Source organism: Halichoerus grypus, chromosome 4 (genome assembly GCF_964656455.1).
Source record: "Halichoerus grypus chromosome 4, mHalGry1.hap1.1, whole genome shotgun sequence".
Classification (NCBI taxonomy): domain Eukaryota; kingdom Metazoa; phylum Chordata; class Mammalia; order Carnivora; family Phocidae; genus Halichoerus; species Halichoerus grypus.
The window spans coordinates 177,431,609-177,503,697 of NC_135715.1; positions in this window are offsets into that span (position 1 = coordinate 177,431,609).

Here is a 72,089-nt window from a genome sequence, read left to right on the forward strand (position 1 = left end):
TGACTTTGTCACCCCTGTTGGTAACTTGAACGAGAGCAGAAGCCTAAAACATTACAGTTATTTTCTTTTTGTAGTTGTTTATTGATTCTCTCCCCTATTAGAATACAAGTCCCATAAGGTCAGGGCCAATCTCTGGCTTGTTCTGCATAATACTTCCGATACTTAGACTAGTGCCTGACATATTTGCTAAATGATCTTATGAGGATTGACTTATGGTTTACCAATGTCCTGACTTTCAGAAACCACTTTGGGTAATAGGATCCCAAACTGGATGGATAAAATCTGTATTTTTTCACCATCTTGATTTCCAAAGTTGATGATAGATGTCATCTTCCAAAGTGTTACCTGAACGGGGACCATTTCTATTTGGATTCTCTTCACCTTACAAATAATCAAATAGAGTGTGATCAGTTGAATGGCTTCATAACTTATCCCGGCATGGGCTTTGCTTATTTTATAAGAAAATAGAATTGTATCTTACAAGGACTCTACTTAAAATATTTGACCTCAAGATTAGTAAAAATTCACATCAATTAATATCTGGTATATATCCAAAATTAAGTCATGAAATATATATATTAAATTACTCTTCTATCTTTCTACCTTTATTCACACAACCAAATATTAACTGGTTACTGAAGTCATTAAATAATTAATCTAGGTCTATAGTGAAACACAGCTATGAATAGAGTTTGAAAAAAACTATCAAAAATCCAAAGCATGGCACAGCCTTTTAAAAACATGCTAACAATAAATTTTTATATAAAACAGTCACTGACATTATTTTAGGCTGCCCATAGCTCTTAATACTAACTACTGGTAACATTTTTATAGTATTTTATATTTTGAAAAAAGACTTTCATATAGTCATTGCCCATTTGGTCTTCACAATAACCCCACACCTAACACGTTGTTTCTTTTCTAATAAAACTGTACCTTAGGTATAATTGTTTCTGTTCTTCAGATGAAAAAAAAAAACTGAGTACTTAGTTTCTTAATTGACGTGTCCTAAGTCGTGAAGCTATTTGCATTCTTACATATTCAAATATAAAAAGTTCCCAGGTATCTTAATTCCATGTAATACACATGTATTTTTTTAAGATTTATTTATTTATTTTACAGAGAGAGAGAGAGTGGAGGGGCACAGAGAGAGGGAGAGAGAGAATCCTCAAGCGGACTCCCCACTGAACGCAGAGCCTGACGCGGGGCTCTATCCCAGGACCCTGAGATCATGACCTGAGTTGAAACCAAGAGTCGGACACTTAACCAACTAAGACATCCAGGAACCCCTGTAATACACATTTTTGAAAGCATCACTCTGCATGTTATCAGACCATCTACATATCAAGAGAGACAAAGGTGATTCTAAGGTTACTGTCACTTGGAGACAAATGCCACTTGGACTAAACAGGGTTAAACACAGCTTACTCCTTAGAACCTATGGAAGAAGGGAGACCTCCTCTGACTCAATTTTCTTCTTTCTGAATGAGTTTTTAATCACCCCACCCCTCCAGATTAATTCACATCTGTTCCTGACGTAATGCTGTGGGTCAGCCTGGGTTCTGTCAAAATGAAGGCCGTATTACCAAATCCCAAATTACAGTATGTTTTACTAACCGGTTTTATAGACTAGACATTTCAGTCAGGCAGAAAGGAATTCCCACTGCGCTTGGGGGTAGCAGAGCCCCCAGAACAGGCTACTGGTTCTGCCTGGCTCTGCCTTGCCCCCCGCCTCCACCCACCCCAAAGACAAAGGAACAGGAGAAATTTGGTGAGAGACGAAATTATGAAACTGACCTTCTTGATTTTAATTGCCCCTCATTTGTGGGGAACAGCAAGTAGATGCCATGACCTTTTACTGTGTCGTAGCAAGGGTTTCGAATCTAAAAATAAAGCATTCTTAAAGACAGAAAACTAATGTCCTGATAGTAATGGAGTGAGAACAAAGGAAGAGAAAGAAGACAAAGTCACTTTTCTATTTTGTTTTGTTTTGTTTTAAGACTGTCGCTTTATAAAATTCTACAGAATTAATATAAATGTTCTTTGCAGTTGAACGTATCCATTTTTTTCTGGCTTTACTTAGTAAAATCACATCAAAATACGCTATTTTATTTCTTACAAAACCCCCATCAGCTTAGTCACCATTCTGGAGAAATAATTGAAAACCAGTAAGTGAAGCAGAAGGAAATTAAGGGAAGATGCGCAACTACCAACGTGATCCAAAATGCAGGACATGGTCTGAAGCCTATTACAAACATGTTTATTCATGCATTAAAAAATTGCCAGTTGCATTTTTTTCCTGAGCATGTGTTTATGTTTGTGTGTAATAAAGGTCTGAGAGTTATGACCTAACATCTGTAGCTTCTATAATTTTGTTTGCTCGTTCATCTATTTCTTGACACACCCCATAGTTACTGCATGGCTAAGACGTGTCAGGGACTCTTCTAGGCACAGGGCTGCAACAGAGGATGAGAGGGGAAGATTCTCTGCCTTCTTGCTTCTCATATCATAGTGCAGGAAACAGAAAAATTAATAAGTAAACAGCATATGTGACACAATTTCAGATAGAAATAAGTGCTATGAAAAAAAGGAAGCAGGATAAGAAGTTGCCATTTTAGGTCAAGTCAGGAAAAGCTGTCTGAACAGAAGACATTTGAGCAGAGGGTGAAGACGCAGTCTGTTTGCTGGAGAACACCACAGAACTTCACGGCCGGGTCAACGAATGGACAAAGCACACTGATGTTGACAGCCAGGACCCAGGGCTGGATTCCTTAATCACCCGGATCTCCCCAGGTACCTCCCCTGGGAGAAGGAATTCATGATGAGAGAAGTAATCTCTAACTGCAAAAACTCAACACAGGCAGTGGTTAAGATGTGATTGTTGAGCTCGGCGTGGTGTACTCACACCCCTCAGTTGCCCGGGGGCTCATTTATGCCAGAGTGCTTGGGAGACGTGCTACAGAGACAGCTATACTACTAGCCAAGTCTCTAAAAATGTCTCTTTCACATCCACAGTCAGTAAAAGAAAGCATCACTTGTGTGGGGAAATTTTCTTTCATTTTATTTTGGTACCTGGAATAACTACCTCATTTAACTTCAGAAGCATCAAAGTAACAGGGTAACATGGTTGTGGAAACATGTCGGCCCTCTCTGGCACCCTCTTGCTCTCCTTCTTCTGTTCCCAGGACCCCTTTTTCCTGGAGGCCAACCCATTCAGGGAGGGTCAGTGGAGCTAAATCCACTTCCTGTAATAGCAGCAATTTTTTCCACCCAGTCAGAACAGAGATGCCTCCAACAAAATAATCAGTGAAGGATGGACATGTGATACAAACCAGGCTTGTTAAAGTCTTCAGCAGGATGTTTCTGTAGGAGCCATTAGGAAAATCGATCTTTTTCTAAGACTAATAAAGCCAATTAGAGATGGGTGTGGTGCTGTCAATTGCCATTCATGACTGCCCTTGGAGGGAGACTGCAAAGAGGGAGAAAGAGACAGTCCTGATGGCATTTGTGAACTCCTGGATCCAGCTATATCCGAAGACTTATCTGCCTATACGTGTTCCGGGTACACCAATCGATACATTCCTAGGTTTGTTTCAACAAGTTTGAGTTGGGTTACTGTCATGCACAATTGAAAAAGACCCCCATAAGGAGAATTAGGGAACCAGGGAAATGTGAGCAATGACAAGAAGTATGTCAGGGGGATCAGCTGCTGGCAAAAGTCAACAGAATGGACCATACTGGAGAACAAAGGAAATACTATAAGGAGAGCTGTGGCCATCTGAATTCATGTGTCAGAGGCCCCAGGAATGTCATGAAAATCACAAGAAATGGTGAGTGGCATTCTGGGTGTTCTGCTAAGAGCCTGCCACAAAGAATTACTGTAGTTTTATTGTCTCTGTGAGATTATACCTCTCAGACTGGTATGACCTAGACAACTAGCGTTCATATTGTTGCTTAAAAACACTTTTTGTTTGATAGTTCACATTTTCAGAGAGGGCCAGCAGCAAGTCATGGGGTATAACTTCCATTCAGCACATATTTAACAGGCGCCAATTTTGTGCTAGGCCTATGGGAGACAGGGCCTGGGAAGACAACAGTAGGATTGTGGGCTTCCTTTGAAGTTTACCAAAATGGCTGTCAGGATATCATACCCCTTTGCCTTCCTTGCCGACTTATGAAGGTGAAATCTCGGTACCAAGAGGTTGCTTTAGAGGAAATAAGACAACAGAAATATGAAACGCTTCCTTCAAACTGCATATGAAAGCAAGGAGGTAACTTTGATTAACTTTAGCTGACTTGTGTGTGTGTGTTTCCTGGAGTATTTTTAGCACAGGCTGGAGACATCAGCTGTTCATCTCTCCTGCTCTGGAGGCAGTTCTGTTTCAGCTCCCTTCCCTGGCAACATGGCCTCCACAAAATGGAGGAGCAGGGCCAGGCAATCCTGTGAATTACCTGTGCAGCTCCTGCCAGAGCAATTCTGCCTCTCTTTCCTTGAGGGAGAAATTGCCCTCTTCCTACAATGTCTTATAATAAATGACTTTGCTCAAGCAAGAGCACTGGTAATAATAATACATGTGCTTCCCACGATGACAAGGAGCGATGACACACAAACGCTTCCATGAGGAGTAGCACAAGTCAGAGAAGAGACTCTTTGAACTTCCCTCAAATCACTTCCTTTACCCTCACCTCCAGATTTCGTACCTGGAGCTACACCCTGCGCTGAGTATGTGGGGATTTGATGTAAAAATTGCACCTGGCAAAGCAATGGGCAAAGAAAAACGTGGGGGATGGAATGGGGAAGATGTGGCAACTTCTCTGGGGATAAATCCCTGGTAATTCTGAAGGAAGCATCTGGTGTCGAGAGGTTAATTCTGTGAGACGAAGTAGCACATACAACTGGTATAGGATTCCTACAAAAGGGGCATGAATAACCCACCTTAGTTTGGATTTGACTTGGCTAAGTGTGCCTCTCTCTCCCCTCCATTAGAATCTTACACTTTTTCATGATGTGATTATTGCAACACTTGAGAAATCGTTTTGCTGGTCCCATTGTAACCAGGAATGTGGTTCCTGGGGTCTCCAGCTATGTGACCAGCCACCTCAGAGAATGGAGGAGGGCTCCCCTTCTCTTCACCCTGCAAAATATGAAAGAAGGAAAAGGTCTGAATGTCACAGAGTCCTCTCTCAAGAGGACAAAGAACAGAGCTTCTCCGAGTTTCCTAAGGGCATGCACACATTTAATTTAAACACATTCAAATTAACAGACTGTGTTGACTGAAGGGTGCATTTCTCTCTGTTTTGGATAAAAACTAATTTAAATGTGGTGGTACCAGGCTGTGAGCACATTCCTACAATGAAGTAAACAAATGTTATTGCCTTCACTTAGGGAGTCTTGCCCAATTAGGTTGATTATAGTGATCACAGAGATGTATCCTGAATGCACAAGAAAGCAGTAATGCTCAGATTTGTTATATAATATTTATAGACTCTGTGGTAAAGCTTCAGACGAATTAAAATATACAATCTTATATTTCCACGGACGAGGCGAATGTAATCCACATGTTTGCTAAAAGCAAGAGACAGAGCCAACAAATTCCCTGACATTTACGTTGATAAGACCTTCTCTGAGAAATTGTAAACTCCTGCTGTAAACTTCTATTTTAAACAACAGTGAACAGCTTCCCTCTGTCACCTGGCAGTTTAACCCCAAATCACAATTTGGGCTTTGCTTGACTTTAGAAACTGCCTCTATCATTATTCTCTTAAGTGGATCAACTTATGAAAGCATACGCTATATGAAAATAACGTATATGTTACATTGTATTCAGCCCGATTATTTTATTATCATACCCAAATTGTTATCAGTGAGCTGATTTACTTAGCTATCTCAAGGAGTAAGAATGGGCTTTACCCTGTTTCTGTGACAGTTTCAAAAGATGTGTCAAGATCACTAAAAAACAAAACATAATTTTTCAAAAAACTACTCATTTTAACAATAAAAATCTACTCATATTATAACCAGATTAATGGGAAAGCATGTTATAATAAAAGAGCAGTGAGGCACAGTGAACTTTTGGATGAACACTTTAACCTCCCCGGGCTCCATTTTTCTTCATGTGAAATGATAGAGCTGTTGTGGGTGATTTCATAGATTTTTTCCAGTCCTAACCATCTGTGATCTTTGATTGCTGACACACTGATGCTGTGGGTGGCAGCCAGGTTGGGGGCTCAAGCCTGAGAAAGCTATGCTGTGACATACCTTGGTTCAGTATGACAATCATTTGTAGCTCTTTGAAAACAAGAATAGAGTGTTCTTAAGAACAGCGATGCAGACAGGATTGGAGGAGCTGTAAATGAGTGAGATGGAGGAATATTAAAAGAGAATAATTGCTTTTAAAATAAACACTTATTGCAACTATTTTTTGCATAATATGTGTCTTGAGTGACAGTTCATTGTTTAAGAAAAAGCCTCAGTGGGTCTTTTTGGGTGTAAAAGTTAAACTCTGTTGTGGAACGGAAGAGAGTCAACAGGGCATCCATCCCAACCCAATGCCCGTTCCTTGACACCATCTAAAAATGCAAGGAAGTAACCAGCATCAAAAGAGATGGTTTCCTGGCCAACCATGTAAACCTGACTTCTGTGCTACCTCTTCTACTTTCTAGATGTGTAAAGTGGAGTGAGTGCCTTAACCTTTCTGAATCTCAGCTCCTCGAAGTGATGGCTATGTTTATTATGTTTTGGTATTAGTCAGTGACAATACCTACTTTGTCTTTCATCTTCCTTGAACTATGCAATTGAAAAGATTTACCTGTGTCGACTCAGGAGCATCCACACACTCAGACCACAGATGAAGCCAGACCATGGAACACCTTTTGGTTTCTAAAGAAGGTGGAACATAGGAAGAAACAGGTAGAATGTGGAGACCAACCAAATTTAATAGCATTTGGCTCAGCATCAGACTTCCTTTTGTTGATGGCATCCCCCTCATTGATTTGTTGCCTTGCATTCCTGCATTTATAACCTGGAGCTGGATCACTAACAGATTGTAGAGTTCTGATGTTGGTATCAATACAGTTTGTTTGTTCAATCATTCCTTCATTTATTCAATAACCATCCACGAGCTGCCGGACACAAGGAATATAGTGATGAGTATGCATAGAGTGTGTACTAGAAATGTTCAAAATCTAGTACATTGGTTCTCAAATTTTAGATGTATATGTATCACTGGAGATCTTGATAAAATATAAATTTCTGAAGATCTTCCCTAGAGATTTTGATGAAATAGTGTTGATGGGAGCCAAAGATTTATACTTTTATCAGGCTTCCCAGGTAACTGCTGCAGGTGATCTGAAGATTCCATTTTGAAAAATTTTGACCTACTATTTGTTCTTCCTTTTCCATGGCTAACCTCAACCAGCTTCCCTGGAACCCATGGTTTCCAGCTCTTTCCAGGGCTTACTATCTCCTCCACTTGTCTTTATTCTGCCAGGCTCTTGCCAGCTCTGCTGCTTGACTTCTGTGTGCATCTGCTAAGCTCCCCACAGGCTGGTCCTGAAAATCACTACAAAATTACACAAAGAATAAATAATATGTGGGTTTGGCTACTCACTTAAATGAAATGGATTACAGAACTTTGGGAGATATATACTACTAGACCTGTGACTCATCATGGGACACAGTGAAGTGGAGACTGGGTAGCAATCTGATGAATTGGATCAGTGTAAGCAGTTCACTTAAGTAGCACTGACCCCAATGTGTTTCAGAGAATTTTTTAGACTTGAACTGACCTTTAGGAAAATAAAACTACCTGTACTTGCTGTCATTTTGTATAGTCACTTTTCATGTAAAGGCACAACCAGTGTTTAATTAAGAACCACTAGTCCACAATGGTTTATATCATTTAGATAACACAGAGAGATCTAGATTCCATCAGTCTGAGGATCAACTATCATGCTAAATGTTTCATGGTACATAAAGAAGTATAAAGAAAAATACTCAGCTAGAAAAGCTAGGGTTAAGAGAAGCTAATCAAGTTAATCAGATTGATGCCACATTTTGAAATGAAATAATAAATCAATTAATCAATGCATCTACAAACCTGTACTGAACACATGCACAAGGATGTGTACCTGCATGTACCTAAGTAAACTATCCCATGGATAGAAAAGCACAGCTGGAAAATAAATTGGGAAAAAAATTCTGATCTTTGAGTATTTTGTTTGATTCATTCCTTTTCATAATTGTAAAGTGCACATGGGAATGAAATTTATGGTCCCCATGCAATAGAAAAGCATAATCTTAAGTTAAGGAAATAATGGGACCAACTGCTGGTTTCTAAAATGTGGTTAGGATGTGTATTTAAAGAGGACCCTATCAGGTCTTTATTCTATAAAATAGCTAGACAAATAAATCTGAGACATCTGAGGGTAATGGCATCTTGAAAGATAATGGATATTCAATCTGGGAGATGGGAAGGAGATAAAACCTTGGCTAGGGTATGTGAAAAAAAAATTCAGACTGTCTGTTAAACTGCTGGATAGACTAGTCCCTATAAATTTTCAAATGAGAGTGTCCTGGGTTTCATCCAGGAGGCTATTGCAAATGAGATACACACTGCTAAAACTCTGTGCAGTTCTTCATAAATTTTAGGACCGGTTCATGTAACATACACCTCATGCCTGGGGTTAATCACCAGTAGTTCTTGGCAGAATGCAATTTTTAATACTCTTAAAGCAAACCTGTGAAAATGTGGAAAAATCTCCACTAGATTTTAATTCAGAGATGAGATAGATTCTTAATCCTGTCCACTATGAGATAGTTTCCAAATGTTAGAAGGAAAATTAGGGGTAATTTGTATTAGCATTTTTGTTTGTTTCCAGGCAAATTGTATTTAACCTATTTCATTTGCTGAGAGCATCTACCATCAACCCATTGGTCATGGGGGTTCAGTGTAATGCATTAAACAATTTTTAGGGCATTCATAATCAGTATCACTACCCTTTGTAAAACTCCTAACATTTATAGGAAAAGCAATTTTTCATAAATATGCCCCCCCTCAAAAATGTGTTAGTGTAGAAAGATCAAAAGGGGGTGTGCAAATATATTCCTCACTTTATAGTTTGTAGGAGGAATAAATGCAAAAATCCTTCCCCCACGTGTTCATGCTGTTTGTATCCATGTGACTTGGCTCTTCCTCTTATTAAGAGGTGGAATCTATTTCCCCATTTCTTGATTATGGGCTGGCCTTATCACTTGCTTTGTCTCAAATAAACATGGTTGAATGGTGGTGTGATAGTTTGGAGCCCAGGCATCATGAGGCTTTCCCTCTTCTTCTTGATCTCCTCACTCTGCTTTTAGATTAAGTCATGGCCAGTTTAGAGGATAAGAGACCAAATCAAGGAGATCCCAACCTCCTCAACCAACATCTTCCTAGACAAACCTATAGGCAGCTGACCTCCAAAGATGTGGAAAGCCCAGCCAAGAGAGACAGAAGCTCTGTCTTGGCTTGTAGCGGATCGCAAACATAGGAGTGTGTCTAGCTGAATCCAGAAGAAGCACCCAGTTGACTCACTGACTATGGGCAGTGGGGTAAAGCTTATTATTTTAAGTCACAAAGTTTTAGGGTTTTTGTTCAGCAATAGCTCACTGATATTAGTTGGTTACCTTAAAAAATGAAGTGAAGGGAAAGAAACAAAGACATAATTTTGCCTCCAAAAGAAGCAGAAGTGTCTATGCTAAGTTTTCAGAGTACCTGTCATATTTGGTGAAGGCCAGTGTTGATGTTTTCTTAGCTTTGGTCATAAGAAGAACTCATGGTGGCCAACCTGGGTGGCTCAGTCGGTTAAGCGTTGAGTGGACTCTTGGTTTTGGCTCAAGTCATGATTTCATGGGTCATGAAATTGAGCCCCATGTTGAGCCTTGCATTGGGCTCCGCACTCAGTAGGGAGTCTGCCTAAAAATTCCCTCCCTCTGCCCCTCCCCCAACTCCCACGTGCATACTCGTGTGAATGTGTGTGTGCTCTCTCTCTCTTGCTCTAAAATAAATAAATACATCTTTAAAAAAAAAAGTGGTGATGATGACAGCACTGAGAAATTATAAACTAAAAAAAAAAAAAAAATCCCAAAGAAATGTGGGTGGGGTTTATGCAGATGGAAGAAAATTTTGCATGCCTAATGATATTTTCTAAAAGGACTTTTAAATCTGTACTATACATTCAAGCCACTCATCTCATTATGCTATACATTTCATTAGGCTATAGACTTCATTAGACACTTGAATCAAGAATCTCATTACACATTACAGACACACATCTCATTATGCCATGCATCTCATTAAGCTCCCAGCCAGGAACAGATGTAAAATAGACAAATTTCAGCAAGGCTTTGATTCCAGCCCACATGGCATTCTCATCAACAACAAAGCAAGGGTGGACCAACAATTGGGTGATTTTTGAATGACACTTGACAAAGAGGAACCAGCTCAATCAGGCGCTATTAAACAACCGAGGAGAAAAAATAGCTTGGTGTCAAATTCCACTTCGCTGTCCACTCTAAGAATGTGTTTCTACTGTCAATCAGGAATCACCTATCAGTGAAGAACCGGAGATGGGGTGGAACAGGGCATGTGTCTGTAACATTGTAATCATCTGTCATGAGGCAGACATTCACCAAAGGGTAGCATCAATGTCACCTTGCATTTGGCTTCAGCATTGTATCTGTTCTGTGTCCTCAGATGTAATCAGTTGTTTGGCATCTTCATGGATGGGTCCCCTGATGACGTCCCTAGTTAAGCAATACTTCTTTGGTCACAGATGATAAAAACCCAACTCACAGGAATTTGAGATTAGAATGTATTGAGGAGCCTAGAGCTGTGGCTGATTTCAAGTTTAGCTATATCCAAAGGCTGAAACAACATCGCTAGGATACTGATTTCTCCCTACCCCTCAGTTCTTCTTTGCTTTATGTTGGCTTCATGCTTAGCACACTTTACTCATGCAATGGTTGCAGGTGGCTCTAAGCTTTCATCATCCTCACAGCTATTCTAGCAAAAGATAGTGCCTTTAGGAAGAGATAACCAAATCCTAGAGGATGACTCTCATTTGGGCTGAATGACCATTCAGAAACCAATCTGTTTGTATCAGGGGGATAGAATAATCTGAGTTCCCAAATCATGGATTGAAAATGGAAGGAGGGCTGGACACCGATGCTAGGTAAACAACAACAACAACAACAACAAAAGCCATATCTAGATCTCCTGCTTCATCCTGGTGATTCTCATAGGTCTGGTAAGGATTATGCAATTTATGTGCACTTGAGAATTTGGGCACTCTGTCCTTGGTCACCAGGAAAGTGCTTGTCACTAATATTTAAATAAGTGACCTCTCTTAAGCAATCCAGGGGCTAGACCAATACCATAGATATTTCTTAGGCTCTTGTGATGCCACAAAATGTAAATAATATTTATTCTGGGGAATTAAGGTTGAAGTAAGCCACCTATAGATAGTATGATTTCCATGTGCCATCAAGTCTTCTGTTTTGAATGGCTAAAATATTTCTTTTAACTATTGGCTCATGCCTCAGTGTCTGCAGAAAGAGTTAAATTGGGAAATATAAAAAATACCAAAAAAAAAAAAACAAACAAAGGGGAGAAAATAGAGTTCATTTAATTCCACACTCAAACACAAATGACGTGTTGAGTGCCTTTTCGATGAGTTTGGAGCAGGGAAATGTAAAGGAGAGTCCTCAAGAAGAGCAAATATTTGGTAAGGGTAGAAGGCCAGGTAAGAAGACAGGGAATAAAGGAGAGGGGCCATGGGGAGTGGAGAAGGTCAGACAGTACTGAAGGCAAAATTCTTTGACTTTATGGTTTGCCTAGGGCTGTCCCCAGGTAATACTCTGCAACTCCGAATAAATAAAAATTTTCTCTAATCTGAAAGGATAATGATTTTGGTAGATAGCACTATGAAGTGAGTCTGACCAGAACCAGTTATTAAAGAATATTTTCACTGGACTTTTCTAGACAGTATTGCACCAGAAAGACTGGGTTATCAATACAGTCTTGACCTTATGGGTCCTTGGGAAGTTCTTTGCCTATAAAACATTATAGTTTAAACATTCCCTCCACATTGCTTTGAGATGAAGTGCTAGATCATCAATTGTCCAAAGTAGACAAAGCAGTTTCCTTTTCTAGCTTAGCAGAATTTTTTTTTCTAAGAAAAACATTTAGCTGGAAGATGCTAGAGCAGAGAAGAGGTTAGAGTACTGTTATGGGTCAAATTCTAACTTTGTGTAGTAACGGACTCCCTCTGCAACCACGTTTCACTGTAACCAACTATGTTTAACTTGCTATTGAGTTTTACCTCTAGAACACTCTAGAACTTGAGGAATTTTATACATTCATATTAATAGAAGCAGCAAACTTCTCACATTCTTTAAAAAAATCTCATCAAATCTGATTTATTAAAAAAATAATAAACACAAGGACTAATAAAGCACAAATAATAAAATTTGAAAATGACCCTTCTTTCCCTTTTGTTTGATATGACTTGTTTTGGGTCTTCTTTAGTATTACTATTTCAATTAAAATGGTGGGTCCTCATCACTCCATTCCTGAAAGCAAAGGTCAATCAGTAAATATTTAGCTTCCTCACTCTTCCTTGGCTTTTGGAAACATATCCTTATTCTTAGGTCTACTCTCCACCTACAGGTGATCAAGAGAGCGAGTTTGTGTGTGGTTAAAAATCAAGAACACATGCCACTAATAGACATTTTATCTCAGATTCAGAACCAGAAGCAAACTGTCTTCCCCTCTCTGTCTTATAAGCACAATTTTGAAACCACAGACTGAGACTATAATTACAAATAAAAGATAAAAGTCAATTTGTTTGCCTGTGAGATTTGCCTTCCACATTTCTTAATACAAGGGTATATGATTATGAAAGTCCATGCATTAACCCATGCATTTGGGCTTTGTGATGTGAGTTAATGATAATAACAAGACAGCTCATGGTCCCATTTCCAAATAATGCTGAGGATATGATTATCTTTTTTAATTGTCATAAGGACGCTTACTATGAGACCTATCTTCTTGACAAATTTGTAAGGGTATAATATGTCATCCTTGACTACAAGTGCAATGCAGTAAAGAGATGACTCTTCTTTTCTTCCTTTTTCCATCTTGTTTATGGCAGGAAAAGAGAGTAAAGGAAAATTTAGGGACTATACAGCTAGTCAATTTCAAGGCAATAGTGAGAGCCAAAAGGGTCTTGGCATCTGGTTGTCAACCTTATAGCTTTCAGGAGAGCCTGGAGCCCAGAACACAGACACAGTCACCTTGTGGTCCATATGGCTCAAAAAAAAAAAAAAAAAAAAAAAGTGAGACTTTAACAGAGAACATATACTGTTGGGGCATGGGCTCCTGGCCCCATGCAATGTCTGCTTTTCACAGCAAGTCCAGGGTGACTTTCTTGTCTCCATTTTGTTGTGAAACTCTTGGCACTTGGCTTTCATTTTACATAAGGTATAAATAATATTTAGATATTCAAAGCTAAAAAGATTTACTCACTTGGCTAAGGTAATAGCATATGTAGACTGAAAAAAAAAAAAATAAGCGTTCTGACCTTTGGGTGAACAGTAGAACTTGAAATGCTATTGTTATAACAGGGCATGGGAAAAGCATGATTTAAATGTAAATCTTTTATCTCCAAAGCCATAAAAGACTATGCCTTGGAGGTATGAGAAAATTCAAGCTCTAATGTAGAGCATATAAAAAAAAAAATTAAAACATTTAGTGCAGCACCAAATCTGCTTTTCTGAACTGCATTTTTTGCTCATAAAATACTTAGAATCTAGATTATTTTATTTATATTTAAAATGAGCTGTTCTTTAACCATTTCATCTTCGGCTCCTTGGTCTCTGGTTCTAAAACTCTGCACTCCCTGCAAACCCCACCTTTCTCCTTCTCCTAACCTCCAAGTTCTCGATGCACATTTCAGCTTGCCCAGTGGATGTCCTCAGGGGCAGAGCTGACTCCGGGAAACTCTCCAGCCTGGCTCCCACCTCTGGGAGATGCACAGATAGCCAGGAGGGGGAGTGTCAACGTCAATGTCAAAGGTCATATTTCCATTTTTACTTTCCTTGACCTGCCCCATGGCTTTAAGAGAGAAGAAATAAAATCTTGCAGTTTGGATCCAGCCATAGGTAGGACTGGGTTTATGACAGGTTTGTATATGGGCCACAGATTGGACACAGTTGGAACTGAGGATTCTGCCCAGATTCTGCGCACCGTTTTCCATATGGCTTTGTTGGTGCTGATCATACTTTTTCCAAGCCCAAATACACCCTCCCTTTTAGGAATATTCTGCTGTTCCCTTGTGTTTTCACTGCCTGCTGGTTTATCTACTCCTGGCACGAGTTCCCCACATTTTTCCCTGATACCACGTGTGGACCAGACAGAAGTCTTCTCTCCTTGCCACCCAAAGAAACGAATGCCTTGTGCAGCCTGAGTGGGGTCTTTGTTCTCTGGAAGCAATTTGAATTAGGAACCATGTCTTTTGTGTTCTCAGAACTGGCACATAATAGATACTTGATAAGTTTATTCAGTGAATGAATGAATGTATTTCACATACTTTCAAATTTTATAGTTATTTCTTTAACCCTTTGTGCAACCTGAACTATGTATGACATACTTTCAAAACATTTCCTGTTTCTTCTGCGTGGAATCCTCTTGGATGCTACATCTTCTTCCAGCTTCCCCCACAACCCAGATTAGAAGTGGTCCCCTCTTGTAAATTCTCACTGCACCCAGTGTTTTCCTTCCTAGCTCTAGTGCAACTAATTAAATGATGACATGCATAACGGAACATTTCTTATTTTCCCAGTTAGACTGTAAGACCATGAGAATAAAGAATCATATTTATCTTATTCCTCACTGCATTTACAACACCAAGACAATGCTTGATATATAAAAGACAGCGTATTATATTTGTTAGATGATACATAAATAATCAGTCAATGATTTTCAAGGTGTATATTGGTTTGTTTGCCTGGTTTTACCTAACATACCATACCGTTAGCCACTCTTTCAAAACTCCCTTTAAGTTCCCCCCCAAAATCCCCACTACTGGCTCTGAATGGTTTTCTCTGCTTAGTGCTCTCCGTGTCTCTACTTACAACACTTTATGGAGATGTTATATCATGATATTCACACATATAGATTCAGGACAATCTCAATACATTCCCCACATATATTCTTGTCTGCCCATAAAATTTTCCCCTGAGCTCTATCCTCATGACAATTAAGCACAGCCCAGAAGATTTTTCCTCTCCCTAGCATATGCAGTAATATACATCACAATTATTCTATCATTTGATGCTGCAAGGGCATCAACCCTGTTTGATAAGCACTGCTCTTCCATTCTGCAGCTAAGGAATGTCAGGTCCATAATAGACAGCAGAGTCATCATTAATTCTATGGGTACCATATCCCAAGGCCTCTTGGGCCCAACATCATGATTTCTTCCTGTAGTGCTTTCTTTTTTTCTGTTCAAGTAATCACAGTCTTGAACTAGACCCTGATTATCTCCAACTGAGACTAAGAAACTTTTTCATTTCTAGACTGCTTTCTTCTAAATCTTTTTTTTTCATTTCTTCTTTGTGCCTAAGTAATATTCATCCCTGGAGCTGTTAAAAGTCCCTGTAGTCGTGCTATGGGGATTTTAAAAGGAAATTCTCCAAAGGCAAACGACTCAACAAAATTATTTTCTATCAAATATGATTAATAGATAATAACTTTACTATATAAAGAGCACATAAAATAAATGAAAATTCTTAAATTTATAATTAGAAAAACAGGTGAGACAGCAAATATCTAATAAAAGGAGAAACAGAGTAGACTAATCAATACAAAGAAAAATATTCCTAATCATTAAGAGTCAAAGAAGTTAAAAGAAAATAAGAGAATAGTGAAGATTTGTTTGGTCGATTTTGCTTTTTTTAATGATCATACTTAATGTTCACACTGTCTCATGAGTATTTTCCTAGATGTTTTGGTCAGATAAACACCACCTTCAGCATCTTATATTAACAGCCATAAAAAATGCCTGTCTAATTACCCTATCATCCTCATTGTAGGAATGTAGCCTAGAGACCGTTACAAATTCAAATAAAATGTCTCATATAAAAATTTTCTTCACCATGCTGAATTAGATCTTTGAAAAAAAAGAATTTGAAAATGGACTGTGGATTATGTAATTGTGTTTCATGCATCAATATTAACTTTTCAAATTTTGAATTTTTGGGCGCCTGGGTGGCTCAGTTGGTTGAGCGACCTTCGGCTCAGGTCATGGTCCTGGAGTCCCGGGATCGAGTCCCACATCGGGCTCCCTGCTCGGCGGGGAGTCTGCTTCTCCCTCTGACCCTCCTCCCTCTCATGCTCTCTGTCTCTCGGTCTCTCTCTCTCAAATAAATAAATAAAATCTTTAAAAAAAAAAAAAATTTTGAATTTTTTTGTGTGGTTATGCAAGAGAAAGTTCTTATTTTTAGGAAATATACACTGAGGTGCTCAAGGGATAAAAGATAGTTTACTCTTAAATAGTTCAGGAAAAAAAGTGTGTGTGTGAGGGAGAGAGAAAGACAGAGACAGAGAGAGAGAAGAAATTATAAAAACTGGAGAAAAGCAAATGGGAGTTCTTTACAATACTCTTGAAACTTTTTCTGTAAAGTTGAAATTATATCAAAATTAAAAGTAACAGAAATGCTATTCACTATGTTACTTATAAAAGTGAGAAAAAATGAAAACAATCTACATGTTAAAAATAGGAAGACTAGGGCGCCTGGGTGGCTCAGTCAGTTAAGCGACTGCCTTCGGCTCAGGTCATGATCCTGGAGTCCCAGGATCGAGTCCCACATCGGGCTCCCTCCTCAGCGGGGAGTCTGCTTCTCCCTCTGACCCTCCTCCCTCTCGTGCTCTCTGTCCCTCATTCTCTCTCTTGCAAATAAATAAATAAAATCTTTAAAAAAAAAAAAATAGGAAGACTAATTAAACTATGATACAGCCACATAATAGAAAATAAAGATATTAAAATTGTTTATAAAAATTATTAAGAAGAATGGAAGAATGCTTATAGCACATAGCAACATAAAAAGATCTGAATAAAAATTGCAAGTGCAACATATCAGCTACGTAAAACCAATACAAATTATTAATTGTTGGTGGGATTACTGGTGATTTTTCTTTGTTATACTGTTGCTTATTTTCCATATATTTAAAATGATAAGCACGTAGTAATTTTATTTTAAAAAGCGGAAAATTTCAATTTCTAGTCTTCATTTCTTTTCATTATCTATCTATTTGCTAAGAAAGAAGTCAACCACCTTGTCCCCCGAAGCCCTTCACTAGAATAGCAAGAGCAGGGTTCAGTGATGTAATAAAATGCTATGTCTCAATGGTGTCTGTCTGCTTTTCAGATGCTTATCCACACCATGCCCTCTCTTTACATTATAGATGTCCAGTGTGGGAAAGTACATACTCATTACTATTTCCTAATAGCTCAAAATCACATGGACTAAGCTGCTTTTTGATAATGATGATGTTTTCATTCTGAATCCTCAGAAGCTCTGACTTGTAGGACAGGAAAACCTCAGTTTGAAATTTGATTCCTAACTAACCATATGACCTTGAGGGAATTTCTAAATCTCTCTGAGCCGTAGTTTCCTCACCCATAAAATTGGAATGTTAGTACCATCTTATAGAGTAGCTGTAAAGATTGCATGGGATAACGCAGGTAGAGAGGGGTGCCTAGCACACCCCCAGCAGAGGAGACATTAGAGTCCTTATTGATATTATCTCTTGATTTTTTCCATTCTGGGAAGTTGATAGGGAATACATTCCTAATTCCCTCTAACAGATGAAGAAGAAACCCAGGCTCCAAGACCTACACACCTATCTTGTCTCTTGACTCTTATTTTTCAGTCATTAAAAGGAACCCCAAAGAGGGCAAATGAGAATACCATCATATCAATACCTTGAAGTGTCAATAAGCCCTATTCTTTCTTGAAATTCAAAACCACTCACTCACCTCTAAAGGAAGAGTGTCCCTATGCCTTTATTAAAGATCAGGCAATAAAGAAATGCCACAAAACCAACCAAAGTATCTCTCTCTCTTTTTCATTCTTCCTTGCACTGCCACGCATAGAGAAGTGACTTGCTGAAAATCTCCTCCTTTTGGACTTTCAAGTTTTCATAACATACAGTCGTTTTCTTCAGAGGATCCTATCTGAGTCCACCAAGTTTTCCTGCTCCTCTTGCAAAGTTTGCCCAGGTAAAGCTTCAAAGATCTGGAAACAATACAAATTTAAGGGACAAAAATGTAAAAACACTGTAAGACCTTTGACTTTTCTTCATTCTTCTCTACAAAGGAGTAAAATTAATTCATAATGTCTCTTACACAAGAAATAGTATAACCATTCAGCCCTCAGGGAGCCAAAAGGCATAAACTAAATATTCCTATTTAGTCCACCAATGGAAGATGAGGTCCCTTCTTAGTCCTTTATAATAGCCATCTCCTGAAAAAAATATGTCTTTAGTAAACTTTCCAAGAAGCAGCCCACCCTAGTGCAGACTTGTCCAAAATCAGGTGTGGGAATCAAATCATTCTAGCACAGAAGCAGAGCAGTTGAACCATTTTAGTAGCCAAGATAGTGGTAAGAATGGGATTCCTAAGCCCAGACCATGTTCCCAGGTTCCAGGGCCCTCCTACCTCACCAGAAATTCCAAGTCTTTCCTGGCATCCAGGCTCATCCCACAAATCCCAGGTTCCTGTCCTCTTGCAGAGCTCAGCTGACAGTCTATAAATCCCCTATAAATATTAGCTGACAATGAAATGTGCTCTCCTTCTCCCCAAGGGCATTTGAATCCAAGAATAAATAAACTTTCATGTTCCCCAGAAATGAAGCTGTAAGGATGGAATAATGAGCACCAAGTTTGAGATTTAATATTAGTGTCCACTCATTCCATGAACTTTATTCTAGGTGTGTGCATGGGCTCCCAATCTCAAAGAATTTTGAAATTGTTTTCTCAATTGAGAAAAAGCTTACATTTCAGTCAGAAAGTATTGTATCTGGTGATAAAATACCCTGGACGCTCTCTTCAGCAAGGTCTACACAAGGTTTGAGACAGAGGGAACCAGGAATACTTGAGTTATAAGAGAGCCCAGTTACTTACTACGCAATTTCACATCTCCTGTGAACATTATTAGAAGCTCCAGGTAGCTATGCCCATTTTACAGAGGAGTATGCTGAGGTACAGAGAAGTTCATTGGCCTGGCCAGGGCAGAACAGCCACTGGTGCTGGAGCCACTATTGACACAACCCCAGACTTCTATCTGCTGACGCATTATATTTCCCCGACGCATTGTGCGCTCAGCCCATCTCCTTTCAAACTCCGCTAAGTGTTTATATGCTAATGATAGGATTCAGTCTTCTTAGGAGCAAGGCCCATCAGCTTGGCTTAAGGGACTCAAAAGTTTCAGGACAAATCTAAATGGAGTCACCACAATGCGAAATGCATCCTAAGCCTTCTCCTTCCTCCAATCCAGGAAAATGGGAGGTGAGATGAGGAATAGGTCTTGCCTACAGCTAGCCTGGCAGTCAGAAAGAACACTGGAGAGCTTAATCCCCCCACCCAGCCCTCATTCAAGAGAAGACCAACCAGTGATGCCTTGCAAAATCAGTAAAATATAAGTGATGCTTAAAAATCATAAAAAAGAGGGGCCTGGGTGGCTCAGTTAAACATCTTAGTCTTGATTCCAGCTCAGGTCATGATCTCAGGGTCATCAGATCAAGCCCCACGTCAGGCTCCATGCCGGAGACTCTGCTCCCTCTGCCCCGCCCCCTGCTCATGCGCTCTCTTTCTCTCTAAAATAAATAAATCTTAAAAAATAAATAAATAAAAATAAAAATAATGCTTTTTCAGTTATTTCCATTATAAAAAAAATCATTCTCAAAAAGTTAGGTGAAAAGGAGTCTGAGTTCACCAAAGTCCATGGAACTAGATCTTGAACATACCTTCATTCTTTAAAATCTGCAAGCATCCATTCATTTATTCACTCAACAAATGCTTGAAACCTACAATGATCAAGCCCAGTCATAGGCCATCCGTGATACAAAGACGAATGCCACCAAGATCTTGTTTTCAAATACCTCAAATCCCGGTGAGAGAGTCAAGGGAAAAGAGAACTTTGAGTTTAGTGTGGTTAAGTTCTGTTAGGGAACATGATGAGTCATTCAACCCAGACCCAGGGGCATGGAGTAAAGCGGGCTGTCCAGGCAGCTAAGTAAGGCAATGTTGGGGCTGACACAGGTGCAGAAAGTAGCCAGGTGCAGAGAAAGCCAGGAGGTTTCTGGGCACAGGGAGCAGCAGCAGGAGACAAAGGCAGAAGGACTTTTGAGGAGCTGCAACTGATTGTGGGGAAGTGTGGGGAGAGGTGAGGCAGGAGAGGGGAAACTGAGGCAATTAAAATAAGCTGCAAATTTTGAACTTTTTCTTGAGGGCCATGGGGAGCCCCTGAAAAGTTCAAAGCAGACCTGTGGCACGTCAAATTTCACTTGAGACAGATTACTGTTGCAGAATCAGAGAGGATAACAAAGAATGACACAGCTGATTATAGCAGGGCAAAATTCACACAATTTTTTTGTGGGGAGAAAATGTAAGAGGAAAGGAGGCTGCCTTGCATCAGGTAGAATAAAACTTCATTCATTTATATCCTGCTACCAAGAAAATTAGTCTGGTTTAACTTACGTTGAACTAAAATTTACTTTGCATTGTTGCAAAAATAAGAAAGTAATTCAAGCAACATAATATTGTGTGAATGAAATTGCAATGAGATTGTTTTTAAAGAACAAACTCTTTTCCTGATTTTGTTGAACTAGTAGAGTGTCCATTTACTTATCAAAAATGTCCTTGGATAATTACTAATGAGTATTATTTATTCATTAAAGCAGACCTAAGAGTTCAGTGATCTTAAAATTGTAGAACATTTTTTTTTTCAAAAAAACTAACATTTCAGTAATTTAAACTGGCCTCTCTCCAATGTGAGGATTTACTCTACCAGCTTTAACTGATTTACTCACGACATTAGCAAGCAATTTTGGAATTGTGTAATCAAGATCTAAATGGATCTTAATAGCCCCAAAGAATTAATATGTCTGTCTGCTACAATGTGAACAATTTATTCCCTTCACACCAGTAGATTCTGGTTCAGTGATTATTAAATTCTCGATTATTTGTAGGAAAAACATTATATGAACAAAGTCGCCTTTTAGATTTGCCTTTTTTGTTTTATTTTGTTTATTTTCACTGGATGACTTCCATTGATAGTAAGTCATTCATTTCTCCAATACTGGGTAGAACTATGTGCCAGACACTGTGCTATTCATCACAAGGTCCTAGATGAGGGGCCTCAGCTCCTGCCTTCAAAGGGATCACCATCTGGTGAGGGATATTGGGATATAAACAAACCCCTATTAAATGATGCAATAAATCCCATTATGGAAGTTTACTTCGGGGGTCATGGGAATACAGAAGAGTAAGAACCCAACTGTCCAGAGGGTGAGTTAGGGAAGGTTTCCCAGAAGTGATTTTGAGCAGCCTCGTGAAAAACTAGTGGGTGAAAGGCATTTCAGGCAGAAGAAATGAAGACAGGAAACAACACTGAGTGTGTTGGAGAAAGTGTGATTAGTAGGGACTGGAGAGAAATGCTCTATATAGAAAAGACAGAGGAGAAAGAATGAGAATGGAGGTGAGGCATTCTCGTCCCACGCTAAGTGTCCTTTAGGCAGCTGTTCAACATCTGGACACAGATTCCACGCTGACCACCAGCTTCTGTAGACATGGCATGCTATTTACTCCTGATCCATCGTTCTCAGAAAGTGTTGACATCCTGATCAAATGACGGGGAAGTGATAGATTCCGGGATCCCCAGAAGTGAAGCCTGAGGTCTGCCTTTACATATTTTCCACTCTAATAAAATTGTGTTCAGCATATCTACTTGAATTGCATTTGTAGTTGTCTACACATACACTCAGATAAGAAAAAGAAAAACCAGTGAAATTAAATACAAATCATTTTAATCACCAAAAAATGAATAAACATAATTTGAAATAGTAGGAAATGCGGTAGGAAAATCTATCCAAATGTGTGAGTGTGGATGCATGAGTGCACGTGTGTGTGTTTACTTTCTTTTGCCCTCATCCATTCAGGCAGAAGTAGAGTTTTTGAGATGTATGGCCAAAGAGTAAGATATTCACCATGAATATGCAAGGACGAGCTGTTTCAAAAGCTTGATTTGAGTATCAAGAGCAAATACTGGACAATTCAGAGTATGTTGAGATTTTAAATCTAAAAGTGGGGAAGAATTCAAAATGATGCAAGAGTTGTTTTCTTATTTGAATCTTCTCTGGGAAGAAAAAGAAGGAGACAGGAAACAGAGAAAAGAGCCTAATGTGGGATTCCCCCTCCTGAGGCTAGGTCCCAGGTTGTGGAATCAAAGCCCCAGAAGATATTTGGGGACTGCGGAATAGAATTTAGCCAGGAAAAAAGAAACTTTCTTGAAAAAGTCATGCCATTCTCAGAAAAGTCAAGCTCTTCTGCAGGAGAGAGAAAAGGTGACAGGGTACAACTAACTAAAGGAGGGCCTGAGGGAGCTTCCCATTTCTCCATGGCCACTGAGAAGTAGGGTAAAGCAGATAAAAGTTTTCCATGTGACCAAGAGGGATCCAGAGGAATCTAAGAGACCAGAGACTAGTGGAGGCTGGTGATGGGGCAAGAAGACAGTGCTCGAACCCAACATGCATGGCCTCAGAGGAAAGACAGTAACAGCTGAAGCAACACAAGTAAAAGATGTTGAGACTGGACCCACAGGACTTGTCAGCCTCAGAAAAATGGCAGGTCTGAAGATGCACATGGACCAATACAAGCCTGCCTTGATCCCAGAAGCAGAAGGACTGGGGGAAGGGATACTGAATTGACTGAGTAGCTACCCAAAAGTGAGTGACTTTTAAACCACAAATGATTGAGTTACCTCAATTTGGCAAACCCATGTTATCTGACACAGCAGAAATGCGACCTCATGAGTGGAGTAGAACTCAGTCACCTAGAAATAATGCAAATTCCATTTTGGACACCTGAACTTCTCACTGCACAATTTACTCTGCATCACATCTACTCCATCTTAAAGGAGGCAAGTAAAGCACCCAAAAAGCTCATCTCTAAATACAGTGAGGCATCAAGGAGCTTAGTTGAGCAGAGTAAAATCGGTGCAGACAGCTTTTCTTTGGCTGCCCATCGTGAGACAAGGGGGAGTGAATTGGTCCATACTGGCATGAAACCAATAAGCTCAAATTCACTGGCAATTTCCTACACTCTTTATAGGGGATTAGCATCTAGGATGGAAACTTAAAATCAGGAATGTTAAGCCTCTTGGGGGAAGCTGATTCCCCTCCGATTCTGGCTTCCTGACTGGATAGAGAAGCTGAGGGGAGCTGGAGCAAACAGACACTTGGTTCTGTGTGTCGCCATGGGGGGTCTGGGTGGAACATGATTTGCCCCAGCCATCTGAGCAGTCTTCTGTGTATATAATTTCCTAATGGCCACATCTATGGTGCCTCTCATTATAAAACCTGATAAGACACTGGTGGGAAGACTAAGGAGGAGTCCAGTCCTGTCTTAAACGTACATGAGCAAAATATACAGTGACCCTAGAGAGTCCCTTCAAATCACACTTTTGTAATACACCCAGATAGCCATAACTACCCTTCTTTTGGTGCGGGTACAAACTAGGCCATTGCCCTATGCCAATATGCCACACAGAAAAATTCTGTCCCACTCTCTAAGTATCTAAACTTACTGCCAGAGGGAAAAAAATGTGTCGAAAACCTCACATTACCTCCAAACTATACGAGAAAGCAACCTGGTCAATTGGTTGGCTCTAGAAAGATGTTTTTTTTCAATGTAGTCATTGTGTTTAACTGGAAAAAAACAAAATTGATCTCTACAAGTCAGGACCTAGACACAAGTGTGTAATTACTAATTATACACTTAGGGGTTTATTCTCCCCTAGATACACATGCCCAACTCCCACCAAAATTAATCTGAGTCACATTCAAGTGTGGAGGGGAGATTAGGCTCTCTGGCTGTGACTGCAGAAGTAATGAAATTCTCTTATAAGTCCATGTTGCCCCATAATCATACTACAATATTGAAGTTCAAGTTTGTTAAGTAGCAAGACTCAATACAACCATTCACTGTGAGGCCTTCCCAGGAAAAGACCCCAGTGTGTATTGAATATTTTAGTATTTTCTTAGAAGCGATTAGTTTTTTAATTACTTTAAGTGAGGAGGGAAACCTTTTCATAATTATTCAAGTAAGGGGGAAGTTATAACCCCTTGGAGTTGGAGGCAGAGTAGGGAGCTAGGTAGAAGCAGGATTTTACCAGATCCTTAATTTTGTCCTTTACTTTTCAAGCACATTAAATCAAGTATTTCTTAATAAATGAAGGAGTAACAAAACATACCCCAGAGTGTGTGAGGTCCAGCCACTGCGTGGTATTACTTATGACGGGAAGTTGGAGGGCATTAAAATGTAGAGGAAGAGAATCATTCTATACTTTTTTTTTTTTTTTTTTTTAAGATTTTATTTATTTGGGAGAGAGAGAATGAGAGACAGAGAGCATGAGAGGGAGGAGGGTCAGAGGGAGAAGCAGACTCCCTGCTGAGCAGGGAGCCCGATGTGGGACTCAATCCCGGGACTCCAGGATCATGACCTGAGCCGAAGGCAGTCGCTTAACCAACTGAGCCACCCAGGCGCCCTCATTCTATACTTTTAAAAATAGAAACTTGAATTTCTACTCACTGTACTTAAGCATATTTTAAGTTAATTATTTTCTGCTTCTAGATTCATACTGATTGGAGGGAAATTAGAAAATACAAGAAAAAAATAAAACCCCTTCTTCAATTCCACCACCCAGATACTATCAATGTTAATATTTTCCATTTCTGACCACTTTTTCACTGATATACTTTTATTTTTGCAAAATTATGATTCAGAATCTCTATAGTTCTGTATGGAACATTTTGACATTTATTAGGCATTGTGTAAATTTTATTTTACTACATAATATGTGAAGACATTATTTTAATCAATTTGATTATTGGAAGCATGATTTCAATTCCCCTCTCCTTCTGTGCTATTAATAGACAATTGATTGAAGGGCGCCTGGGTGGCTCAGTCGGTTAAGCGTCACGTCAGCCTTTGGCTCAGGTCATGATCTCAGGGTCCTGGGATGGAACCCCTCATTGGCTCTCTGCTCAGTGGGGAGCCTGCTTCTCCCTCTGACCCCCTCCCCCTGCTCATGCTCCTGTGCTCTCTCTCCTCTCTCTCAGATAAATAAATAACATCTTTAAAAAAATAAAAAAAAATTGACAATTGATTGAGATCTACAGTCTTATACTTAAAACCATATATCAAATATCTGAGTATTCCCCTATAAGTGAGATTCTTGACAGCCATTTCTGTAGGTTTTCCTTTTTTTTTTTTTTTTTTAACTGTTCTGCAAAAGTACTGCAAGGACACAGGGAAGTACTCAGTAAACAACAGGGACCCAGCAACATGTCAGTTGCCTTGCTCACTTCTGGGCTCCCTGTTGCCTTCCCCAGAGACAACTCCATGACCAGTTTTTTATGCGTCTCTTCAGAGAGACTGTGGCATGAAACTTTATTTTAAAGATTTGAGCACATTTTTACCATTTCTTGCCACCTGTGGCACCAGGAATGAGCTCCCGACGGGTGCGGAATTTAATAGTAATGGATGGCAGTAGCTACTGTTTCTCTTTACCAGCTTGCACTCTTGCTTTTTCCTTCTTCTTATTAGAGGAGACAAGAAAGAGCCAAGGATCAGAACTGGGACAACCATAGCATGCACCCCTCCCCCCAACACTGACATTGGTTCAAGGATGGGCACATGAGCCAAGTGGGCGATGAAGGACCTTCCTGACATTTACATCGTGTCAGGGAAAATGGATGTGGCTGCCTGCTGGCGGTGCTTACCTGAGGCGCTGCATTCCTAGTGCAGCTTGCAGAAAGAATGACGCCAACTCCCAAGGAACAGAACTAAGAAGGAGAAGACAGCACCCAGTGGCATCATTTGAACACCCACAGCAGGTACGGACGTCAGGTCACTAAAGCCAGCAAATACGTATTACCTTTTTCTTTTTTAAGATTTTATTTTTAAGTAATCTCTTTACCCAAATGGGGCTCGAACTCACAACACTGAGATCAAGAGTTGCATGCTTGGGGAGGCTGCGTGGCTCAGTTGGTTAAGTGGCAGCCTTGGGCTCAGGTCATGATCTCAGGGTCCTGGGATGGAGCCCCACGTCGGGCCCTCTGCTCAGTGGGGAGTCCGCTTCTCCCTTTCTGCTCTCCCTCTCTCCGTCTCTCTCAAATAAATAAATAAAATCTTTTAAAAAAAAAATCTCTAAAAAAAAAAAAGAGTTGCATCTTCTTCAGACTGAGCCAGACAGGCACCCCTCATTTTACCTTTTTAAAACTAGTAGGAGGTATAGTTTTATCACCTACAGCTGAAAGAAACTTGACTTATACAATAAGAGAAAGCTTTTCATGTGTAGTAACAACTTGCAGACAGCAAAAGGGAGGACCCAGACATCACCTGGAGGCCAGGGGCAAATACAGCTAGAGGAAAGGTCCCGGGAGGATTGCCTCTGTGAAACAATACACAGGCGCTCACCAGTGACTTGGGAAGTTGAGGCAAAATATGCCACAAACTATGTGCATCGTTATGCACCGTGTGTGTGTGCAGGTGTTTGTGCACACGGGAGGACGGGCAAGTTCTAGCAAACATCCCACCTGGTGCAACCTCCAGAGTCCGACTATTCAGCCTCTGGCCATTCAAGTTAGCTCAATGGGGCTTGTTATTTTCATAGGAGTTTTTTTTTTTTTTTCTTTTCACTTGAATTCACCTGAATTAGAGAATATAGAGTAAATATTTAGTAAGACTGAGTTCCAGAAACACAGATTTTAATATAATTCAAACAAAGCCTGCATTACTAGGTGGGGAGCATCCATCTATCTCTGAAATGGAAACTGGTCCTTTCTGAAAAATTTTTTTTAAGATTTTATTTATTTATTTGAGAGAGAGAGAGAGGACACAAACAGGGAAGAGGGGCAGAGGGAGAAGGAGAAGCACACTCCCCACTAAGCAGGGAGCCTGATGCGGGGCTCAGTCCCAGGATCCCGGGATCATGACCTGAGCCAAAGGCACACGCTTAACCGATTGAGCCACCCAGGTGCCCCATGGTTCTCTCTGAAATTTGTGCTCAGAAGGCCCAGAAACAAAGTAATGTGCATTCATCTCTGGGTAAGGTGACCAGGGCTTGTCCTCGGACTGGGCTATGATGGGCTAAATAGAGGATAATCAACCTAGTTTCTAAAAGATTTAACACATCCGCATGCACAAGCGTGCACCCACACACACTCAAGTACACATCCACACACCTGAATACATACTCACACCTGAATACACACAAATGCTTACACGCTAATATTTAAATACACACCAGCCTTGGTGAGTCTGTAGGCCACCACTATGGTAAGAGCGCTCACTGTGAGAGAGAAAGGACGGACTGGAACCCGCCCTTAAACTTCCAATGTTTCATTTGAACTTGAGCTTACACTATCAAAGAAGGAACATGAAAATGTGCTAGCATTTTGTCATTTCCTGACAATTATTATTTGTAACAAATCCCCAGGTAATTTGGACTCATTAATGCTCAGATGCCTATAATCTATTTGCTCTATTCAGCTGAGCTATTGAGTGTTCGAAGATCTGAAAACGTCCCCACCCTCTCAAATCTCTGCTTTCTGTCTTTTTGATATGAATTGTAGGAGTAAAGTAAACAGAGGGCTCTGTTAGAATTTCCTTTTCTACAAATGAGCCATAAAATTCTCCATTAATCAGTCCTGGCTCCCAGGGGCCAGTTTGTATTGTGGAGGTTTCCTTTTCCTTTTCTGATCCCCATTTTGTCGAAGAGATTATTCAAAGAAAGAAAAGTCACACAGTAATAAGCCCCAAAGAATAGGCTTAGAAAAGCCAGCTTTTTTTTTTTTTTTTTTTTTTTTTTTGTAAGCAGCCTTTGGCTTGAGCCAGATTCTCACCATTAAGCACCATTCAAAACTTTAAAATTTCTCTGTTCGCTTTAAAATATAAAATATCTTTTTCCCCTTCCTGGAGAGTATGGTTCTCCTATCTGCTCAAACAGGTACCACAGGTAAGCCTTTATTTAGCTGCATAAGAAGATGACTCCCGTCCTGCCTCCTACCACAGGATGTCTGGGGCAAGAATCCATGAGCAAAGAAGTAACCAAACACTGGAGGAATTTATCCTGGGTTTGGCATTTCAGGGCTTCCCCCACCTTGATGGCTACATGGGGTGTCAATTCTGACAGTTCTTACATTTATTTTGAGGGTATTTCCTCTCAAGGACAGAAGAGGAAACAGGTATGAAGCTTTGAGCTGTGTGGGAGGGGGGTGGACAAGCTCCCCACCTTTCGGCTGGTGCCTTCCATTGGGCTGCTGCCTGCCCAGTCCAGCCTGCGGACCCACATTTTTCCCATGAACCAGATTTCTTACCTGTAGCAAGACTCCCCCACATAAAGACAGATACTCCAGGACCATCATCAATAGATAAGCTATTTTTAGACATATATTGTTACGAGTTTTAGGTGTAAGAGCAAAAGAGATTGCACAAAAAATCGGCTTCCATGGGACTGTAACAAAAGAGCTTTCTTTGTTTGGTTTCAGGCTGCTGAAGTTTTTTTTTTTTAAGCATCTGAACCGTCCTCCTTCCCCTCCCTTTATTTTTCTGTTTGTATTTTGTCCTTTATTTACACTAAACGTAAAACTTCCATAAGCTGTCTTAAGGGATTTCTTTATTTTTCTCTACCTTTTTTTTTTTTTTTAAAGCGAAACTGTTTGTCTAACCTGGGGGTGGGGGGAGGTGAGGAGGGAACGGAATAGCCGGCAAAGATTTTTATTTCTAAAGGAGAGTCACCGCAAGGTTAACTTGGAAGCCAGAGAGTTTTAAAAGTTGATCTCACAAAAGTTGAAGCTAAATGCTGTAGCATGGAGTTCCTGTGTAAAATATAGCTGTTTCTTCTAGAAGGACCCCGTTGTTGATCTGTGTCGCGATGGCATCTAAGCTCTTTAAGTAAGCTGAGTGCGACTAACCAGGAATCCCTCTCCCTTGGTCATTAATGTTGTTTAGATATCACCCTTGGTAAATTAAATACCTTGGTCTGAATTGATTAATTGTTCCATAAACCTTCTTCTGAGAAAGTAGATGGGCCTCATAATTATTCTTCTACTCCGCGCAAGCTCCTCCAATAACAGTTCACTTAGGCACATAAAATTTTGTAACGTCTGGACTTGCATTAAAAGTGACTCACTCACACCTAGTGAACCATTTCTCTCTTTCCGAGACGACAGAAGTGTGAGTTCCTCGAATCATTGAATTCGTTAGCACAAACATGTTGGATTTTGCTAACATACCTTAAGCCTTTATTAGCCTACCTTATTTTATATGTCCTACAGGCTTTGGCAGTTTTGCACATTTAATTGAAACACATTGGCTTCCATAAAAAAGAGCTTGCTTAAATCAAAAAGGAATTTCTCATAATCTCTCTGATATTAATACTTGGCTGGTTGACAGTATCTGCTGCATCCCAGAGTGTTTCGTTTATGCAACTTAGTTCTGACTTAGTATCTGTCTCAGTCAAACTGCATGAAGTCTCTGGCTTTCGTGTGTGTAGGGAGGAAAGTCAGGTGGGTAGGGGGCCGAATGCTATGTCCAAACTGGAAGCCAAGAGAGACCTTCATTATGCATATTTTCATTAGCACCTGTGTCACCCGGAAAAACCATCTCGGAAAGAGAGTGAATGAAAGGCCAGCTCCTGTGACGGAGGACGCCATGTCTGGATGAGAACCTGCTGGGAGGCTCCATCCGGTGCCCAGACCCCACTGACTTACCTGGGTTCCTAAGCAACTTAACCCTGATTTACCTCTGAGCTAACCAACTACTGCTGAGATCCTCTGCGAGGCAAATCACATGACCCTTCTTTGGAGCACACGATGCATTTTGGGACTAATGTGTGCAGTGCTGGCCTGATTCTCTGGCATGCCATTGGAAACCAGAAGTGATTCCTGCTAGGGCAAGGTGGCCTACTAGGAGTAGGTGAAAATCTCAGATAATCCGCATTCCCCATGTAGCCATTCTACTAATTCTTTCCTTATTGACCTTCACAGGGAGTAACAAGGTTGTTCTTGGATAGCGAGGCAGGGTTGCAAACATCCTCACACTCCATCTCAGAGGTGCAAGGGAAACACAGCGCCTTCATTTCCCTGTAGGTGCTCGAATTTTCACATCCACATCCACACGCCTGCCGAGAAGTTAGGAAGAGCATTCTAAATAGAGTGCAAGTCAACAATTGAAACTATTTCTTTAGGCACTAGGTAAATGTTCAATTTATCAAATAGTTTCTCTTAATTCTCTCAGCTCCTCTCAAGGATCTGGGGAAGGGGGCCATATACCACTCATGGATTAGGGACTGATGAGAGAAGATGGCTGAAGGACTTAGGGTCTGGACTATTCCTCTAAGGCAGGGCTCTGAAGAGCATCCTGCCCTCCATGACCAGATTCCACTTCTGTTCCAACTGATTGCATGGCTCCCAAGGTGGGGCTCTTAGTCCCACTCAGTCCCTGGACCAGGTGCTCTGCACTGGGGGCCTCAGCCACATCTCCCTGCCATAGCCTCCTTGTCTGACAAGCTCCCCAGTCAGCACCTGGAACACACAGAAACTTCTAATGCCTCCCCATTTCTCTAAAGCTACAGAAGACTCCTAGAGCACACCACAGCCCCTATGTTTGTTCAACTTTGTGGGTTCTAATGAAGCTGCCTCAGAGCGAGATGGCAGCAGGGAGCAGATTTGGATTTGGAGCTCAGACAATTTTGAGGGCTTTCTTTAAGGAACCAAAAGGGAAGATGGTGGTGGAATGCAGTATTATGAATACAAAACTGGGTACAAAGGTTAATGTTAATTTAAGTGAAAAAAGATTTAAAATGGATCGTAAAACTTAAAAAGATGAAAATTAGCACAAACATTATAAAAACCAAGAAAAATAATATTTTTGTTACATTGCTGTCTGACACATATCTATAAGATTTTCCCCATAATTTTGGCCATATTTTTTTTATTGCTTCCTCATATGGCAATAATTTTTATTATTTTCCTTAGAGAGAATACAAATAATACTGTTTTGATTGACTAAAATTTGTTTGTAGTATTAATAATTTAAAAAGTGAAATTCATCTTTGAAACATCTTATTGAGATGTCATATAAATTTGTAGGATTATTGTCCAATTTCTCTCATGTATGAATGCTAACATTCCAATGTATTCAAATTCTCTTTCTCAATGACTAATCTTAAATACTCTTTAATTGGTAACGCTGGTTAACCAGTTTGTTGTTGATTTTCATGGAGTAGTGGCATATATGAGCTTTTTCATTATCAGTGTCAGTATTTTATACCACATTAGCAAGAACTGTAATTCTTTTCCAATGTGTTTATGTAATTAATGTTTCTTCATTAATTGAATTAGCAAAAAATCCAAGAGTCTAGTCATTATTTTAATACCAGATTCCTTTCTTCACTTTATATGACTTGGGGAAAAAATGTTGTTTACAATTTGCTTCTGATGGTGGAATAATTTCTATTGAATTCATAGAAATACATGAAAATTGTTCATTGTGTAGCTCATTTATAATTATCTATGCTGCATTATTAAGCAAATTCCTAGCAGGATAGAATTTCATTTTTGAGTAGGTATCAATGAAAATTGAATCCTCCATTAGAATTTTACATAAATGATGATAGAAAAAGCTTTTTTGACAAATTAACTTCTGGTCCTGCACCTACCCATTGTTTCTCTCTTTGTCACACATTGTCCATACTGAGAACCAAAATATGAGAATTTTCTGGCCCTACATCATGGTATCCCAATACCAGTTAAGTCAGTGTATTGTAACCCTGACCATTATAATGCAGGACATTTGCAAAAACTTACCTACGTGTGAAATAATTAGGAACTACTAAGTATATTTCACTAAACCCAAACCAACACTTCCCTAAATCAACTTCGCCTTAGCCATATCCTAACATTGCTTATCAAAACTTTAATGCCACCAATAGGAGGGGATGCTGTTGTTAATATATCTTATTTTTGTGAACACATTGCTAGGGCTTCTTCTAGGTCCTGCACCTCAAGATTCATTAACCTCACCATTAAGTCGACTCTCAGTAGAGCCTCAAAGGTGAATTCTTACTGACAATGGTGTTCCCAGTGGGCTTGGGCATTGGGGGCAATCTAGTCAGGGTGTGGACAATACAAAAGATACACTAGTTGTAGAGGTTTTGAAAAGTATAATAAGCCTGAATGAAAGATGGTCTGTTTTTTATCATTACAATGAGCTGGCAATTCTAAACAATGTCAAAGATTAAAATATTCCTTTCCCCCAAAAATAATACTTTGTTGGTCTAAGTTCAAAACAATCAGTGCAATAAGGATTGGATTATAATAATAATACATAGGTAAGGTTCAAATGAACACATACTTATTATATATTTTTTCTATGTGGTAGTTTATATGGAGAATTCCCAATTATATGGTCAGTCCCCAAAACAGATTCAGCCATGTGTATTCTTACTAGACATCTCCACTTTGAGGTTTAATAAGCATCTTAACATAATCAAATACAAGCACCAAATCTTCACCATAACATCTGCTCCATCCACAGCCCTCCCCGACTTAATTGATGACAATTCTATCCTTCCAGCGGCTCCAGCCAAAACACTCAGAGACATCCTTGACTCCTCTCTATCTTCACATCCCACACCAGCTCAGCAGACCCTGGTGGCTTAACCTGCTAAAATATATCCAGACTCCAACCTTCTCTAACTCCACCATGCCACCTCACTGTGAGTCCTTGTTGCCTCTCTTCTGGACTACCCTGGTAGATTCTATCCTGATCTCTGTCCCACCATTGAATCACCCTGGCCAACAGCCAATGGGAACCTTTACAATCATACCCTGGATTATGTCTCATTCCTGTTCAGAACCTCCCAGTGGCTCCTCATTACTCTTAAAGTGAAAGCAAAAATGATTACAATGACTTACAAGCAGGTATAGCCGGGTCCTCCTGAAACTGCACATGCATTTAAGAAAGGTGCGCAAGTTAGAAAAAATGGAACCTAAAACATTTGTTCGGCTGATACTCTTTCTGATAATGTATCCTAAGGAGATAATCATCAATCTAATCTAAAATGTATACATACAACAGCTGACATTGATTTGGTGCTTATTACGTGCTACTTTTTAAAATGCTTTATACAAATTGACTAAGTTAATCCTCACACAACTCCATAAGGTATGTATTTTCATTGTCCGCATGTCATAGGCAGGGAAGCTGAGGCACTGAGAAGTAAATTGTTAGCCAAGGTCATACGGCCTAGAAGGGATGTAACTGGGATTGAAACTCAGGCAGTTTATCTGCAAAGATCACGTACTTTACTTTGCCAAAAGAATAAATGAACTAGAAACCATGTAAATGTCCAATCATATAGGATTGGTAAATATAATAAAGTGTACCTATATAATTATTAAACACAAATTTTCTAAATCTATAATGATATAATAAAGTATCTGTGATGTTAAGTGGAAATGCTTCGATCATGTATCATAACTGAAACTTAACAGCTGCCCAGACATGCATACACAATCGTATGTATAAAAAACAAATGTCAGAAGGAAATGCCCTAAATGTTAACAAAGATTAGTTCACAATGGTCCAATTACTAGATGATTTTTATTTTCTTCAACATATTTATTCTTGGTTTATACATTTTCTTCTGCAATCATGTCTTTATTTTTACAACCAGAAGAAACCATCATTTTAAAAAAAAGTTAAACTTTTATTTCAAAATTGCTAATTAAATGACTATATAATAAGTTTATTAAAAAGATGTAACAGGAGTTTCCATTTTTTTTTCTTACCAAGGAGGATTTAGAATTTCCCTCACAGAAATCCTAAAGTTGGAAAGGTCCTGTTTACAAAAAAGAATGCTTTTAATTATTTTTACTGATTTAAAAAAAAAAAAACACTCAAAGACACAGAACTGCAGGATTCATGCCTCCACGAGCAAACTGCAATCAACTAACTTAATTTGTTAGGATTCCTGCCAAAAGTAAAGCAACGTGATTATGCATTGAGTTAAATCAGACGTAAGTGTATCACCAGGCTTTTTAAAAATGTTGTCAATTATTTAAAGGCTCTCCTTTCTACCTTTACAAAGAGCTCTACACTGGGGGGCACCTCTGAGGGTGACAGTGATAAACTGTTAAGTGAAAAGACAGAGTAGAAAATTGTTAACTTCACTTGAAAATCTCTATCAGTCTGGAAAGTCTTTGGCTATGAGGAACAGACAGCTCACCAAGCAGAGCTGGGCTCTGCCTGATATGCACATACATACATGTACTAACTCACTTCAGCCTCAACACAACCCCGGGAGGATATGGCACTGTTACAGATGGAGAAAAAGAGGAACATATCTTTGGAACTTATCCAAAGATACAGTAGTCCCCCTTACCCACAGCTTTACTGTCCATGGTTTCAGTTACCCGTGGTCACCCGTGGTCCAGAAGCAAATGATCCTCCTTCTGACCTGTCCTCAGAGGCTCAGTGGTTGCTCAACACTTTGTCACAATGCCTACATCCTTCACCTCACTTCATCTCATCAATTAGGCATTTTATCATCTTGCATCATCCTAAGAAGAAGGGCAAGTACAGTACAATAAAGTAATTTGAAAGAGAGAGACCACATTCACATAATTTTTACCACAGCATATTGTGATAATTGTTCTCTTTTGTTATGAGTTCTTGTTGTTAATCTCATACTGTGCCTAAATTGGAGATTAAACTTTATCATGGGTACATACGTCTAGGAAAAAACATAGTCTATCTAGGGTTTGCCACTATCCGCGGTCTCAGATATCCACTGGAGGCCTTAGAATGTATCCCCCACAAATAAGGGGGGACGACTGTATGCAGCTATGAAGCAGCAGATCTGGGCCTCAAATTCAGGCATTGAACTCCAGAGTCTCCCTCTTCTTAAACCACCGTATCTTATCTACAGAAAAGGGAGGGAAGCCCCCTGCCCCCGCCATGTTACCCAGAAAAGCACTCATTGTAACTGGGTTTCTTCCATGGGTCCTGCACATGGGGAGTCGGTGAGAAGCGTAAGAAACCCAGAAGTCAGCATATTTTTTTACTTTAAAATGGGAGCCATCTGGGAGTTGTGCTAATGCAGCACTTTCTCCACGTTTCTGTCTGCAGGAAGGTTGAATGAAACACCTTCCTCCTCACAGGAAAGAACCCACAAATGAAACAAGGAGACACAGTTGCTCTCCTCGGTGAGCCGTTTGAAGGGCAGACAATTCCTGGTTCATCCATTACCACGTAAATAATTAAACACCCTGAGCCTGCGCCAAGGTTGGGAGGTCTGTGGAGGCAACTGCTGCAAATAGCCTAAGTGTAAAGTTGGTCAGTCATTAGCTCCTCCTAGTGGCTCTCTGGCCTTCAGTCAGGAAGCAGCTGAGGTACTGCTGTCCTTGAGGGATGGGAACTCGGACTGATAGCCTGAAGTTTCCTCTGAAGTGACAAGACCTTTCTTCGCCCCTCAAGACAAGGGCTCCACCACTCAGAGAGCGCTGCTCCACCCCTAAGCATGAAACTTGAATTGGTCAACAAACCACATTTGCATAAGCATGGCAGAGGATGGTATCAAGACATATGTGGCATTTACTATAGATAGTCAGGCGACTCTTTACATAGAGTTCTATTAATAGAGCCTGATCACAACTAATGTTCTTCAGCTGAAGATAAGTAGAAATATGAATAATCCAAAGAGGCAACTCATACATTTAAATTTGACTTCAAATTGTATTTTATTCTTGTGAATGAAGACACATCTGTCACATTTAAGTTTAAAAACTTCAAATCAAGTAACAAGACCACACCTGTAGGGAAAAAAGAGAGAGAGAGAGAGAGAAAGAAAAAAGTTTGGGAAGATGTCCAGTTTCCCCAGCCTGCCCTCCTACTCATGTCCTCTGTGGAAACTACTTCACACTGTGAACCAACAGATCTCTCTCAGACGGATGCAGAGATTCACCATCCCCCACAGCTTTGCTGGATTGGGTGAAGAAGTCCAAGTGTTTGAGTTTCAAAGAACATCTGGGCAATAAAAGTGAACAGAAGGAGCAGAGGTGTCAACAGAGCCCTAAGTGTAGAGTGGGCACCGTTAATAAACTCGCAAGCACATTTGTCCTTGGATAAACCTCAGGGGAAATCCTCTGCCCATAGATAATCCAGGGCATCAGCAGATAGGAGAATCCAAACAATATTGAAAAAAATCATTTAGGAGGTCTCTTGATTCTATCAGAATGCAAGTGTAATTGAACAGGAAGATATTTCAGCTACCAGTCTTGCTACTATGAGGACGATCATCTAGTTTGGTAAGTGATCCATAATCTACTCCACACTGAGTACATACACTCGATTTTAGCATTGCTGTCAGTAGTCATTAAAATTCCCTCTTTTCTTTCTCTGAAAGGTGACATAATTGAGATGGAAAGGTTATTCCAAATATTTGTCATATTTACCACCACCCCAGCATTGCTTAGAAACACATGCATGCACATGTGTGAACACCCACACACACATACACCACCCTGGGGCAGCTCTAGAGCTTTAAGAAGATTTTGGATTGTCTTGGAATCCCAGAAGCCCTTAGAAAATCAGCAGCTATGCTGGAAGATCGTCAAGAAGGAGGGTGGTGTCTAGAAAAACTATAGACTCTCGAGTAAGAAATAAATCGAGGTTAGTATCCTTGCTCTACCCTTGAATATTGTTTCCCCATAAGCAAACTGGTGATATCTGTAAACTCCAGTCTGAGAGAGCACTGCTAATACCGAGCTCACAAGTCTGCCTGTGGGGATGGAATAATCCCATATGTAAACTGCTTAACTGTGCCTGCCACCAAGTAGGTGCTTCGAAATGCTTAGTGTCCCGCGACTTTCCTCTTCTTGACAAGTTTTTGTTCTGCTGAACCTCTAGGGAGGTAGGTAAAAGTGGACATGCTCCCGAGAATTCTGAGATCTCTGGAACATCTTTCCCCCCTCTGGACAGTCAGGATGGTTGACAGATTTGGAATTTTGTGGTAAGATTTTATTTTCTCGCAAAGAGCATTCTTAGGCTTTATGGATTAATAGCATCCCAGAATGGGTCCACCTGATATATCCCTCAGCCTGTCTTCAACACCTAGCCCATGTTTTCTGGAAATCTGTAGCTCTTTACTAGGTTCCAGCCATATTTCCTTACTGACTCATCCATTCATTCAACAGATATCATTGGGGATATTATGGCGACCGAGACAGGCGTGGTTTCACCTCCATGGAGACGACATCCTTGAGGAGGGGACAGATAGAAAAGAATTAAGCAGGCATATAAGGAGTTTAATTATTGCTTGTGACATTGTGACCAGGGTTATGATAAGGGCTGCAGTGGAGAATGGGGTGAAGTGTTGGGGGAGTGGTTGCCGTCCTAGAAAGGATGATCAAGGAGTTGGGGGCCAGTTAGGCTAAAGTGAGGACAGCTTCCTAGCAGAGTGGCAGCTGTTCCTTCTATTGGGGTAGCTGTTCGAGGCGACCTTTGAAAAGGAAACTGTTATGGATAAGGTGCGTTGTCTGATTCTCTTTACTAGATTCTCCTCCAGTTTTACAATCTTGAATTTGCTCCTGGGGACTTAATTGCATATATATATATATATATATATATATATATATATATATATATATGTAATTACATATATATGCATATATATATATATGCATATATATATATGTAATCTCTTTCTGTGCCTTTCTTTTATTCATGTCTTCATTCATTCATTTATTCATCCATTCATTTAAAAGTGTCTCTGTGTTGAGAGCTCTATTTAATAAGCTAGATTATCTTTACTGGAAAAATTAGAGATGAGGGCTATCTGGCCTCCTACTGTCTTGCAAGCATGTGCTACTTTTTGATCTATGCAAGCTGTGGTTAACTTTGTCGGTCTTACTTATGATCCCGCGGACAGAAAGCATGGACCAAATAAATGGTTGCCAAGTCCCTGGGCTCTCTCTGGGAAGCCCATAGCACACTCACCTCCTGCGGATGCTGTAAATCCAGTCAGGAGGTGACCCGTGTCCTCCTCACGCCCATCCATGGAGGGAACGGGACTTTGGTCATGCTCTGCAGGGCACACAATACTTGCACAGGCAGGTACTGCCCTGGAAATGAGCCCCACATTCTGTAAGGTCTGTCTGGGGCAAAGAGCTGTGTGCCCGCTGGGCCCCCCATGGTCAGCAGGAGTCGTCAGTCAGCCTTTCCTCCTACAGGGCAGCCCTGAGTTTTCTTCCAGCCGATGCTCTGGAAGGCACCACGCTCCTTTTGGCACTCTTCCACCCTTCTCCTCCTATTTCCCTCTCCTTCCCTCCGGCCCCACACAGACGCTGTGCTGACTGACTGACATTGCCAGGCTTTTGTACCAGGGAATCAATCAAAGGATCCCTCCCCGCACAGAAGCCCTCTCTCCTGGCCTCCACAAGGCTGCCGCCCCTGTTTTCCTGCATGCCAAGCCTGAGCCTGTGTGGAAGCCTTCCTCCACCTCCCATCGGTCTGGACTCGGGCCTGTGTCTGAGCACTTGGGGCCCCAGCGGCAGCTGCTGCTCAGAGTCCTAATGCTCAGCCAGGTCAACCCTGGCCCCAGCTGATTTTCCTTAGCACTCATCTGCTGAACCCATACTTCCCCTGTTGGCTCTCTCTCCCAGTTTGAATGGGCTCCCAGGCAGAAAGGGCTCCCTGAAGCCTTAGCTTCTAGCAGCTCGCCCCTCGCAGCCTTCCGGCTAAAGGATGTTGGGTCAGCTAGAGGTCCTCTGTTCACAAAAAGAAATTCAGTTCAATGAAGCCTTGAAATACCCTCAAACAGCCTTCCTTGCAGATTGTACCTGCCGGCCTTGGCACTGTCTTTCAGTTTTGATTTTTTGGACAATTTTTCCTCCTTTCTGTGAGAGTATGCTGGGCTCAAAGGTCCAGGGGATGGAGGCATGTATTTCATTTGGATTTCATGAAAGCTTTTTTTTTTTTCCTTTCTTTTCTTTTCTTTTCTTTCCTTTTTTTCTCTTTTCTCCTTCCTTCCTTCCTATCTTTCCTCCCCCTCCCCCTCTCCCCCTCCCCCTCCCCCTCCTCCTCCTCCTCCTCCTCCTTCTTCTTCTTCTTCTTCTTCTTCTTCTTCTTCTTCTTCTTCTTCTTCTTCTTCTTCTCCTTCTTCTTCTTCTTCTTCTTCTTCTTCTTCTTCTTCTTCTTCTTCCTCTTCTTCTCTTCCTTCTGGCCAAATTCTTCCCCTTATGTCTAGAAAAATAAGAAACCCTCTCTCACGGTCTCCCCACACAAATACCCTTCTTTCAATTTTCTGGTTTCAACTTACAGGCAGCTATATACCAATAATAAGGCTGCTTCTTCCAGCAAATCTCAACTAACTCTCACATGAAGACTAATTGGGAAATACAGAAAACCACAAAAAAGTAAATCATCCATGTCTAAGAAGCAGGAGATAACTGCTATTCACAGGTCAGGGAGCATCCTTAGAACATTTTTCTCTGTATCACATGCACATATACACAGAGATGATCTTTGTATATACATAAAAATGGCATGACTTTACATGCCTTATAGTCTTTTCATATTTAATATTTTATAAATCTTAAAGACAGTATTATCCTTTGGCCTAGAGATTTCACCCCGAGAATGGACAAGTACATTGGAATGTATGCATTAGGGTATTCATTATGACCATCACCTTATTAGCCCCTAATTACAGGTGACTTAAACCCCCAGCAATGTGGGATTGGTTAAATAAATTGTGGGATAAATGTGCAATGTAATGCTACAAGAATATTAAAAATGGTGACATAAATACATATGTATTAAAATACAAACATGGGCATGGAATACTGAGAAAAATAGGACTACAAGTAAGTATGTATGGTATGATAAATTTGTCCACGTATATACTATCTTTTGAGAGAATATTCAAAATATTAATAATGCTTATCTCTGGGTAAGTTTTCTGTGAGTAATAGATATTTTTAGCTTATCTGATTATATTGGTAGTTTACAATTGGCATTTATGCTTATGTAAAAAATTAATAGGAGAAAATATATTAGGGATAATATTTTTCATATCATTATCTTTCTCAAAAATGACAATTAATGACTCAGTACCCTAATGTAGTCCACTACATCCCCATCTCAACTCCCTTATTTTATGGGGAATGGGAAAAGGGTAGGTGGCCTAGAGACAAGAAGCACCTGAGCAATTTAGGGACAAGCCTGGATTAGAATCCAAGTCCTCTGTTTCAAAGTTCTAGATCGGATGCTGCTTTCCTGTTATTATAAGTGTAACCTCTGTCATAGATTATAAGACTACACTATCTGTGTGGGGGGTGGTAACATAGACACAGACAATTTCATGTTACCACTTTTAAAAGGGTAGTTTGAGATTGTCTTGTAAAATGGTCAGTTGTACTGTGAACTTGAAAAGCATTTCCTACTTTAACCTCATCTCAACTGTTCTCTATATCAGTGGTTCTCAAACTGTGCTTCCCAGCCCACAGTATCAGCATCACACGTGAATTTGTAAGAAACGCACCTTCTCGGGCCTCACCCTGGACCCGTGGAATCAGAAACCCTGGGTGGGGCCCAGTGAATTGTGTTTCAGCAAGTCCTCCAGGTGATTCTGATGCTCACTTACGTCTGAGAACTTCTGGTTGGTGTAAATCACCAGCAGTGTCAACAGGCAAGACCACAAGACAAAAAATAACCAACGGGAAAATTAGAGTAGTAGTCTTTATTTCTCATTACTCTCCTTCCTCAATAATCCTAAATAATTGTTAGGAATGTGGATTCCAGAGTCAGACTGCTGGGGCTTCAATTGCAACTGCATCATATATTATTAGCTGCATGGCCTTCAGCAAATTTGTTAGCACCTTTGTGTCTGTTTCCTGTACATAGTGAAAACCATAGTACTTGCCCCCCGGCACTAATTACGCATACAGATCTGAGAATGTGGCTACAGGAAGCGTAGAGAGGTGTGTTTTAGCCACTCTTGTCATCACCCTCCAACCTCAAGGCTACGTTTTGGACCTGCCCCATCAGAAGCACCATCGCTCAGAGTGTCCCCAGCCCCACTTACAGGTCCTGTCTAGCCACCTAGATCTTCGAGACTGGTAATAATTTTCTTATATTCTACTCTGTATTAATGATTCCTAGTTGTGAATTGAATTGTGCCCCCTGAAAACATGTTCAAGTTCTAACCTCCAGTACCTAGAACTCTGACCCTACCGGAAGTATTTCCTCAGTGGATATAATCAAATGTAGAAGAGGTCATTCTGGATTCGAGTGGCCTAACCCAATGGCTAGCGTCCTTCTAAGGGTGAGGGAAATGGACCCAGGCACACACAGGAAGAAGAATGCGTGAAGCTAAGGGTGGAGTTACACTGCCCTAAGCCAAGTAAATTCAAAGTCATCAGTAACCAGCAGGATCTAGGAAAAGTAGAAGGAAGATTCCTGCCCTAGAGCCCTCAGAGGGGGCACAGCCACACCAGTACCTTAACTTTGAACTTCTGACATCCTGAACTATGAGACGATAAATTTCTGTTGTTGTAAGCTGCCCAGTTTGTGGCAATTTGTTTTCAGCAACCCTAGGAAACTAAGACATGAATGCTTTGATATGTGAGTCCTGTAGCTCACATACATTAACATCCTATTTATCTGGAAGAAATGTTTCCAGCATTTGCAGTAATATAGAGAATAGTCATATCCCTGGACTTGAAATCAAAAACCCTGGGTCTAAATCATAATAATTCCTAACCGTGTACATTTGTACAGGTTCTTAAGCTCTCTGAACTTAGCCTTTTACACACAAGGTTGTCAGATAAAATACAGAACATCCAGTTGTATAGGAATTTGAGATAAATGACAAATCATTTTTAGTGTAAATTTGTCCCATTCAACTGTGTCCCAGGGGACATACTTATACTAAAAAATACTTATTTATTTATGTGAAATTCAACATTAACTGGAGTTCTGAAATTTTATTTGGTAAATCTGAAAATCCTACTCACATGAAAATACTGTTAACAATATCTAATTTGTACTTTTATTACACAAATTAAAGGGGAAATTGTATGTGAAAATGCCTGTTACTTTTTCAGTGCTCAAAAAATGTAAATAACAATAAATCAGCAGAAATGATCTTTGAAAGACTCAAGTAGAGAACATGAACTACTTCATAGAGGGGCTCTCAGGCCATCACTCAGATACTACTTATATCCAATTATCATAAGTATGATTTATCTGGTTTAATTAGAATAGGAAGGTTAAAGAGGTTTTGGTTTTTGTTTGCCCATTTTTCTTTTTACTGGAGGCTCAGGTGGCACAGTAAATGGCTTCAGAGGTAGGGGGTAAAGGAAATAAAAAATAAACTGGGGTGGGAAAGAAAAACAACCAGGAGGTGGTAAGAGTCAGTTGGTTCCTTCTTAGCTTGATTTAGGGGAAAAAGTTGGTACCTCTGAACAATATGGATGGATCCTTTCCTTCAATGCTTGATAAGGGGAAGAGAGTAAAATCATAGATGGCAGCTAATACACACATATATGTATATATATATATATATGAGAATAGAATCATATGTATATATGTGCATGTGTGTATATATATTAATATTACATATATAATTATATATTTATGTCTGCTTTTTATAATTGTTCTTTACACTACCAAATATATACAGTGTATAATAATAATGGACTAGGTAAGTGTGTGTATACATATACACATGCATACAGTTGGCAGTAAAATATGTAAAGAATAATTATACAAAGCAGACACAAATACTTGGAACACCATAGTTTGGGATTAGTTAGTACAGGGGGAAAAGTAACCTTACACGAGCAAGAACTCCCAACTATATCATGGTTTCATCAATCATAGGACAGTGATTAATGACAATAATTACAGCTCTATGTCACTGGATAAAGGTTAACTTGTGTTTGTTATGCTGTCTTTGTGACAGTAGGGCTGTGGGGAGCATTTCAGAACTACTTCTCTCCCACACAAAAGGCTAAATCGGCTTAGGCACTACAAGAGTGATCTTCACTCATCTAGACATTTAATTCCTCAGTAGATAAAATATTGGCATATTTTTTAAGTGGCCATCTGGAGATATAAGGCCTTGATCTGAACATTTAACGTAATGGTGGAAATTTCTAGTATTTCAGGCCCTTTGGGAGCCCCTCAACTGGCAACTACAGAATGGTTACTTATTTTTCCTCCACAGATAACTGGTCTGCAAAAAATGTTCCTTAAATTACCAATTTCAAGTCAAAACAAATATATTGAGTACTTTATTGATGAATATTTAACAGAGAAAAGTAAAAACAATTTAAGGCAAAGAAGAAAAGTCTCTTGAATCAAAGTCTAATGGAGCAACATTGTTCCCATCTCAAAATGCCAGAATTCAGTTCTAACTATGAATCTAGTATTTGCAGACCCCTTCAATAGTTACTAACTATTGAATAAAAATGAAATAGAAAATATAGTGTCTCAAGAGCTTAGTAGAACAGAAAATACACATTCATGAGGCCATGTAGAATCATAGAATAATATTAACCCCATAATAAATGGAATTTTGCTTCTTAAGCTTGCAATTTCCAAACTTATTTGACAGCAAAATCTTTTTTTTTTTAATTTCAAGAAATCTCTACTAATATTTAGTAGAATACCCCTTGAGGAATATTAGAATATAGGACATCCACCACAATTGCTAACCTCTGCCTAACTTTTCAACATTATCTCAGAAGATGCCCAAACATTTTGAACTTGAGCCATGCTGGAATAGTCACCTTTAAGTTTTTGGAAGCAGCAGTTCTTCAAAGTGGGATGTTTATAACCCAAGGTGTATGCTAAAATTTATTGGAAATTGAAAAAAAAATCAGATTTTCTGTTTCCATTTAATCTAATAATTAAAATAAATTAATTTTACAAATATCTAACATACAGATTAACACTAGTACATATATATGTATATAAAAGTTTAAATGATGTGCATATAATGATGGTCTGTGCTTAAAGTATTTTTTCTTGAAAGGTCTGTGCAATTAAAAGGAGAGGGACCTCTGCTCTAAAAGACTCCAAGGTACCTTTTTTCATGTTATTCCCATTTAACACCCCTTAAAAGATCTCTGTATCCCCCTGAGCCATTATAGTATTAGGGACTCGATAAAGGTTTGTTAAATAAATGAACAAATGAGTAAATGAATTCCCAAGCTTGGATGTTTAGTCTGAATCACAGACACAGTGGAAACCTGAAAGAACAAATTCACCTTTCTGCCAGCTTAGATTCCTTCTGTCAAATTCATGCTCTTACCCAATCAAATTGTCTTTACCTTGTTTCTGTCCGATTTGTTTTTCAGAGAGGATAACTAGGCGATTTTCCCTTTATATCAATTTCTGTCTGGTTTTCAAAGTTCAGATAGATGAGAATGCAGAAGATAATCACAGCTAGAAATTATAAGCTATGGGAACATGTAAAATTATAATTATTTATTGAAGAAAAGATAATTAACTGACAGACGCCTTGCCCTAATTATAACACTTTGTCAATTACTTGGCCCCATTTATCAAGATCTCCAACTTCTCCTGATCATTTTGCTGTTCAAATTAGTAGGTGTAGGGGTATTTTTCCACTCCCTTCATTAGACTAATGCGCTTCTCTCCTTGGAAGTTCAGAAATGATGGTTGAGTTTTGTTCCATGGCATAACACCTCTCCAGGCACCTTCCCATGTAAGAGAAGGGCTTGAGACATCTCTCGAGATTATCCACATTTGCATACCTCCAGATTGTTCTATGTATGCCTTAATTATGTTGAGTTTTAAAAATACTAAATAAAGATCATATCCAAATTTTCAAAATAAAGACTGCAGAGAGAGAAGAGATTTGTGTTACAGCAAAGACTCACTATGGGCAAGACCTACTGAATAGCAAAAAATGAAAAGTGTCCCCTACATTGGCTTTTAGGTCTTACAGGATGGGATAAATGAATTCATGACTGTTTAAATTTGCCTATAAGAAGAAGTAAATCATTTTTCAAGTTCCTTTCAAACTCCGGGGATGGGAACACTGGCTATGTGTGAAGCCTGCCAAGGACACAGAAGAGCCATGGTGGTGATTTATATATTTGTTTGCATTTTATTTTGTGCCACAGCCTGAAGAGAGGAGAGCTAGTTCTGTCTTGAATTATGACTTCGAGAAGGCATTGAGTTGTGGGTTGGTGAAATCACACCTAGAATACCACAGTCAAGTTGGGGCATCACAGCCCCAGAAAGAAGGCAGTAGATGAATTGGAGGGAGAGTTATAAAGGTATTGGAAGACATGACTTATGTGGCAAGATTGATGCCCCAGACTATCTCTCCATAAGTACAGCTTGCCAGAGGGATGACTAAGGTGATGACATGATAATACATGAAAAACATAAACAACCAAGGAGGAGGAAGATGGCTGGGGTGGGAGCTGCTCATAACAAAGATGAATAATTAATATGTTCAAGGGTGAGAAAGGAAGGGTGAGTCTCAATATCAGGAAACTCTGCTCACAAAGGGCTTAATGAAACCAATTTTTTTTTTACCAAAATTACTTGATAGTTCTTAGATTATGTGATACGTGAGGAAAGGAAGGGTAACAAAACAAAACAAAACAGGGCCCTGGGGAGTGGCGAGTAAACCCTCAATTAGTATGCTTTCCTGGGACAGAGGGAGGGAATCTGTCCCATAAAACAGAGCCAACCAGGATTACTTCTTGTAACTATAATGCTGTTGCCAAATCTTCCAAACTACTCGAGGCAGGGTACATAAAAACATCTGACATTTTTATAGAACCCTTTCTTACAGGTATATAAAATAGTTGACATAAACATTTGAGGAAATGTAAGGAACTCAAGTGTCACAATACATCATTCTTTTTAGTATTGCTCATTCAATAAAAAATTGTTGGAATCTCTTGTTCTCAGTTTCTTCTTCTACAAAATGAGTGCCCGGTATGAGACAATCTACAAGTTCTCATTCCATTAAAAAAGTTTACAGATTACGTTTCTAAGTCACTCACCTTTTTAAAATAAGTGCTAATGTATAAAAACATACTTTAACCAAATATTTCTTTCTCTTTTTCTCTCCTCCAGATACCCTTATAAACTAGTGGTCATGGGGTTCCTGGGTGGCTCAGTTGGTTAAGTGTCCGACTCTTGGTTTTGGCTCAGGTCATGATCTCAGGGTCCTGGGGTTGAACCCTGGGTGGGGCTCTGAGCTTGGCTTGGAGTCTGCTGGAGACTGTCTCTCAGCCTCTGCCCCTCCCCCACCCCCGCTCTCTCTCTCTCTCTCTCTCTCTCTCTCTCTCTCTCTCTCTAAAATATATAAATAAAACCTTAAAAAAAATAGTGGTCAACAAAATGTCTTTTGTAAAGGACTATTTTAGGCTATGTGTGTGCATAGTCTCTGTCATGACTAGTCAACTCTGTGGTGGTAGAGGACGTCTGCCATAGACAATACATAAATGAGTGGGCATGGCTGTGTTCCAATACAATTTTATTTATGGACACAAATTTGAACTTCATATCATTTTTATGGGTCTATAAAATATGGCTCTTCTTTTGATTTCTTCCAACCATTTGAAAATGTTAATTTTTTTTTTCCTTAGCTCAAGATCGGTAAAGAAACAGGCAGTGAGCTGGATTTTCTAACTTCATCAAATGCATGAGTAGTGTTTTCCATTCTGTTTTCTATCACCTTATTTATTATACGACTAAGCAATTTTTTTTTTAATTCTAAAGTTGACATAATGAAATCTCCAAATAAAAGGAAGTTAGGAAGAAAAAGTCCTTCAGCCACAAATGGACTGACAGATATTTATGAAAAGCAAAGATGATGACTAATGGTGACAAGAAAGATATATCATTATTATAGGGAATTACCCTGGGGCCTCGGTAAATTACCGACTACTTTTACTTCACAGAAATAATCAGGTAGTTTCCCCAAAAAAGAAAGAAAAAGGACATAACAAATGAAAATGTTCTCTACCTACTCCATGCTTTTCTTTTTTTCAGATTTCCTCAAAAGAAAAACAAAATTTCTCCTTCTGTGCACAGAGAGAAGTGTAGGAAATACAGCTTCTTCTGCAGTCACCAACACTCTTTTGGAACATTTAAGCCACACAGATATCCTCTCTGTGGGTTAGGTAATCAGTTGACAGGGCAGTAAGCAATTCCTTTTACTTCTGAGTTACCGGGATGTAGAGGAAATGTCACTAAAAATATGAATATTCAAGCAAATCACAGGAAAATCACCATTAGGATTAATTAAGTATTCCTATAAAACAGAATATCCATCCAAATACGCACACTGTAGTAAAAATAAGTACTGTAAAAATGAGCCACAATCTCAAAAACCACCCAGAGCCCAAATGGTCATCTCAGCAGAATTATTTCTTGAAACCTGATGCCTTTGGCTCAGGTGGGGTCCCTCATAGGTGCAGCAGCCAAAAAAGACAACTTTGGTTTCTGGTGCTGTGAATTCACTTGAATAAAAAAGGCAATGCACATGGATGCATATATATCTTTGCAACTAAATAGAGACTATTTTCCCTTTCAGCGTTATACAGTTCAGTAAAAATAACTTGGGACCTCACAACTGCAAATTTTACTCAGATATATAGGAGCAGTTTTATGTTTTTCAATGTCTTTTAATAGGTTTACAGCATTAAAGATGGCAACGTTTAATAAAGTCAATAAATAATTGCATTGTAATTTTGAGTGTGTATGTTGCAAAAAGGTAACAAATTCACCCCCCCGTGGGAGAAAATATTTTAAAGCACATGCAAAAAGAAAAAAAGAAAAAGAAACGCACCTACATTTTAACAGTTATTAGGCCAGTTGAATTATTACCAGTTTCTAAATCACATGAAGCAATAAGGATTTATAATAAAAGAATATTGTCTCTGCAAAACGGATTGCAGATTTTGATGACTGCCACTAGCTTAACTGCATATTCCACACCACTACAGATAGTCTTGAGTAAAATGAGAAAATATTGTCCATTCTGGAGAAAATGCATATTAATTTTGATAAATTTATATGTGTTATGAAATAAAATTTGATTAGTTCCCAGATCTCTAGGAAAATAAAAGTGGAAAATACATAAATGGGAAAGCACACTGAAGTTGAAGAAGGACTGGAATTGGCTGACACAAACTGTGATATATTAAAACAGTGACACAACGAGGAAGTGTTCAAGAAAGTGGGCATCTGGAAAGAATGAAATGCACTAATAGAGAAGATAGAACACTATGAATCTTCATATCTTCTGGTACACTTCTAGGGAATCAGGGCCAGGACTGGTGAAGATTATTGTAAAAGTGAAGCTTACACTCATGTTTTAAATCATGGACTTGCAAGCCTGTATTCAAACCCAAGCTCTGCTATTCACCAGCTGTGTGTCCTTGGGCAAGTTACTTAACCTCTCTGTGCCTTAGTTTCTTCATCTGTAAATAAGAGTAGTACCTACCTCATAAAGTTATAACGAGGACTTCTTGAGTTAATATTTATAAGATACTTAGAACAGTACCTGATTGAGAGTAAAGCTAAAGAAGTGTTTGACAGTGAAATAGAAGTTGTCTTTCTTGAGCCTTTACAGCATCTTCTCTGTTTGATAGCAATGGTCCACCATGTTCACAGCAGTCCTTACTCCCACACTGAATCCCTCCACAGGCAACTCCTGCCCCCAGCCTATTCCTTCATCCCATTCACTAACTCCTTCCCTTTCCTCTTGTCAAATCTTGCTTTTCCCACATCAGCTTGCTAAATCTGATAAGCTATTAACAATAACTAACATTTTCAAAGTGTGAACTGTGCTGGGCTTACAATGCCAAGTTCTTCTCATAAAGCATCTCATTTAATTAAATTTAAACCTGAGTAAGGGGTAAGGGCCCTTCATTATCTTAAGGCTAAAGAAAATGATGCTTAGAAAATTGAGTAAATTCCACAGGGTCTAGAGCCACAAGAGGCAGACACATGGCCACAGGAGCAGGCATGCAGGCAGGGTCTGAATAAAGACTAAAGGACAAGGGTTAGTGCTCCCCATCACCGTGTACAGCCCAGCTCCCTCCACCCCTCCACCAGGAGTCAAATGGGGCCACTGTGGAAACTCCCACTGTTCTGTGTCCACATATGCATTTTAGCAAAGGCCTTTGCAAAAAATAAATAAATAAATAAATAAATAAGCAAACAAATAAATAAATGAAAATTAAATTAAATAAATACAAATAAAATTTAAAAAATTAATTTAAAACAACAACAACATGGGGCGCCTGGATGGCTCAGTCCTTAAGCGTCTGCCTTCAGCTCAGGTCATGATCCCAGGGTCCTGGGATCGAGTCCCACACCAGGCTCCCTGCTCTGAAGGAAGCCTGCTTCTCCCTCTCCCACTCCCCCTGCTTGTGTTCTCTCTCTCTCTGTGTCTTTCTCTGTCAAATAAATAAATAACATCTTTAAAACAAAATAAAAAAATAAAACAACAACAACAACAAAGGCTTCTGTAGATCACAGCTAAACTCTCAATTTCACTTCCTAACAAATGAATGGGAAAGTGTCGGGGGGAACAAGGACATTCCAGACAGGGCTCCAAGCAGAAGTGTGGGCATGCACGTGTGTGTGTGTGTGTGTGTACAGGGGTGGGGGCAGGATGAGGGACTCAATCTAATAAGGAGACTTAAGATTTTAAAAGAAGTAGAGAATGGTCTCTAACCCCCTCCTTCTGTCCCGCTCCCATCCTCACCCTTGGAATCTATGCCTTTGATAGATGAAGAAAGACTGATCTATTAGGTTTCCTCCTCCTTTCACAGTTAACTGTGTATTTCTTATCAAATATCTATCTCCCTGATAATGGTTTAGCTTTATGAGATGAAAATAAAACCACCACTTACTTATGGAGCGTTCTCCATGATTTAATCACCCTTCCCAAGGAGAAAAAAATAAACGTCCTGCTTTTGAGGTAGGGAAGTAGCTAGTTGCCTAGGGGAAGAGGGACTAACGGCGGCAAAGATGGATGAGTGAAAAAGCTCAGGAAATCAAGTGAGTGACAGCCCACACTCTTCATGTGTGACCATTTTTCCAATCTTCACATTTTCAGCTTTTGAAGTACCTCAACTCTTCCCAATGTCACTGTGTGCTATAAAGTCCTACAGCTCATAAATTCCATTTAAATTTGGAAATGACTTCTCAGGAATGAGCCTTGAGACAGGCAAAGTCAAAAAACAAAATCAAGGAAATGCATATGACTCTCATCCTCCCTGACCAAGATGCTGCCCTGCAGAGGCCACTCAGTACCAGCCGCCACATACAAGTGTGCCCAGCTGACCCAGTTTTATTTTTCTGCATTACTAATCATTCATTTGCCTATAATTCATCATAGTGTGTTTAATTTTAAAATTAATTCCCCAGCTAATTTTAAGATTTATGACCAAGTCTTTGTCTCAAATCTGACTACGTGATGAAAAAAAAAAAAACTCAATTGAAAAATAATTAATCTGGGGTTTGAAACTGTCTTCACATTGAGTTTGGATGAGTGCATAATCAGTCCAATAAACTGGGTCTAATTTTCGAATAAATTAGAAGGAAAAAAAAGAAAGAAAAGATAAACAATCATATTACATTTCCAGCAGGTCAAATTCTCAAGAGACCAAACATGTCCTTAATTCTGGAAGAAAAATCACCTGTACCAAGAAGGAACCTGAAGAGAGGAATGACCATGATTTAAGTGTCTCCGACGAGTCATTATGTGTGGTCTCTGGGGAAGGTAGAGTCAACTACATTTTATGAGGAGATGAGGAAATCGAGGCACAGAGCCATTATACAAGCTGCCCAAGGACACACCTGGAGGGGCCTGAGATCCCCTCCCTCTCCCGCCCCTCCAGCTCCACCACATGCTCACAGGCCCATTTTGGGGGATCCAAGAGCAGGCTAAGCTCCTTCTGACTTAGGGACTTTTTGCACTGTTCCTTCTTCTTACCAGTCTTCTCTTGGCTCCTTCTCATACCTCGGTCTCAGCTTCGATCCCTTGAGGCCTTCAGTGATGACTCCATCTGAAAATAGAGCTCCCTCCTATTTGTTCTCAGCATGCTGTTTGTTTGCCTCACAGCAGTTGACTTTAAAAAAAATATGGATTTGCTTAAATGTTTTCTGCCTTGCTCCTTCATCCACTCACTAGAATGAAAACTTCAAAAGGGCAGGACACTTGCTTCCTTTCAATAAACCCCATTGTTCAGCCAGCATCTGGCATGATACCCAATACATGAAAGGCTCCCGGTAAGTATTTTTTTAATGGATGAAGGGAAAGAATAAAGAGAAGGGGGAAAGGTCAGAGTGGTGGATGGGAAGGAGGGACTCAGCCCAAGTTCTGTGGGACTGCGGGGTGTTGGATTTGTATACCTCTGTGTTCTAGGTGGGGAAAGCAGCTGGGATCATCTGTAGCAGAGAGAGATGAAGAGTGAGAGATGTGTGATTTCACGAAGGGTGCAAACCCTCAGCGAGAGCCAAAGGGCAAGGTCAAGGGGTGGGCTGTCATCGGCACAGCAGAGCCTGTCCTGGAAGCAGGATGACAGAAACAGCCCCATTGGTCATACGTGGCCCTCTCTACCCAATGGCTTATTTGCCTTGTTGGGGAGGTGTTCAAGCTCCGCCTTTGCACTATTTCTTTCCCTTGAATGGTTTCTTTCTTTATTTTCTTTCATTCTTTCTTCTCTTAATTGTTGAGTTTTTTTTTTTTTCATTATGTTCAGCTAGCCAACATATAGTACATCATAAGTTTTTGTTATGGTGTTCAACGATTCATTAGTTGTGTATAATACCCAGTGCTCATCCCAACACGTGCCCTCCTTAATACCCATCACCCTGTCTTGCTGAGTTTTTTAAGATGTTTGTCTTTACCCACATCTTATTCTAACTATATCAACCTTCTTATAATTTTAGTCTATCGTGCTTTATTATTCTCCCTCTATTCTACTTGGTATTTTTCTATTGAAAATATTTACAACCTTTAGTTTTCCTCTTAAGATCGTGTTTGTAGGAGTTAGCTCAGGCTGCCATAACAAAATACCATAGACGGGGTGGTTTAAACAATAGACATTTATTTCTTACACAGTTCTGGACGCTGGGAGTCTGAGATCGAAGTGCCAGCATGGCTGGGGATCGGTAAGAGCTCCCCTCCTGTTTGCAAATGGCAACTTTCTCACTCTGTCTTCAGGGCAGGGAGACAGAGACAGATGCAGATATATTCCCTTTAAAACTGGAAAAAGTACAACGATGTACTCTCATTTTTATGCCACTACAAATATATATATATATCACCCAGTGTCCTTCTCTCCCTTCACCTCTCATCCCCTTCCCCAGAGGCTATATGATTGTTTATCAACTACCAGTTGGTTTTATAGACTTATTATCAGAGGGGACTCAGACCACTTTTCTAAGGCTCTTCAGATATTTGAAGATCAGAATGCTTACATATCAAGTGAGAAAAACGTTTCTTTGATGCCTTTCCAGGTCATTCTATATGGCCACCACTGTGTTTGAACAATGAAAGTGTGAGAGAAGAGGTGGGGGGGGAATAACTCAGCAAGATGCATACTCTGGCCCCTTATTCTGTGCCTCTCACCATGAAAATGTTTTAAGAAACTTTAAGCGTGTTTGAAAAAAGCAACAGGTGCGCCCAGACACAGCACCCACTTATAAATTACAATGTTAACCAAACAATTCAAGAGTGATCCAAAGGTTCCTGACTGTTCAATATAAAGTGAGATGTCTTTAAGTTAAAAACAACAACAAAGCTCAGACAAAGTGTCTTGTATTTAACAAGCACACAACATAAATGTGGAGTTGAGTAGACACTGTTTTAAGTAATTTCAATGACCAAATATCAGCGACCAAACAAGTAATATAATTCATCTTGCCAAAAAAAAATGTAGCTCCATTAATATGGCCAAAAGCATAAACCATTAATTCTATGGGATATTGAATTTATGAAGAGGTACAGATTATGTACGCTTAGAGAATATATCCTACTGTGTTTTATTTTTGTCTCACATTTGTTTCATCATTAAGTATTTTGATAAACATAACGATAGAAATGGTTAAATCTAATTTCATAAACAACTAATAAAATAAACCATCTTATTAATTATTAATGTACCATACTCATGTTTTAATAGTATAAATAGAAAAGGGTTTTATTTTTTTCTTCCAAACACACAATTGGATAAAAAGTAAAAATTTAATTCGACTGGGACTTGGGGTGATGCCGTTGAAATAACATCTGGATTTTCTTTTAACTAAATGCATTAGTTGCTTTTAAACCATATATAATGAATAGATCTAAACAATTTTTAAGAATATAGGAAACAGGAGGGTTTATATAAAAATGATTAGAAAGAAATGAGACCTATTTTTCTTGTGTGTTTTCTAAGCTTACTCTGAAAGCAATTTAAAAATAAAGATTTTTTAAAATATCTTTAGCATCCGTGGAACACATGTACGTCAGGGTTCAAATTTCAGCCTCCAGCCAAAAATTGCCCCATGATCTCAGGAAACCAACTTGAACTCACTAAGCTTCAGTTTTCTTATCTATAAGATAATAACAGCATCTCCCACATAGATTTGGGAAAATTAAAAAAGACAAGAGATGTAGAGAGTTTGGGCATATATCTGCCATATCATACGTGCATGGTAAATTCTCGCTGCTACCATGGTTACTGTCTTTATCATTATCAAGACCTAGCATTCTATTGGGCTTATTAAAAAATTAAGCATTTTTACTCGATATCATGAAACTTCTGATCTTATCTTTTTAATAGTATAATGGTAGCTTGCGATGGGCTTTCGACAGGTGAACAGACTATTTGGACAGCCACACGGAAATCTCGAATGCTACACTTACATGCAGATAGAAGTACTTAGGAAAGGGAAACTATATGGGCAAAAGGAGGAAAACAATGATGAGATGTGTTAGTTATTTTATATCAAATTAGAAAAAGTTGCCACATGGTGAACATCCATAGTCGTGAACTGATATGGTATCTGCAGACACTGCAAATATTTTTATGCTCAGTATCTTGGACTTTCATTTTCCATTTGCAAAGGAGGCAAAAAACAAATGGTACAACCGGTTTGTTCCCGATGGGGACACATTAAGCTCTCAAGAAGAGCCTGCAAGAGGCCTTTGAATCCTTACTCAGTTGTGCTGGTTTATAAATCCTTAAGGATTAGCCGCTCATTGACAACTAAGCCTGGGAAATGTCTTGCATTTGGTACCAGTTCTTGTTAATAAATGTTAAAATACTTATCTATAAAATTCGGTGCTGATTAGCTACAAATCCTGAGCGAACTAAAATCCAGTTCTAAGAACAGCTTTCAAGTTTGTGAGGTTGTCTATCTGTTTCACGAAAGCACAAGGAGAAGCATTAATTGTAAAGCACATTTAAATATAAAGACTCCACAGAGTATTCAATACTTCCTTATGTGCATTTTCAGTAGGAAAAAAATAGGTCTTTCATGAGAAACAATCTCCAACTACTCCATTCCACTCAGAATTCATAATTATGCTTAATCGGCAGCTCCCTTTGGCTGGCTTACAGGTCCTGTTGGCGGGTAGTGAATGCAAAATCATTTTAATGGGGGGTCCTCTGGGAATGGAGCAAAAGTTTTGAGCATTTACCATTTCACAATGGAGTATGGCCAGCTGTTGGACACCCCAAGCCCAGGCCCGCAGATCCCCCAGAGCAGCCACCCGCCTGGTCAGCTTCAGATCAGCTGCCTAGAAAGGAAGAGGCTGCCTCTGAGCAAAGATGGCTCCAGGCTGAGAGCGGGAAGCAAGCTATGGGATGGAACCACCAGCAACAAAGCCAGACTGGAAAGCCCTCCTGTAATAGGGTGAGGCCCAGTGTGGGGCGCGCCCCAGTCGGCTTGCCTATTGGCCAAGGGCTGCCCCAAGGGGAGCGTGCTCAGGAGAGTGAGGCCCTGGGAGATAGGAGATGCTTGTCTCCATCAAAGGGCCCATTCAAAGCCACACTGTCTCCACCACCAGCCCTGGAGCTGCCAAACCAGCTCCAGTTACTATCCTGTTCAAATACCTGAAAGGTATGGTTACTTACAGACGAACCAGACAGTCTGGGAGCAAAAAAAAAAAGCATGTCTAATTGTGTGTGTGTATGTTAGATATTGACATTTCGTTGTGTGTATTTTGTTTGTATATATGTGCATTTTATTTTATATTTAAAATAAATTTGAAGGGGACTTAATGTTAATAGTTCCAAAGAAAGTGTTTTGTTTTTATCACAATCATTCACTTGTTCATTTCCGCTCATTTATGTAAACAAATATTCTTGAGTGTTTAGGACCTTCAATTAAAAATCACCTGTTCTTCTTTTTCTCCTCCTCTTCCTCCTCCTCCTTCTTCTTTTTAAATAAAGCTGTTATCCAAGAGAAATTTCTTTAGCTTTGTTTTGAAAAAAACAAACAAACAAAAAAAAAACCCCACACTCGTTCTCAAGCTGCCAACATTTTACAAAGGCACTCCACAATGTACTTTTATCTTTCTTTTGGGAAAAAGATCTTTAGGAACAAAATATATTATTTTTCAGTCTTAACTTCTATAGTCCCTTAATCCTTTATATATATAATCCTATATATGTGTGTATATACACATACATTTATTCATTAATAAAATTATTTATTACACACCTATGATGTGCTGGGCTCTGGACTATATGCTGGGTATGGAAAGAGAAATAGAACACATCCAGACCTCCTGAAACTAACCCCTGTAAATGGGAAAGCATATATGTCAAGAAGTCCAGTGTTGGAAGTTGTTAAAGTCTCCAATAGTCATGGGAATTAGCTACGACAATAACCCAAAAGAAAAATGACCATTTGCACCAGAGAAGGTCTTAGATAGGATAAGATTCTATAGAATAGATCCCACTGTTACACTTTAATTTTAATCAAAATTAATGTGTTTCTGAATTTGTGTTTACCATCTCTATTTTATTTTGAGCAAGTCCCATAATTAAGTCATGATTAGTAAGGCTCACAGAGTATGGCCAATAACCACGCTCCAGCTGGGGGCCACAGAGCTCTAGATTGTTCCACGGGGAAGGCCAGAGAGCACGACTCCAATATGTGTGTTTCTACGTGGAAAACCTGAGGACCTCACAGCAAGAGGGAAGATGTCTAGGATCATTTGCTTGGATCCTTAGGCACCTTTAGATTCTCGAGAGACCCAAGCAGTTCAATATTCAATTAAAAAGAGAAGAAAACCCCAGATCATGATAGCTTGTTTTAAATCACCCCGGGAAACTTATAAAAAAATAAGTTGAAAGGAGAGCACAATTGAACATTTTTTCATTACAGGGAACATTTATTAAATATTCTTAGGATCTAGCATTTTTCTTTTGTAATAATAGCTGGCTAGAAGATATACCCCCCACCACACACACACACACACACACATTGTTGAACAATACCAATCAATGGCGGTAAAATTTACTTGAGTACCTTCTTAGGTGGTAGTTGTTAACCTGTCTCTGGGGCCCTTGTTTGTTTTTTCCTTCATTCAACAAATATATACTGAGTCCCAGTATGGGGCCAGGCACTGTACTTGGTGGCTTTCAAGGAGTTCACAGTTAAATGGGAGAGTCAAAAGTGATCTGTGTTGAACAAAGTATAATATGGAATAGAAAAAGTTTTAACAATAAACGTATGAACAATGCCTATCAGTTTTACTTAATAATAGCAAAGCCATTGAATAAAATAAGAATCTAACAGTCCACACTGATATAAATAAGTAAAGGCAAAAAGAAAGCCAATAAATAAAAAGTGACTTACTTTGGGTGAGGCAGAGAAAGGGTAGCAGACAAGTAATTAGTGCCAAATATCAAGAGCAGGAGAGTGTGGTACATGGGGTCCACCTGGATTCAGGTGCTCCTGCATTTGCTTAAGACCAGTTCAAAAAGTGGGGGCACCTCAATCGGTTAAGCAGCTGCCTTCGGCACAGGTCATGATCTCGGGGTCCTGGGATCCAGCCTTACATTGGGCTCCCTGCTCAGTGAGAGCCTGCTTCTCCCTCTCCCTCTGCCCCTTCCCCTGCTCGTGCTCTCTCTCTCAAATAAATAAATAAAAATTTAAAAAAGCAAAGACCAGTTCAGAAAGTGCAAGATGGTCTTCAGTAGCTGCTCCTTCATTCTGCTGCTCCAACGTTGTGATTCTACTTCAACGAGTCTGAATGGAGTTCTTAAACTGTGGGGTATCAGAAATCAAAGAACAACTGAGAAGAGCCTAAACATTGTGGCTGAGTTTTATACAGGTTTCCAAAAACCTGTTATCATAAATGGAGGGGCTATCATCTGATCTCCAATACTGCTTCTGTAAGACATTCTCCACTCTTCTCTCCATGACCTACTAGTCCAAAGGCTTCAGGCTGCATCATACTTTATCTTTCCTGAAGTTTCCCCTCTTCGAGGTTCACATTTACCTTCCCAGACTCAGACTAATCTCTCTCAGTAATGTTGCTAGAAGCCTGTTGCCTATGGGAGCCCCCCAACATTTCCATTATATTTCCTAAGCACAGTTTCTACAGTCTAAGAAGGTCTTCCCTCACTGCAGCTTCCTTCCACTACTGCTGATTCCCTGAGGATCCTATTCTGTACCTTGTTTGCTCCACATTCCTGCATTCATTTGGTAACATTGCTAAAGCACAAGGACTGTTCTTTAGATGGTCAGCAAAACCACAACTTGTCTTGGTATCTGTTGCTCTTTGCTTTGGGTCTACTGAAGAACCAGTGCTGGAATTTATGTTTCTCCCAACTGTTAGTGGGTTCTATCCTGATATCCAGGAGTGGGTCCCTTTTTGCTATCATTTTCCTTTCCCTATCTTGGCCCTCTCAGAGGGCACTTTTCCTTACCAGTCAAGGTAGTATTCAAAGCTTTTGTAGAAATGTAAAATACACCCAATATTATATATACAATATCATTTGCTCATAACAATACTGATGCAAACCTCTGAGTCCTTCTAACCTCATCTACTAACATTCTCCCTCTCACCTAACACATTTCAGCCACATTGGCTTGCTTTCTGACCATTGCATCTTACACTGCTTATTCTCTCTGTCTCCTCCCCCTCCTTTCCATTCCCAGCTGTCTGCATGACTGCCTAATTCTTGTCTTAGGATCTCAGCTGGAAAGATTTAAAAGCTGCTCTTTTTGCAACACTGGGTCAGGGAATGTAAAAGGTGAGCCTGAAAAACTTATGGAGCCAGAAATAAGGAAGTACGCAAATGTTGGGGACATGTCCAAAGGACACAAGACATAATATGAAGGAGCTCCCACTGGCCAAATCTGAGACATTCAGGTCATCAAAATAAATACTAATGGTGAATTACTGGAACCCATTGAATGACATAAGGATCCCAGAGTCCACATTGATATGAATAAATCAATAAAGGAAAAGGGAAAGCCAATTAGTAAATGTAGAAGAAATGATAAGATTAGAAAATTACCATTCAGAAATGATCATAATTAGAATTGATTCAGGCAAGAATCATAAGAACTACGATTAGAGAACTAGTGAGTGAAAGTTTGAGAAGGAACAGGGTATTTGTGAAGCATCTCCCCACAAGACACTTACAAATTCTATAGTAAAGAAACATGTTAGACACATTTTAATCAAGCAATGTGCTATAGACACCATGTGCCTCCTGATGTGATGTCCAGCATTACTTCCATGGTATTCCTACCAAAAGTACATTATCTCAATCTAATCAGGTGGAAACTGAAGGCATTGCATAAAAAGATTGGCTTCTATTCTTCCAAAATACCAGGATCATGAAACATGGGAAAGACTGAGGAACTGTTCCAACTTAAAGAACACTAAAGAAAAATGACAACTGAATGCCACATGTGATCTAGAATTTTCTTTTGCTAAAAAAAAAATGGAAAATTGATCAAAACTGAAAAATGTCTATAGACTAGGCAATAATATTATATTAATTCTAGTTTCCTGATTTTGATAATTATGGTGTCACTTTGTAATAGAATGCCCTTCCTTTTAAGAAATTCAAACAAGTATTTACAGATAAAAAGTCATCATGTCTGCATTTTGCTCTAAAATGAAAAAAGCAGACACTTATACATGTGTGTGCGTTGTGTGTATGTGCGTAAAAGAGAGAGAGAAACAGAGAAAGAGAAAGCGAATGTGCTAAAATCTTAATATTGGTGAATCAGGGTACTCAGTATTTACTAGTCTTGAAACATCTCTGTAGGCCTGAAATTGTATGAAAATAAAAAATTAAAACACACACACACACATACACACAGGTTCCTCCCTGGGCACCCAGTCATTTTATATCATTCTCCTATTTTGATTCTCTGTATTCTACTGTGCATATGGTTTGACATGACTTCGATTCTTATGCAATTAGATTATCTGTAAATTTCTTGCCTTCTGTAATAGAAAGTAAGCTCGCTGAGGACAAGGAACTTGGATGTCTTACCTTGGTATAAACTGGAGCTAAAACAGTCCATTCCTGCCTCAAAGTTGTCTTAGCTGTCTCATCCTATTTATCCTTTTCATTCTGAGCTAAACCAGCCTCATGTCTTTTTTTTTTTCTTTTTTATTTAAATTCAATTAGCCAACACATAGTACATCATTAGTTTCAGATGTAGTGTTCAACAAGTCATCAGTTGCGTATAACACCCCGTGCTCATCACACCTCCTTAATGCCCATCACCAAGTTACCCCATCCACCTACTCATCTCCCCTTCAGCAACCCTCAGTTTGTTTCCCATAGTTAAGAGTCTCTCATGGTTTGTCTCGCTCCCTGATTTCTTCCCATTCAGTTTTCCCTCCTTTCCCTTATGATCCTCTACACTGTTTCTTATATTCCACATATGAGTGAAACCATATGATAATTGTCTTTCTCCAACTGACTTATTTCACTTAGCCTAATACCTTCCAGTTCCATCCACATCGATGTAAATGGTAAGTATTCATCATTTCTGATGGCTGAGTAATATTCCATTGTATATATATACCACATCTTCTTTATCCATTCATCTGTCAAAGGACACCTTGGCTCCTTCCACAGTTTGGCTGTTGTGGACATTGCTGCTATGAACATTGGGTGCAGGTGTCCCTCCGTTTCACTACATCTGTATCTTTGGGGTAAATACCTAGTAGTGCAATTCCTGGGTCATAGGGTAGCTCTATTTTTAACTTCTTGAGGAACCTCCATATTATTTTTCCAGAGTGGCTATACCAGCTTACATTCCCACCAACAGTGTAAGAGGGTTCCCCTTTCTCCATATCCTGGCCAACATTGGTTGTTTCCTGTCTTGTTAATTTTAGCCATTCTGACTGGTGTAAGGTGGTATCTCATTGTGGTTTTTATTTCTATTTCCCTGATGACAAGTGATGTGGAGCATACTTTCATGTGTCTGTTGGCCATTTGTATGTCTTTGGAGAAATGTCTTTTCACGTCTCCTGCCCATTTATTGACTGGATTATTTGTTTTTTGGGTGTCGAGTTTGATAACCTCATGTCTTAAATGGAAAATGTGAGGACCTTCTAAGTGGGTCTCTACTTCCATTTTTTTTTTTTTTTTTAATGTGGATACCTTATCCTGTGGTGCTTATTCCCAACAAGAGGACTCAATTCAGCACTGTATCGTCTTCAAAAAGTATCTGTTGGGCTTCTAAGGACATCTATACTCATAACTTCTGGTCCTTCCTGAGAGCATAAGAGCACTAAATTCAATTCGGATGTCTAAATTTGTTGCTAAGGCAGCATCTCAGCAAGGAGGAGGCCCCTCCACCACGGCACATGAGCCAGCCTGGCCCTCCTCAGAGCATGCTCTCCTGGAGTTCATCATCTATGTGATTTGCAATTGGTATCCCAGGTCAGTTCCTCTGTACCACCTAATTCCATTCTTCCCCCAGTGTAGTTTACATACGAGTTAGTAGCAATAGTATTCACTTTATAAATGTAAATCAGATTTTAATAATTCCCTTAAAAATCCAATGGCTTTCTTGTAGATTGAGAATAAAATTCAAAACCTTTACCATGGTTTCCTCTTAGATTTTCTTTTCTGCCATTCTCCCCCTTTCTAGCTCAGAATCACCTATGTTGCTGTTTCCTGTGCCTTGAACACTTTTCCCACATTCTCACTCATATCCCTGCTCAAATGTCCCCTCCAACACTCTCCTTTCTCTATTTTAAAGGGCATTCTCTCCCCTACTCCATTAGCTTTTGCCGCTTCATTTGAACCCTTTACCTCTAAACAACTTCTTTCTCATTATTACCTGAAATGCTATTTAACCTGTATTTATAGGCCTGTTTGTCTCCCCTACAAGAAGGTAAGTGTGGTCAGGACAGGAATTTTGTCAGAATGTTCATCACTTTATCCCCCATTCTAGGCATATATTAGGTGATCAATTCATTTGTATGTGATATTGTGATTTATAAGAAAAATGTTATTTGGTCATTCAGATGACCAAAATATATTTCTCATATACATTTGGTCTTCATCCATGGTTCCTGAATTGCAGCTCCCAAGACCCTTGGAATTTCCTGAGTAATAAGAGCAATGGGAGAAGCTTTTGTTATAAGATTTGGCTTCTTATCCTCAGTTCCTGAAAATGTTCAAAGCCATAAAAGTGCAGTGAATGCCTTGCTATTTCCAACAAGCCACTTTCCATTCCAACTGGGTTTATATGAATGAGTTGACTTTTGGAAAGCACCTAAGAATGGGGGATAGTTGCCAGGGGAACCGACCATGACTAGAAGATTGGGACTTTCAGTCCCATCCTCTGATTTCCAAGGAGGGGAGAGGGGTTGGAGTTTGACTCAATCACCAATAGCCAATGATTTTGTCCATCGTGCCTCTCTAATAAAGCCTTCCCCAAAAAGAGGGGAAGCAGAACACTTCCAGGTGCCCTTGTGCCAGGCCCCAAGCTCCGTGAGGACAAAAACTCCTTTGTTCAGGACCTTGCCCTGTGTATCTCTTTCTGTGGTTCTTGACTTGTATCCTTTAATATCCTTTGTAATAAATCAGTAATCTAATGATTAAACAGGTTTTTCTGAATTTTGTGAGCCATTCTAGCAAATTAGTAGAACTCTAGGTGAGGTTCATGGGAACTTCTAGTTTATAGCCAGCCAGTCAGAAGCACACATAATAACATGAACTTATGATTGACATTTGAAGTGGAGGGTAGTTTGTGGGGACTGAGCCTTTAACTTATGGAATCTGATGCTGTCTCTGAGTAGATAGTTTCAGAATTGAGTTGAACCCTCAGACACCCTGCTGGTGTCCAAGAACTGCTTGCTGGTATAGGGAAGCTTCTGCCCACCACATACCTATTGGAATTGGGTCCAAGAACCTAATTTATTGTATTAAATAAATCAACATTTAATGCCTCCTGTAAGTGGTAAATATAATAAGAGAAGGTTTATAAATAAACATATAATGTGTTTTTTAGTAAAGCAATTTTTATATCCATCAAGTTGAACCCAGATGTTTCGATTAGTAGACTATAAATTTATTAATGGTAATCACAACGGTTCTATGAACTCTGCCCCGGTCTTATAATTGCAGGGTCACACTAGGTTGTCAGGCTTCGGGGGATCCCTGGGGGCCAAACAGCTGTAAGTTTTGTTTGGTCAGAGCTACCTGTCACCCTGGGCTCAGGCCAAGAAGTGGTCCAACCTGTGGCCACCACAATTCTGTTTTCCACTAGTGCTCCAACATCTCTCGGAATATCCTTGGCATTCTGTGAGAGGCTTTTTATTTTGTTTTCATGGTTTGGACCAGCAAAAAAGGTTTCTGAGGAAAGCAGCACAGCGATACAGCAGATTACTTTATCATCCGTCTCAATTTCTCTTTCAAAGATTTTTCTCACATTGCTGAGAGTAGGACACAACATGTGTGCTTAATATTCAAAAGCCATGGCTTATATTCAAACTACTGCAATATTAGTGGGGGGGGAAAGTATACCAGCAGCACCTGAAGCCCCTTAATTCCTTCCTGCCCCATTACTTCATTTTATGTACAACGCGTATCCAGATCTCACAGTCCTGCTGACGATCAGGCAAATAAACAATTACCTAAAGAGTCAGTATGGCATACTGGGAAGAGTCCAATTGTACAGGCATACAGATTTGGTTTCTAACTGTAGTTCTACTACTATCCAAGTGACCTTGGATGAGTGACTTAATCTCATTGGCCTTTTGATTTTTCAGAGATTTTAACTTCTGCCTTTTGGGGAAGATTAAAAGAGGAAACAGATGTATGTCACCCAGCATGGAGTCTGACATATAGTCAACGCCCATTGCTTAGAACACATCTGTTACATTAGCCCAGCACGTAATAAGCACTCAATAAATATTTGTGGATGAATGGACCAATGAATGCCTATGAAATGTGAACTATATGTGCCTTCCCTTTGCCACCAATTCCAGACCCATTCCATTTACAAAGTCCTCACAATAGTGACAATAATATGCACTAAAATTCATTAGTGTGAATGATTTAAAATTGCATCACTTCTATTCACATTCATTGCTAGAAAGGTTTTAGAGGTGGATTGGCTTATAGGGATAAAACAAACAAACAAAAACAGAAAAAATGACATATTTCTGTACAGTTCTGTTAGCAAAAACCTTGATTCAACTGGAAAGACAAATTCCCTAGCATATGGTTCTTTCAAGAGGGGGGTAAACAAAAAAACTAATCCACTAGTAAATTAAAATGAGATTTTCAATGTATAAATCTGGGACCATCAATCAGAGCCACTTATTTTACAGAGTTGTTTGATAGCTGAAGACAACTTGTATAAATTGAACTGATACAGCAGGTCATTATACCAACTAACAAAAGCAATCATTCTTCCTAACCCCGCTGTTTATGGCACAGACTTACGGATATTCCGCAAAATTTATGTTTACTTTTTTCTCCCAGTCACACAGCTAGACTACATTTTCCACTCATTTTTTGCAGTTAGGAGTAGCTATTGACTAAACTCTAGCCAATGGGGAGTGAGGAGAAATGAAGTACACCCCTTTCAGTTGTGGTCCATGGAAATTCCCACTACTCATCTTCCATGCTTCCTTTCTTCTGTCTACTAGAGTGGAGACAACCTCAGAGTGACCTTAGGAGCTTCATGTCAAAGATGGCTACACTTCTCTAAGCCTGAGTTTCTGAATGATATCATGGAGATGTGCCATTATACCAACTTATTCATCTGCCCTGTTTAATGAGAAAGAAGTAAACTATTATATTGAGTCATTATACATTTGGGAGTCAGTTTGTTGTAGAGTCATCCTCTCTGTTAAGACACTGCCAAGAAGCCACCTTTCCTCATCAATCATCCCTACAGAAAGGAAAGAATTATAAAATCAACCAATGTCAAAAGTGGGTACTCAACATGCCCATAATCTTTAAATTGTCTTTATCTTAGAATTCCTTACCCTTAAAACATTTTCAAACTAATTATAGGAATTATCCATCAGTGCTTGTTTTGCTCTCTCACATTTTATAGTGCCTCAATATATCTTGCACTCAACATTCTTTTAGCTAATATTGAAATAAATGATAATTATATTCATTTCCACATTTCTAATATCAACTTTTAATTACAAAACAGAGTTACTTCTTTAAAAATATTGCATCCGATACACATTTGAAAAATCTGCATTTTCTTCCTTTATTCTATATGATGGATTACTTGAGGGCAGGGTCAAAGTCTCTTATCTATGAATGTTCAGCACATGGTACAGTGCCTAGAATATAGAGGGCACTCAGTAAATATCAAGTTCCTTGTAATTAGAGAAACAGTAATGGGAAATATATTTTTTAATCTTTTTTAAAAGATTGTATTTATTTATTTGAGAGAGATAATGAGAGGGAGAGAGAGAGCGAATCTGAAATGGACTCTGCACTGGGTACAGAGCCTGACAGGGGTCTCCATTCCACAACCACAAGATCATGACCAGAGATGAAACAGAGAGCCAAAAGCTTAACCGACTGAGCTACCCAGGCACCCCAAATACATTTTTGTATTAACTCAAAGTTTCTATGCTTTTGTCAGTCAATATTGTGTACATGTCTGCACAGCAATGATATAGGCTGTTTAAGAAATGAGATAAGTAGAAAAGAAACAAAAGGAATGACCTCTGCTTTAGTAAGTTCCAAAAAAGACACAACACAACAGCGGTACCAAGGTGGAGAATGTGACTCCGGTGGGGTCTCCTGCTTAACTGGAAAGACTCTATACTCCTTTGGTTTTGTACCTGGTCCATTTGCACACCTTGCTAGTTCTGAGGCTGTTCTTAGGGCTATTTTAAGACTCAGCAGCCTATACATCTTTTTTTTTTTTTTAAGAAGCTTTCCTAAGTCTTTTTGTTACACAAAGAAAAAGCTGTTTCTCCAAAAATAAAGAGTTGCTGAAAGCCAGAAGCTTTTGATTTAACGGAAAACTCCAAACTCATCGATTTTAATCAACACTAAGTTGGGAGATCTCAGGATCTTAGATTTTGTACATTTCTTAACATCCAGTGTTTTAGAGAATATTTAATTAAATCAACTAACTTGGAAAAAAAAATAGAGTCAAGGAGAAAATACAGAGAAATATCTTAAGGCTTACATAGAGAATTCTTTTATTCATTGCAAAAGCTGTAGGTTCATGGGTCTATAATCCAAGAAAAATTAGTTCATTCATCTTTGACCATATACATAGATGTGCCTCTCATATTCTTGCCTGCCCACACTAATTCATAACTGTCAATCAACTTTTAAAACCTTGATTATGTTTAATGATGGTGAGGTTCGCCAGCCCCCTTAGAAAATCCTCCTAAAAATCATCATATTTCCTTCAGTGTCAATGTTCTCCACCTACATGTAATCTTGTTTCCAAAATGGTATTTCCTTACTTGCTGCAAATCAGTATGAGGGGAATTGTGCTGGTTATGAAAATAATATTCACTTAAATACCACATGAAAGTCATCAGCTGAAAGAATTGACCAATTTTAATCAGTAAAGACATGCAAATTTGTTTTAAAGTTTTCTCATCCTTTTTGGTAGTTTTGGTAATTTTGTTTTCTCCTCTAACACAGCAGAAAAAATATGTGCTGCCATTTGAAATTTGTAAAATATTCTGAATATTGTTCAGGAGCTCAAACTTGACTACAAAGAACCTACAAATCTACCCCAACTGTATGAAGTGATGACCACATGTGGGAATGACAACATTTTCAGTCTGCCTTTGAAAGCAAAAATGATCACACATCATCTTTTATATGTAAATTTATTTATTTATTTATTTATTTTGTTTGAAGAGTTTTACATTTTATTGATTTTTTAGTCAAATAATGAATATCATTGCATAATTTAAAAATTAAAATGTGGGGCGCCTGGGTGGCTCAGTCGTTAAGCGTCTGTCTTTGGCTCAGGTCATGATCCCGGGGTCCTGGGATCGAGCCCCACGTCGAGCTCCCTGCTAAGCAGGAAGCCTGCTTCTCCCTCTCCACTCCCCCTGCTTGTGTTCCCTCTCTCGCTGTGTCTCTCTCTGTCAAATAAATAAATAAAATCTTTAAAAATAAATAAATAAATAATAAAAATAAATAAATACAATAAAAATTAAAATGTGTTTTAAAAGTTGTGGAATGAGGGGCGCCTGGGTGGCTCAGTCAGTTAAGCATCTGACTCTGGGTTTTGGCTCAGGTGGTGATCTCAGGGTGGTAAGACCCAGTCCTGTGGGGGGTTCTGCTCTCAGTTAGGAGTATGCTTGAGATTCTCTCCCTCTCCCTCTGCCCCTTCCCCCCAACTCTTGCACATGCACGTGCATTCTCTCTCTCTCTTAAATAAATAAATGAATAAGTAAATAAATAAATCCTTAAAAAAATGAAAATTGTGGAATGAAACATGTTATTCTTATCCTTTTTCTAATTTATTTTCCCTACGTTCCAAGTACCCACTATTATTCATTTCTTACATATCCTTCCAGAATTTCTTTATGCATAGACAAACACAAAGTAACTATTATGATTTCTGCATTTTTGACACAAATGATGCCAAGATCTACACACTCCTCCATGTCATTCTCATCCATAGCATAGAAAATCCTGTGAATATTGCTCACGCTGCCTGAAAAAGTCTCCTCCAGATATTTTTAATAAGATATTATTTAGAGATGAAGAGTACTGTGAAGGATGAACACATAATAAAAGGCAGAGACTAAAGTGACAAAAATTTAATTGCAGGGCAGAGGAGAAAAATGTCAGCAGTCTAGGCAACCTGGGCAACAATGAAGCTCTTCCACCAGCTACTGACTAACCTTGAATGAGTCACTGAGCTTAGGTTCATTTGTAAAATTAAGGTGAAAACAAGAAGCATATTTTTAAAAAGTCACCCAACAAATACTGAACGGCACCTTCCTACTGTGCACCATCCTGTGCTGAGGAAGACAGCAGTAGACTAGACAGAAAATCCCTTCTTCTTTTGGAGTTTCTATTCCAGTGGAAGGAGTTGAGCATTTGAAGTGGGTGGTGAAGACAATACTTTAGCTGGTTCATGAGGAGACTCGTGGGCAGAAAACATCTGATCAGAGGAACAAGACAAAAGAACATGGCAGAAGTCCTTAGGAAATGCTCTAGGTCCGATAAGGTCTTGTGGTTCATGGCAAGGAGCTGGATTCTTTTTTTTTTTCTTTTTGTTAGAAAACCAATGGAAGTGTTTTTGTTTTTTCTTTAAGATTTTATTTATTTATTTGAGGGAGAGAGAGTGTGAAAGAGAGAGAGAGCAGGGGGAGGGGCAGAGGGAGAAGCAGATTCCCCACTGAGCAGGGAGCCCCTTGCGGGGCTCCATGCCACCACCCTGGGATCATGACCTGAGCCAAACACAGATGCTCAAGTGACTGAGCCACCCAGGCAACCCCCCAGTGGAAGTTTTTAAAGAGGGAAACAACATGTTCTTTCCTCTACCATGGTGTTTATAAGTGAACTAATGCTTACACTTTTGGCGATTGATTTTTTGTGTGGAAGATTTTGAGATAGGAAAAGAAATCTAACCTTCATCCCCTATCTGCTGGGGATCTCTCTGCTTGTTTTATAAAATGCTGTGATGTTTGAATCATGGCATCTGCTGTGATCAGTCTTTTTGACTGTCAAAGTAACTCTCCCCTTCAGTTTTTTTAGAGAGGGAAAATTAAGAAGTAAAATTCAGGGGTGCCTAGATGGCTCAGTCGGTTGAACAACCAACTCTTGACTTGAGTTCAAGTCATGATCTCAGGGTTGTGAGATGAACCCTGAGACGTGTTCCATGCTGGGTATGGAGCCTGCTTGGGATTCTCTCTCTCTCTCTCTCCCCTTACCCCTCCTCCCCCATCTCACTCTCTAAAATGAATAAATAAATAAATAAAATGTTTTAAAAAAACCCTAAAATTGTGGATCAACATAAATGTTGTATAAGTTCATATCTTATTTCCTTCCTATATTTGTGGTCATAAGACAGCTCAGTAATTATCTAAAATCAAGAGTCACATTACTGAACAAGATCTCTTTAGGAAATCTAAACCTTTCTATTTTACTACATATATTAACAGAGAAAATACTTCCATGAAATAAAATGTATGTGTTTAAAATGCTTTACAGCTAGGAAAGGATGATTTTCAGTTTGCTGATAAGATATACATCACTGGAATATGCTTATCATGTTGATAGCAAAGGTTTGGTTTCACACATCCGTCTGGAGTTACAGAGAGTATTTTAACATCCAGAACAAAAGGAACTGGAGGCATGAATTCACCGAGACAGTAAGAGAAAATTCAAAGCATTTTCTAATAATAGGAGGTTTTACATATCATCTGTGAATTTCTATTAATTTGATAATGATAAAATTCCTTTCTGCCAATAGTTTAGTAACTAGCAGCACTAAAATGATTTAGGAATTATATATATATGAATATTATATATTACATATAATGAACACATAATAAAAGACAGAGATTTTATTATATGTTCATTATATGAATATTAGTATAATGAACACATATATTACATATACATTATATATTACATATATACACATAAATGAACATATATATTATACATAATATATAAATATTATATATATATATAGTTTTATATACTATTCAGAATATACGATGATGTCTTCAGGTAGAAGATAAATTGAATGTAATCCATCATTCATACAGCACCATGATAGTGTAGGTAGAGAAACCAGTAATGTTCTGTACAACTGTAAGGCTATATATGTGTTCATTGATTGGAACCAATATTTACTGAGTACCTCATATACCTATGCACTGCGGTAGGTGCTGGGACACAAGGGGTGAATAAGACAGCCAAATTTCCTACCATTATGTAGCTTACATTCTAGCCAAGTCATATGATATGTATTGTTCATGTGAATTGCACATGCAAATTTGTCCTTTATTTCTTTATAATGCATATTTAAAATGAACATATTAAAAAAAATAGTAGTTATTATTCTATCCAGCTTCAGGTAATGAACTTAAATCTTTTAAGATCAAAAATACATTTAGGCTTGTAATAGCTTACAAATTTTTTTACAGAATATGTTAAATCTTTTTAAAGTGTCTAAAAATGTCTTTGCAACAAGTGCAGTAAGTCTGAAATATCTTGAGACTTCCTTTTCTCTGCTCTTCCATGTGTGTTTTTAAAAATGTATATATATGTATATATATCAAGATAATGACTATTTTAATACCAGGTATGAAGAGCATAAAATTGTATCTCTAAAGACAAGTTCTGTTTTCATGGATTTGCTGTGGTTCTATAATCATTTTCAAAAGTTGGGTTGTTGTTTTTTGTAATATTTTTGCGTTCAGTGTTCTTTCCTACTGTCACCCTTTTCCCAATTGGTGGGGTGGGAGAGAGAGGAGATACAAAAGCCTTTGTGTTCATTTAAAAAAAAATACTCATGTCTTCCCATGATGATGAATTCTCTGGCCTCAGTCTAGACTTACCCTATTAAAAAAAATGGTCACCTGACTCCAACTGCAGTAAGATTTTTCTTTTGGCCCCTGGCTTGGATCTCAATGTCACTTTATCAAAACTTTCCATACATCATTGACCTGTAATAAGTGGTGGTCCCAGGTCATCACCACCCTCAAGCTCGTCTCAAGTCCCTATGAGAAGTGCAGAGTCTGAAAGTCAAGTTCCCAGCTCCTATGCTACTTGATGTCATATTGAGGATATATAAAAATACAGATACAAAGGCAGGCCGATTTTTCTTCAGAACGGGTGGAACAGCTAAATACATGATACAAACCAGTGCAGGTACCATAAAAAGTAACCTGCCCCAGGAGGCTTCTCCCATACTCAAACCAGAAATGGAATGCTTAATCAGTGGCATGTCTTAATTTGAGGACTTTTCCAGATGACCTCCAAATGGGCTGGAGATTATGAAAGAGCGGTCCACTTTGGTAATGGGGCAGGGTCAGGTATTAATGATTGGGAGAACAAGGGAAGAGATTGCCATTAGAAGCTGCAAACCAGATTTGTGGAATAAAACAGTGAGGCTGTAGGTATAGGTAACTATTGACTATTCATGTAGAACAACTTTTCCTCTCCCTGTCCCACACTAGAAAAACACTTTCCCTTCCCATTCATAAAAATGTCTCTTTATCCATTCACAGGTGTGAGATTTTGCTCTGTAAATCAGAAGGAAAAGGGGAGATATTGGCGATTGGGAGTTAGGAGGGGAGAGAAGAGTTTCTGGCTCTGTCCCTCACTGTGTCCAGCTGAATCAGTTTGACTCACTATAGTGAAGGAGCATTAGAGGCCAAAGCTGAGATTTCATGTGGGGCAGGGCATAAGGTGAGGTTCTATAAGACCTTTTACCAGAGTGAGAAGGAGCATAAACCTCCCCAACCCTCCTCATGTCAGAATACCTGGCATTTGGGAAGCTTTCTAGCCATCCAGGGACATTGGAGTTAGCAGGGGCATGGCAATTGCCTAAGAGTTGCCTAAGTAATATGGACAAGGATGAACCCATGGGAGCCTGAGCAGGAAATATCATCAAGGCCAACTTTGTGACAACTTCTGCTAACAGACCACCTTGTGTGTTCCTGTGAGACATTCATATAAGTGCTCCCCAAAATAACAGAGGTGGCTTTGCATTTGGGGTGAGCCTGAAGTCTACTACTAGGAAGACTGGCCTATCAAGCCAGTACATATTTGGGTCTAAGAGCTGGTACCTAAAGGTGAGTGTGAGCTACCACAAGGGAATTTGGACTTAAAGAATATCAAACTGTACTTTGAGAATTAAGTAAAAAACCCACCCCAACTGGAGCATAGCGCCACCTTGAAAAATCAATTGAAAGCCTTTAAACAAGGCTCTAGGTGAAAATCCATTTCCTTGCCTCTTCCTCCTTTACTTGGCTCATTGTCTTCTTCCAGCAAGAGAACCTGTGCAACCTCTGTTAGCATCTTCACATGTCTTCTTCTCCTTCTGTTTCTGTTGTCATATCACCTTCTCCTCTCTAACCCTCCTGCTTCCTCTAATAGGGACCCTGTGAGTATATTACACCCACTTGGATGGTCCAAGAGTGATCTCTACATCTCAAGATTCTTAACTTAATCACATCTGCAAAGTATCTTTGGCCATGTCAGGTAAGGCATTCAC